Source organism: Triticum urartu, chromosome 3A (assembly GCF_056163025.1).
Source record: "Triticum urartu cultivar PI428250 chromosome 3A, HENAU_Tu73, whole genome shotgun sequence".
Classification (NCBI taxonomy): domain Eukaryota; kingdom Viridiplantae; phylum Streptophyta; class Magnoliopsida; order Poales; family Poaceae; genus Triticum; species Triticum urartu.
Window position 1 is genome coordinate 616,756,933 of NC_141875.1, and position 72,089 is coordinate 616,829,021.

At 47.2% G+C, this 72,089-nt stretch overlaps 2 protein-coding genes across 2 annotated transcripts; one reads left to right on the forward strand and one right to left on the reverse strand.

Annotated features, from left to right (window-relative positions):
* Positions 1-26,342: 26,342 nt before the first annotated feature.
* Positions 26,343-28,670, forward strand: LOC125545446 (amino acid permease 6-like). The gene is made up of 6 exons (XM_048709383.2): positions 26,343-26,532; positions 26,683-26,916; positions 26,992-27,085; positions 27,210-27,561; positions 27,708-27,932; positions 28,034-28,670. Exons 1-6 carry the CDS (start codon positions 26,451-26,453, stop codon positions 28,460-28,462), a joined length of 1,416 nt encoding a protein of 471 aa, XP_048565340.1. The 5' UTR covers positions 26,343-26,450; the 3' UTR covers positions 28,463-28,670.
* A 59-nt stretch (positions 28,671-28,729) lies between these two features.
* LOC125545445 (uncharacterized) lies at positions 28,730-34,405 on the reverse strand. Its single transcript, XM_048709382.2, has 3 exons — positions 33,778-34,405; positions 29,851-31,917; positions 28,730-29,379 (listed from the first exon to the last, which is right to left on the reverse strand). The coding sequence occupies exon 2, from the start codon at positions 31,906-31,908 to the stop codon at positions 29,857-29,859; it is 2,052 nt and encodes a 683-aa protein (XP_048565339.1). The 5' UTR covers positions 31,909-31,917; positions 33,778-34,405; the 3' UTR covers positions 28,730-29,379; positions 29,851-29,856.
* Positions 34,406-72,089: the final 37,684 nt, after the last annotated feature.

Below are 72,089 nucleotides of genomic sequence, written 5' to 3' on the forward strand. Positions count from 1 at the left end.
TGTCAAATTTCATCTCTTTTGAAATTGTTTTGGTTAGGGTTTAAAATGGTTCAAGTTTGAATTTAATTCAAACTTGAATTATTTTTACTTCCTTTAAAATATCCAAACCAATTTTGTTAAATAGAGCACATTTTCAGGATCATGTATATATTTTTATATTTATCTAGCTCCTCTCCTTTCCCCCTGCTTTTTCCTTTTTGTATTTCTGTCTGAAGAAATAGAAAAGCAGCAGCAGCAGCTACCTAGGCCTCGGCCACCCGGCCGGCCCATTAGCTCAGCCAGCGCCGGCCCATCCCTCTCCTAAGGCCCGGCCGCCCCATTCCCACCTAAACCTAGCCCGAGCCCCTCGCGCAACCCCCTCCTCTCGGTCTCCCTCGCGCCGCCAGGAGACAGCGAGCGCGCTGCTCGATCCATCTCCCTCTCGATCCCTCCCTCTCTCGCTATCTTCCCTTCCCCCTTCGTCCTCCTCGTGCGCCGCACCTCCTACCCCGAGCGCCACCCCATGGAGCCGCCTTCTCCACTCTGGTGAGGCCGCCGCCACGCCATCTCGCCTCCTCCCCATCTCCAGCAAGGCCACCGCGCCAAGTCCCTGAAGCCACGCCCGTCGCCCTTCTCTCCTCGTGCCGGTGACCCGGAGCGCCGCGTCTCCGACCGCTCTCCTGCAGCCAGCGCCTCCATCGTTGCTGCCTCGCCGTCGCCATGCCAGGAGCCTTGCGCGCCGGAAGCCGCCGCCCGCACCTCGCCTGCGACTTCTCCGCGCCGGCGACCTCCATAGAGTCTCCCTGCTTCGTCCGGCCGCCGCGCCACCATGCTCCAGCGCCGCCTCAAGCTCATCTTCCTCGACCTCCATGCCGTCCCGCAGCTCCCTCGCCTCGCTCGATCTGGATGCGGGATCCCGAGCGCCTCGACCCGCTGCCTGCTTGCCGGAGCAGCAACAGCAGCCCCATGCACTGCCCGGGCCTCCCTTGCATCCTCCTCACCGTTGAACCGGCCTCCTCTCCATCTCCTCTGCGCCCATGGGCCTCGACGCCCTTGTTGCTGCGACTGCTAGATCACCACGGCGCCATCAGGAAGACTCTGGCCACCATCGAGAACCCCCGAACCTGTCAAGACGTGTACACGGAGACCCAAGTCAGGAGACTACCGATGGCCCTCCAAGTTCAACAATCGTCGACATCGGAGTACCACTACTTCAACAGGTGTACAACGGTTTCGCTGAGTACCCCTTCAGTTCGGCAAGTCCGGAAGTTCGTCTTCACTGAACGTTCACACGACCGTAACCGGGACCGTCAGGCATCTTCTTTGAGATTTTTGCCAAGTACCATGACGACGCGTCTTGTTCATCTACCGCCGTTGTGAGAACGCCTACTTCCCTCTATGAACTCGTTCCGCCCGAAACACATGCTTCGAAGGTATACCACCGAAACGACCTTCCGAGAATGAATGCATGTTGTATGAGATGCTCATGTTCGAACCGTGTCCGAGTTGTCATTGCACGTTCCTCCTCGGTTGCCATGCCGTCGACCCATGGGAAACCCGGTATCCGGGAGCACCCCACCGTTCATCGCATGACACGCTCCCGTCACACTTGTTCTTTTCCACCGGCATCTCAATCGAGTTTCCGGAACCGGAACGTTGCTGTGGCACCGTTTCCATTATCGTCGCGGTGGCACCCTTTCTTTCCGCCACGATGACAAATGCTCCATATTATGCTCATGTCAACTTTAAATTAAAATTGCATAAAACTTGTCCATGTCATCCGCATCATAATAACAACAATTAAAATGTTTAAATTGTTGTTTGCTTTTAAATTACTAATGCATATGGGGATTTACCGGATTGTTGTTTGATGGTTCCGGCCCCATTTAAATTGCTTAGATTGTGTAGTTTACTTTTGCTTCACCTCTTGCCATGGTTAACAACATTTAATATTGTTGGGTACATAAACAAGATCGAACTAAATAAGTCACGTGGTGTTTCGTCAATACGCAACAGAGTTGCATATTGAGCTCCACTTAATTTGTAGGATTGCCTGTGCATATTGCCATGCCATGCTTCATTAAACCGAACATGCATCATGCTTGGATGTGCATCATGCCATGATTATGTGGTGGTTGTTTACCATGATTGTTTGCTTATTTCCGGTGTTGCTTCTTCGGGTTGGTTCCGGTAACGTCGTGTTGTGAGGATCCGTTGACAACGTCCGTTTGTCTTCTTCATGGACTCGTTCTTCTTCCTTGCGGGATTCCAGGCAAGATGACCATACCCTCGAAATCACTTCTATCTTTGCTTTGCTAGATGCTCGCTCTTTTGCTATGCCTATGCTGCGATACCTACCACTTGCTTATCATGCCTCCCATATTGTTAAGCCAAGCCTCTAACCCACCTTATCCTAGCAAACCGTTGTTTGGCTATGTTACCGCTTTGCTCAGCCCCTCTTATAGCGTTGTTAGTTGCAGGTGAAGATTGAAGTTTGTTCCTTGTTGGAACATGGATATGTTGTCCCTTGTTGGAACATGTTTACTTGTTGGAATATCACAATATATCTTATTTAATTAATGCATCTATATACTTGGTAAAGGGTGGAAGGCTCGGCCTTATGCCTGGTGTTTTGTTACACTCTTGCCGCCCTAGTTTCCGTCATATCAGTTTTATGTTCCCGGATTTTGCGTTCCTTACGCGGTTGGGTAATAATGGGAACCCCTTGACAGTTTGCCTTGAATAAAACTCTTCCAGCAATGCCCAACATTGGTTTTACCATTCGCCCTAGCCTTTTATTTTCCCTTGGGGGTCGCGCGCCCAAGGGTCATCATTATTTTAAACCCCCGGGCCAGTGCTCCTCTGAGTGTTGGTCCAACCTGTCAGCTGCCGGTGGCCACCAGGGGCAACTCTGGGCTGGCCTACCCGTACCTAGGACAATCTGAGTGTGCCCTGAGAAAGAGATATGTGCAGCTCCTATCGGGATTTGTCGGCACATTCGGGCGGTGTTGCTGGTTTAGTTTTACCTTGTCGAAATGTCTTGTAACCGGGATTCCGAGTCTGATCGGGTCTTCCCGCTAGAAGGAATATCCTTCGTTGACCGTGAGAGCTTGTCATGGGCTAAGTTGGGACACCCCTACAGGGATTTGAAATTTCGAAAGCCGTGCCCGCGGTTATGGGCAGATGGAAATTTGTTAATATCCGGTTGTAGAAAACCTGAAGTTGACCTTAATTAAAATGCATCAACCGCGTGTGTAACCGTGATGGTCTCTTTCCGGCGGAGTCCGGGAAGTGAACACGGTGTTGGAGTTATGTTTGACGTAGGTTGTTCTAGGATCACTTCTTGATCATACTTTTATCGACCGTGCTTTGCCTTCTCTTCTCGCTCTCATTTGCGTATGTTAGCCACCATATATGCTAGTCGTTTGCTGCAGATCCACCTCATACCTTTTACCTTACCCATAAGCTTAAATAGTCTTGATCGCCAGGGTGTGAGATTGCTGAGTCCCCGTGACTCACAAATACTTCCAAAACCAGCTTGCAGGTGCCGATGATGCCATTCCAGGTGACGCAACCGAGCTCAAGGAGGAGCTCGATGAAGATCTTGTCCTTTATGTTGTTTCGTTCTAGTCGATCAGTAGTGGAGCCCAGTTGGGGTCGATCGGGGATATGTGTAGCTTTTGGGGTAGTCTTCTTTTATTTTGGTTCCGTAGTCGGACCTTGATTGTATTTGGATGTTGTAATGCTTTATTCATGTAATTGTGTGAAGTGGCGATTGTAAGCCAAATATGTATCTTTTCCCTTATGTATTACATGGGTTGTGTGAAGATTACCTCACTTGCGACATTGCTTTTAATGCGGTTATGCCTCTAAGAAGTGCTTCGACACGTGGGAGATATAGCCGCATCGAGGGCGTTACAGTGCACGCCGGGCTTTCGCCCGTGCGAAGGTGCACTTGGCCAAGATGGACACCGAGGAGCTGGTGAAGGAGGGGCCGCCGCAGGGCAAGGAGCATCGCCACCCCGAGATGTATTATGAGGGTGTCCTAAAGGGTGCCCGTCTTGTAGCGGACGAGTGTGCGAAAGATGTAATATTTGAATGAACTTGCTTGTGTGATCCTGTGGTATGAAAACTTGTTCATATGCGCTATGCAACGCTTGTTTGAATTTAAAATATTACCTTCTGTTCGGCTGTTTATCAAATCTGAGAGATGGCTAGTCGTCGGCTTCTGCCCCCATGCCACGAGTGTTGGGGTGTTCGGGATAAACCTGAGCACTCTTGTTCCCATTTTTGGGTCCTTCGAGGGAGGTGCTCAGCGCAACGAACAAGGCAATCGGACTATAATGCTTTATCACTCTCACTTAGCCATAGAATTCTATAATTTTAAATTTTGGCGAAGCCCCTAGTATTCGGAAGGCCGAATTTGGGGCGCTATACACGCCTTAAGCCGGACAAAGCCGACTCCTCGCTCTAAGCGGCATAAGTCTTTAGGGACTCGAAACCTCTCGAACAGCGACCAGTCTCTCGCCTTATCATGACAGTCAGTTTTAGCTTTCTCTACTGAGGTGCTTAGCCCAGCTGAACCGGGGCACAATCGCAGTAGTTCTCCCAGTGCTACCTTAGCCGATATAGCGAAACGTAAGGTACCAAAACATGGGAGCCGGGCAAACCCAACTATTGACCCAAGACATGATTCGGAGCTGATGCATATAATGCTATAAGTTCGGGGTGCCGCACTGTCTAAAGTGTTCGGACTTCTCACGCCGTATTATGGGGTATGCTTAAGCCCCTAGCGTATTAGCCGTACCAGAGTGTACGGGTGCTGGATGTCATGAAATGAACATATATAAAAAAGGAAGAATAAAGAATGAGATAATAGTATAGTGCTATGCATTGTTTATTCAAAAGGGTGCGTTAAAGCAAAATGATACAAGTAGTGTGATAAGCAAAAAGTAGGACTATTTGACATGTCCCCTCCAAGGGCAAGCTGAGGAATGGCATTAAAGCAAGTATTTCACTCGTTATCGTAATCCACCTGGGAGTTCCGTGGTGCGACGTAGCTTTCTGCCTCCTTGATTGCTGCATCATGTGTTTGGCAGTCATACTGTCGGACAGGGTTTCCAGAGATTAAAGTCCTGAAAGAGAGAAAAATAACAAAGCGGGAAGCCCCTAGTGCGGTTGAGCCGTGTCTTGGGGCATGCCGTAGTCGTGCCCCCCTCCCCACCTATGCCCATGGTATTTTTCAATGCGTAATTATGTACGCACGGCATGGATTTCGCCATTTGGCTGGGACTGGGGTGGGGGCCGCATTGCTATGCGAGCTCGGAACGTGCCAGGCGGTATTGTTACCGATTACTCCGGGCGCGCTTGAAAGTGTCCGGGTTCTTAATCGCCGAACTAGTGGATTGCCTTAAGAGGCTGCTTTGTGCTTCTGCTGCGAGGGCCGCAGTGTGCTCCTCCGTGCAGAGAGAGCGCTCTGTGTTTCCATTAACTGTGATGACCCCCCGAGGTCCTGGCATCTTGAGCTTGAGGTATGCATAATGCGGTACCGCATTGAATCTCGCAAATGCGGTTCGCCTGAGCAGTGCATGATAGCCACTACGGAACGGGACTATATCAAAGATTAACTCCTCGTTTCAAAAATTATCCGAGGATCCGAAGACCACTTCTAGTGTGACTGAGCCTGTGCAATGGGCCTCTACACCTGGTATGACGCCTTTGAAGGTCATTTTTGTGGGTTTGATCCTTGAGGGGTCTATACCCATTTTGCGCGCTGTGTCCTGGTAAAGCAGGTTCAGGCTGCTGCCGCCGTCCATAAGGACTCGAGTGAGGTGAAATCCGTCAATGATTGGGTCTAGAACCAGTGCGGCGAATCCGCCATGACGGATACTAGTGAGGTGGTCCCTGCGATCGAAGGTGATCGGGCAAGAGGACCATGGGTTGAACTTTGGGGCGACTGGCTCCAACGCGTATACGTCCTTGAGCGCACGCTTCCGCTCCCTCTTGGGGATGTGGGTTGCATATATCATGTTCACCGTCCGCACTTGTGGGGGGAACCTCTTTTGTCCTTCGGTGTTCGGCTGTCGGGGCTCCTCCTCGTCATCGCTACGCGACCCCTTATCTTTGTTTTCAGCATTTAACTTGCCGGCCTGCTTGAACACCCAGCAATCCCTGTTGGTGTGGTTAGCTGGCTTGTCGGGGGTGCCGTGTATTTGACACGAGCGATCGAGTATACGGTCCAGACTGGACGGGCCTGGAGTGCTTCTTCTAAATGGCTTTTTCTGCTGACCGGGTTTAGAGCCTTTGAATCCGGCATTGACTGCCGTATCCTCTGTATTGTCGCTGTTAATGCAGCGCTTGTGTTTGTTGCAACATGACCTGCCATTGCCATCCTTGGTATCCGAAGTACCATGGTTCTTTGATATGTTATTGCTACGAGCCAGCTAGCTGTCTTCTCCCGCACAAAAGTGGGTCATGAGTGTCGTGAGGGCTGCCATAGATTTCGGCTTTTCCTGGCCAAGGTGCCGGGCGAGCCACTCGTCGCGGATGTTATGCTTAAAAGCTGCTAGGGCCTCTGCATCCGGACAGTCGACGATTTGATTCTTCTTTGTTAGGAACCGTGTCCAGAATTGCTTGGCCGATTCCTTTGGCTGCTGAATTATGTGTCTCAAGTCATCGGCATCTGGCGGTCGCACATAAGTGCCCTGGAAGTTGTCGAGGAATGCGGCTTCCAGATCTTCCCAACAGCCAATGGACTCTGCTGGCAAGCTGTTGAGCCAATGCCGAGCTGTTCCTTTGAGCTTGAGTGGGAGGTATTTGATGGCGTGTAGATCATCACCGCGGGCCATGTGGATGTGCAGGAGGAAATCCTCGATCCATACCGCAGGATCTGTTGTGCCGTCATATGATTCGATATTTACGGGTTTGAAACCCTCTGGGATTTGGTGATCCATTACTTCGTCTGTGAAGCATAGGGGGTGTGCGGCGCCTCTGTACTGGGCTATATCGCGACGCAGCTTAAATGAGTCTTGCCCGCTATGTTCGGCCCGGCTGGACCTACTTTTACTGTATCCGGCGTGACGGTTATCGTCTCGCATAGTGGCGCGCCCTCGTGATCCATAGATCGATCTTGCATGTTTTGCTTTGTCCTCCAATGCGTCTCGTAGATCTGGCGTATTTCCCCATGCCTTGACATTTTTATTTGAGTGACGTCGGAGTAAGGGCTGAGCTTTTGACTGAAATGCCTCTCTATCACGGCCACGAGGTGGCCGGTCAGCCGCATCATATGCTGGAGATGTAGGTTTGAGTGCTTCCTCCTCCAGTCGGGGTAGCAACCTACGCTTTGGGTAACTCTTGGAGGGGCGTTCGAGTTTATATTCCTCGGCCGCAAGGACTTCAGTCCATCTATCAGCTAGCAAATCTTGATCAGCTTGAAGCTGCTATTGCTTTTTCTTAAGGCTATTTGTCGTGTCTATAAGCCGGCGCTTGAAGTGCTCTTGTTCGACGGGATCCTCAGGCACGACGAATTCGTCATCGTCGAGGCTTGCCTCGTCTTCGGAGGGAGGGATGTAATTATCATCCTTCGCCTCTCCATCTGCCGCTCTCTCTGGAGGGCTGGCTTCTCCATCCTCCTGCCCTAGATCTTGCTGGAGGGGATTGTTGTCGTCTTCGGCACTGTCCGGAGTGCTATTATCTCCTGTGTCGGGGTCATCGCTTTTGCTTTGGCGAGACTTAGAGCGGCGCCACTGACGCTGGTGCTTGGGTTGCTTCTTGGAGGGGTCATCCTCCGATGTCTCATTGCCATTGCCTTCTTTGGGTGTGTCCACCATGTATATATCATATGATGAGGTGGCTGTCCAGTGCCCGGTGGGCAGTGGTTCCTCTTCGCCTCCCGCATCGTCGTCCATGCCGTCGATGTCTTCGGAGTCGAAGTCGAGCATGTCGGTTAAGTCGTCGACAGTGGCTACTAAGTGGGTGGTGGGTGGGCGGCGAATTTCTTCATCATTCGCATCCCAATCCTGCTGGACATAGTTCGACCAGGATTCTCCTAACAAGGAGAGAGACCTTAATGAGTTCAGTATGTCGCCGAAGGGCGAGTGCTGAAAGATATTCACGGAGGTAAACTCCATGATCGGCGCCCAATCGGATTCGATAGGCACGGGCGCAGGCGGTTGGGGGTCCGTGGCCGGGGAGGAATCCAGTAGTTCAGCATCACGGCTCTTGTCGGTGTCAAAACCGGCGGATCTCGGGTAGGGGGTCCCGAACTGTGCATCTAGGCCGGATGGTAACAGGAGGCAGGGGACACGATGTTTTACCCAGGTTCGGGCCCTCTTGATGGAGGTAAAACCCTACGTCATGCTTGATTAATATTGATGATATGGGTAGTACAAGAGTAGATCTACCATTAGATCAGAGAGGCTAAACCCTAGAAGCTAGCCTATGGTATGATTGTATGTTATGGTTGTTGTCCTACGGACTAAAACCCTTCGGTTTGTATAGACACCGGAGAGGGTTAGGGTTACACAAGGTCAGTTACAAAGGAGGAGATATCCATATACGTATTGCCTAGCTTGCCTTCCATGCCAAGTAGAGTCCCATCCGGACACGAGACGAAGTCTTCAATCTTGTATCTTCATAGTCTAACAGTCCGGCCAATGGAGATAGTCCGGCTGTCCGGAGACCCCCTAATCCAGGACTCCCTCAGTAGACCCTGAACCAGGCTTCAATGACGATGAGTCCGGCGCGCAGTATTGTCTTCGGCATTGCAAGGCGGGTTCCTTCTCCGAATACATCACAGAAGAATTTGAATACGAGGATAGTGTCCGACCCTGCAAAATAAGTTCCACATTCCACCGTAGAGAGAATAATATTTTCGCAGATCTAATTTGCTGGCTCGTTTTGGCAGCATGACGTTATGTCATGGCCCGGTGATTATTCGAACTGTTTCTTTTAACCAGCCCCGCGCATAACGCGAGGCAGTTTTTCGACACGTCTTGTCAAAGCAGAGATCGTGTCCCCTTATTACGGAATTCTCATTAATGCGGTCGTGGGTAACCCAACCATGTCTAGGACTCCTAGATTATAGGCAAGTCCTAAACAGCTACGGAGAGGACGCTTGATATTCACCCTCTTTATAAAGGGACGAGGTTTTCGCTTTTTCTCTCTCGTGCTCAATCGAACCCTTCTCCCGCCTCGAGTTCTAACACCCAAAGCCCAGGTTAGGTGCTCCGGATCTTCAATCATGTCCGGATCCAGCCTTCAAGGCCGATGGATGCCCTCCTCCATTACGGAAGAGGATATTAAGAAGTTGAGGGAGGCCAGATACCTGACCGCCGAGGTTTCGCATTGGCTACCTGCTCGAGGGCAGATCGTCCCTACTCCCGAACCCAACGAGAATGTTGTGTTCATCTCCCACTTCCTTCGAGGTCTAGGCCTCACTCTGGATCCTTTCGTCAGAGGTTTGATGTTCTATTACGAGCTAGATTTCCATGATCTAGCTCCGGACTCCTTTCTCCACATCTCGACATCTATTTTCGTGTGTGAGGCCTTCCTTCCCGTTACCCCTCACTTCGGCCTGTGGCTCAAGACCTTTGAAGTAAAGCCGAAGATGATCGAGGGGCAGCATGCAGCGTGTGGAGGTGCATCAATAGGCAAGATGGCAGGAGCTCCATGGTCGAAAGGTTCCTTTCCAGAGGTGTCTGAATTATGGCAACGGGAGTGGTTTTACGTCACGGCTCCCAGAAGTGCCAAGTGGGCGGCTGCCCCCGCTTTCCGCTCGGGCCCCCCACCACAACTGATGTCATGGATTAGCAGAGGTCTGAGCTGGGGTCCAGCCAAGGACGTGCCTATACTGCAAAGCCGCATCCGAGGTCTCTTCGAGGGAGATTTTAATTTGGTTGTGGTAATACAAGTTATGCTGGTTCGTCAAGTCCAGCCTTGCAGACGCTGGACCCTTCGCTTGTGGGAGTTCAACCTAGAGGGACCGCGTGCCATTCAAAGTTTCCTCAGCCTGACGCACGAGGAGATGTACAAGTCATTCTTTGGACCTCAAGTAGAGTGTCCAGATATTACCGAGGACGTGGGCCTGAGCAGTAACCGCGCCGCCGAACAAGTAAGAAATCCTCTGGCCGAACACACTGTCTTTTATTCGTCACGAAGTTATTTCTGAGAGTTTGCTTTTTGACCAGGACTGGCTAACAAAGGCGAAGATGATTCGGTGTTTGGCCCCCCTCCTTGAGGGTTTGGAAAATCCGGTATTGGAAAAGATGCTCGAGGTCGCGCCTTGCCCGGAGCCCTCGAAGGAAGATACCGGGGGGGATAATACGGGCAGACGCGGGCCCCTATCACTGCCCGTTCCAACCGAGGGAATGCGCGTCTCCACGAAGGAGGACAACTGGGGGAGGAAAAGGACTGCTTCCGAGGATCCGGAAGCCGAAGCCTCCAAACGGGAGAAGAAGTCTCCCACGGAGGGTCCCGCCTCGGGGGGTGCTTTTGCCGCACAAAGTCTGCGGGGGGATCAGCCCTCCAACGAGTCGTAAGTGATCCAAAGTACTTTAATAGTAAAGGTATGCTATCTTTTTTCTGAGAAAATAACCACCGCATATATCTTGCAGTTCGGGCCTTCGCCCCTCTCAGATGAGCTCGTCTTCGGGGGATCTTCTTCCAGAGATGATGGAGAGCGAAATGCCCCCCCCGGACTCCTCCGCTCAAGGAGTGGGCGACCCCGAAGTGTCGTCACGGAGGGCCTCTCTAGATCCGGTGAGGCCAGAAGATAATCCCATAGACCCCCGAAGTCCCCAGCGTCCGGCTCCCGAAGAGAACAGACAAAAGAGCTCGGCACCATCTGGTGTGCGGTCGAACATTCTGAGGGAGTTGGTGGGGCGAGCGGCCATCTCAGAAGAACACCGTATGCTGATGGGTACGGTGATGGAGAGAATCTCGTCCGCCGAAAGCGGATTACATGAAGCCTTTATGAGTCTACTGACAGGCTTTGAGGTACGTGAGATAATATGTGATAGTACTGCACATGTTAGGTGTGCCCTGTGTAGATAGTAGCCCCTGAGACTCCGGTTGTCGTCGAGAACGGCGGCGAATAGAGGATCATAATCTCAGGCAATAACCAGACTGCCCCTATGTGCAGGTGGTGGAAGCTCCGGTGGCTAGCCGGACTAGTGAGTTTGCCAAATTAAAATGGCAACTGGATGCGGCAGACGCCGACATTGAGCTTGTTAACAAGAGGCTTGACGAGGCACAGGGTAAGTGTTATTATCTGGTGAACGCCACATAGTAAGAGCAGCATGATGCCAGTATCTTTAATATGTTGTGACTGCAGATGGAGCTGCCACCATGGAAACCTTGCGGGCAGAACTTGCCTGAGCCAAGGAACAAGCGAGGATTAGTAATGCCGCTGCTTTGAAGGCGGCCGAAGAGTTGAAAGCCGAGAAGGCCGCACATTGCGAGAGCCAAGAGAAGATGGCCATAGAATTAAAAGACACTGCCGACCGTTGTCGGGTCCTTGAAAAAGAAAACCGAGCGAAGGCAACGGACCTTGAGAAGGCCACAGCGGCGGACAAAGACACCCGTTCCGCTATGAGAGCGAAGAAGGAGGAGCTGCGGGAAGCCGGGGATATTGCGGCTGGGAAACCCTTTATGTTACGGAGGAAGTTCGGAGATCCATGGTATGCCCCTCTGGATCGGCTATGGAGTTCGGTAGATGCATATATGGATTTAGTGGCGAGCGCTGCCGATGCGGCCAAGTACTTCTAAGGTCAGACAGATCGTGAAGTGGACAAGATGTTCTGGTCGCAATTCCACGTTCCAGAGCGTCCGCCTTCATTGACTGACCAGTTAGCCGAATGAGCCGAACTGAATAGGTTGTCCGGACTCGCCATGAGGTCTGTTGTGGATCAGCTATGGCCGGAAAAGCCAAAGCCGAACAGCTATTTCAGCTTAGTGCAGCAGTTCCTTGGTGTGGTGCCGCGCATTAATGCGATGAAGAGGTCGGCGTGCATAGAAGGCTCGCGGATGGCCCTTGCCCATGTTAAAGCATACTGGGCGGAGATGGACGCTACCACTGTTGCGGCGCAGGGTTCGGCCATAGGCCGGGTGGCTGCCGAGCACTATTTCGGGGAGGTTCTCGAGGGTGCTCGTTTGATAGAGGCCCAGTGCTCGAAGAATATTATGCTTGAGTGATATGTATTCTCATTGTAAGCACAATGCTGTTATGAAGTTTTTATAAGGCTATGTTTATACTTTTGCCTGAAAGTAGTATGATGCCTCCTGTGCGGCCGTTTATGTATACATGTGTATAACCTGAAAGATTGCAGCCGTCAGCTTCAACCCCCACGCATATAAGGCGGAGGTGCTCGCAAAAAGCGCGTGTTCACACTTAACCCAACGTCTTGGTCCTATTAAGGAGGTGGTAGCGTAGCGAGCGAGGCAACCGGACTATAATGCTTTAACACTTTCACTTAGCCATAGGAGTTTGACGGTGGGGCTACTAGATAGCCCCTGGTGGCTCCGCACTCTCCCGATCGCGGGGTGCGTACATGCTTGGCCGGAAAACGGCCCTTCGTTAAGGCGGAGGAATTCTAACATTCCGATAGGTCATCGAGTGGTTGATCAGTCTCACGCTATATCATGACAGTCAATTTTCAGCTTTCTCTACTGCGGTGCTCGTCCGGATGAACCAGGGCACAATCGCAGTAGTTCTCCTGGTGCTACCTTAGCCGGTAAAGCGGAACGTAAGGCACCAAAACACAGGAGCCGGGCAAACCCAACATTTGACCAAAGACAATGATTCGGAGCTGATGCATATAAGGCCAAACTCGCGAAGCCGAACACTCCCTAAGGTATTCGGTCTTTATGGTATAAACCGGGCCTAAATAGTGCCCTTTGTAAGAAGCCCCTTGTGTCCAGGTACGTGCATTATTCTGACGTGGCCACATGCCAAGACGTCAGCATCCTTCTCAACTGTGCTGAGAATTCGGTGGATATGTATCAACAAGAGACAGTAAAAAAGGTTTACGCAGGGTCTTAATCTAAAAAGAATCCTTGGAGCGGGTCCCTACTGCACGTCTGCGCCTGTGTCTCTGTTGTGCCGTATCCTGGACGGATGTAGCACGATGATCATCTGTAAAAGAGAGGAACTTAGGTGAAAAAGTTGTCGTGCGAAAAGATAGTTTTTAAAGAAACCATATATAATTCAAGATGAGTAAAAATTGCGACTTGTCTGCGCGCTTTGAGCCCCTTCTATTTGTAATAGGGGTGTGACCATTGATCCGGTATAAATTACATATAGCGGCGCCGGACTCGATTAACCGTGTCCGAGGTCTTGACGACCTGTTAAATGCTTTAGTTGGTGAGGCCGTTTTTAGTGTGCGGCTCTCTCTTCGGCGCGCAAAGATCGCTTAATACTTCCATTTACTGTAATGATGCCACGTGGGCCAGGCATCTTGAGTGTGAGGGAAGTGTAGTGCGGTATTGCATTAAAGCGAGCTAAAGCTTCGCGTCCGAGTAGTGCTTGATAGCCACTTTGGAACGGAGCTATGTGGAAGGTTAAATGTTTGCTACGGAAGTTATCAGGGGAGCAGAATATAACTTTTAGTAGCAGGGAGCCCGTGCAATGAGCCCCTGGGCCTGGCGTTACTCCTTTAAAGGTAGTATTGCTATGGCAAATTTTTGTTGGGTCTATCCCCATTTCGCGAATTGTATCCTGATATATTATGTTTAGACTGCTGCCACCGTCCATCAGGACTCGTGTGAAGTGGTATCCGTCAATTATTGGGTCTAATACCAGGGCAGCCCATCCTTCACGCCGGATACTTGCTGAGTAATCACGATGGTCAAAAGTGATTGGTTGAGACGACCAGTGGCAGGACTCCGCGGTGATAGGCCCTTGGGCATATTTTTCTGGGAGTGCCATTTTGTTTCTTCCCTTGATCACATGTAACACGTTTACTGTTTTGACTTCTGGGGGAAATTTGTTTTGTTCTCCAGTGTCTTGCTTGAGAGGCTCACCCTCGTCTTCGCTTGGTGTATCCTCCCCCTTGTGTACGGCGTTGAGCTTGCCGGACTACTTGAAGACCCAACATTCTCTGTGGGTATGATTAGCAGGTTTACCAGGGGTGCTATGGATCTGACATATTTGGTCTAGAATTTTGTTTAGGCTGGACAGTTCGTCTCTGGCGCCTTTAGAGGGCGGCTTTTGCTGACCTGGCCGAGAGCTTTTGAATCCGGCGTTTACTGCCGTGCTCTTCGTGCTGTCTTCTTTATTCCGGCGTTTGTTATTGCTGTTGCGCCGTGATTTCCCATTTCCATCTCTAACTTCAGATGTACTGGGGTCGCTGGTGCTGCATCTGGCTAGCCAGCTAGGGGTGGGCAGAAAAACCGACGAACCAAACACCGAACCGAAACAGAGACCAAATAAACCGAATTTTCGGTTTTTTAAATTGATACAGACAATTTCGATTTTTAGTTCCAATAACCAAACAAAGTTTGGTCTGCTCGGTTGTTTTCTCGGTTAGCCGAACTAGTACCGAACTAGTATGAAGGAGTACTAAGCTAGCGTGGGATTTCTCGCAGTCTCTGTACGCGAACCACGTCCGGTTGTTTTCCCGTACCCAGCCCAACTAGCTACGCTACTGTCTACTGGACCTAGCTAGATAGCCCACTAGCCCAAATGAGATGGCTTTCATGGATTGTGGAATGACCACCTGCCTGAAGCTAGCGCGTGTGACTTAATCGATTGGGACACACTTCCTTTAGTCCCACCTCGCTTGGTCAATCAGGAAAGGTAGACAGGCTCAGCTATATAAGTGCGTGTCGCTGCTCGCCTGGGGATAGAGCGCATTTGCTCAATCAACGGGGCCTTCGGTATAAACCGGAAACCGCACCGAAATAATCGGTAACCAATTTTTCGGTTAGCTTTTTTTGTACTCATTTTCAGTTTCCGATTCTGTGAACCGAATATTGAAATAAACCGAATGGTAGAAACCGAATTTTCGGTTTATACCGAACGCCCACCCCTATAGCTAGTTGTCCTCACCCGCACAAAAGCGGGTCATGAGGCTTGTTAATGCTGCCATTGTTCTTGGCTTTTCTTGGCTGAGGTGTCTTGCAAGCCATTCGTCACGGACGCTATGCTTAAAAGCTGCCAAGGCTTCGGCATCCGAACAGTCGACAATTTGGTTCTTTTTAGTAAGAAACATGTTCCAAAGTTTTCGGGCTGACTCTCCGGGCTGTTGAGTTATATGACTCAAATCGTCCGCGTCTGGTGGTCGGACATAAGTCCCTTGAAAATTTGCCCGAAAAGCATTTTCGAGCTCTTCCCAGCTTCCAATGGAGTTTTCGGGGAGGCCTTTAAGCCAGTGACGAGCTGGCCCTTTGAGCTTGAGGGGTAAGTACTTGATGGCGTGGAGATTGTCTCCTCGAGCCATATGGATATGGAGGATATAGTCCTCAATCCAGACCTCAGGGTCAGTTGTTCCGTCGTATGCCTCTATGTTTACGGGTTTGAATCCCTCTGGAAATTCATGGTCCAGCACCTCATCGGTGAAACATAGGGGGTGTGCGGCACCCCTGTATCTGGGTGTACCGCGTTGTTCGGATGTTTGTTGTGTTACATTGTATGTTGGGGCGCGCTTGCGTGGTCCATAGATGGATCTGGTTGCGTCGTCCTTTTGGTGCGAGCCCTCGCGTGGATCGCGTATTGTCTTGTGAGTGGCATTGTTTGCCGTTCTATGTTGGCTGTGAGGTCGTCTATCCGGCCAGGTGGCTGTTTTGATTTTTGGTTGTGGGGGGTCTAAGGCCTCCTCATCGAATTCAGGTAGCAACTTCCGCTTTGGGTAGCTCTTGGTGGGGCGATTGTCGCCGTACTTCGCTGCTGTGTTGAGTACTTTACTCCATCTGATTTGGAGTGTGTCATGCGCAGCCTTGAGCCTTTGCTTCTGCTTTTTCAGACTCCTCGCGGTGGCAACAAACCTTTGACGGGCATTCTTCTGCTCCGGGTGCCTGTCCGGCGTTATATCGTCCGGACTATTATCTTGGACAAAATTGGTTTGTTCGGTTTGATTCCCCGTATTGCCATGGTCTGGCAGTGGTTCGCCCTGCTCTAACGCTGAGTCTGTATGATCGTTATTTCTGCCGAGGCGGGATTTGGGGCGGCGCTTGCGCCGCCGCTTTGACTGCTTCTCGAGGGAACAAGCCTTCGGTGCGTCCTTCCGTTCCTCATCGTCGTCTTCTTTTGGTGTGTCCACCATGTATACGTCATATGATGAAGTGGACGTCCAGCGCCCTGTGGGTGGTGGTTCCTCTTCGCCTCCTGCATCGTCGTCCATACCGTCGATGTCTTCGGAGTCGAAGTCAAGCATGTCGGTTGAGTCATCGACAGTGGCTATTAAGTGGGTGGTGGGTGGGCGTCGAATTTCTTCGTCGTCCGCATCCCAATCCTGTTGGCCATAATCCGGCCAGGGCTCTCCTGACAAAGAGAGAGACCTTAGTGAATTTAGAATGTCGCCGAAGGGCGAGTGCTGAAAGATATCCGCGGCGGTGAATTCCATGATCGGCGCCCAATCGGATTCGATTGGCAGAGTTGCGGATGGTTCGGAGTCCGGGAAAGAGTCCGGCACCTGGGAGTCACAGGCTGCGCAGAGGGTTAGGCAGGTGTTTGGCTCGATCGCCGTTGAGACTGCAGCCCTTGAGGCGGTGTCTAACCACCCGTCCTCGATTGCTGCAGTTGGCTCCGAACTAAGGGTCAGAGCTGATGCGGGCGTGGCCTCTGGGGTACTGTTCGGCGGCAGAGCTAGGTCATACCCATCGTAACAGTGCGGCGCGCCCGGCTGTGGCTCGAATCCGTCGAAGATCAGGTCTCCGCGGATGTCGGCTGTGTAGTTCAAACTTCCAAATCTGACCTGATGGCCAGGGGCGTAGCTTTCAATCTGCTCCAGATGGCCAAGCGAATTAGCCCGCAGTGCAAAGCCGCCGAATACGAAGATCTGTCCGGGGAGAAAAGTCTCACCCTGGACCGCATCGCTATTGATGATAGTAGGAGCCATCAAGCCTAACGGCGACGACGCAGAGGAACTCTCAATGAAAGCATCAATGTCGGTGTCAAAACCGACGGATCTTGGGTAGGGGGTCCCGAACTATGTGTCTATGCCGGATGGTAACAGGAGGCAGGGGACACGATGTTTTACCCAGGTTCGGGCCCTCTTGATGGAGGTAAAACCCTACGTCATGCTTGATTAATATTGATGATATGGGTAGTACAAGAGTAGATCTACCACGAGATCAGAGAGGCTAAACCCTAGAAGCTAGCCTATGGTATGATTGTATGTTATGGTTGTTGTCCTACAGACTAAAACCCTTCGGTTTGTATAGACACCGGAGAGGGTTAGGGTTACACAAGGTCGGTTACAAAGGAGGAGATATCCATATACGTATTGCCTAGCTTGCCTTCCATGCCAAGTAGAGTCCCATCCGGACACGAGACGAAGTCTTCAATCTTGTATCTTCATAGTCTAACAGTCCGTCCAATGGAGATAGTCCGGCTGTCCGGAGACCCCCTAATCCAGGACTCCCTCAGCTCTCATGAAGGGTAAGGTCGATACTCGGCTCGATCGCCGATGAGAGTGCGGCCTCCGTGGCGGGGTCTATCCACCCGCCCATGGAAGGCGCAGCTGGCTCCGAATTGAAGGTCGGAACGGTTGTCGGCGCAATCTCCTGGACACTGTCTGATGGCAGAGCTAAATCATGCTCATCATGGTCGTGTGGCGCACTAGGCAGGGGCTCGAATCCGTCGAAGATCAAGTCTCCGCGGATATCGGACGTGTAGTTTAAGCTTCCAAACCTGACCTGATGGCCAGGGGCGTAACTCTCGATCTCCTCCAGATGGCCAAGCGAGTTGGCCCGTAGTGCGAAGCCGCCGAATACAAAGATCTGTCCGGGGAGAAAAGTCTCACCCTGGACTGCATCGCTATCGATGATCGAAGGAGCCATCAAGCCTAACGGAGATGACACAGAGGAACTCTCAATGAAAGCACCAATGTCGGTGTCAAAACCGGCGGATCTCGGGTAGGGGGTCCCGAACTATGCGTCTAAGGCGGATGGTAACAGGAGGCAGGGGACACGATGTTTTACCCAGGTTCGGGCCCTCTTGATGGAGGTAAAACCCTACGTCCTGCTTGATTATTCTTGATAATATGAATAGTACAAGAGTTGATCTACCACGAGATCAGAGAGGCTAAACCCTAGAAGCTAGCCTATGGTATGATTGTATGTTGTCCTATGGACTAAAACCCTCCGGTTTATATAGACACCAGAGGGGGCTAGGGTTACACAAGGTCGGTTACAAAAGGAGGAGATATACATATCCGTATTGCCTAGATTGCCTTCCACACCAAGTAGAGTCCCATCTAGACACGGGACGAAGTCTTCAATCTTGTATCTTCATAGTCCAATAGTCCGGCCAAAGGATACAGTCCGGCTGTCCGGAGACCCCCTAATCTAGGACTCCCTTAGGGATACTACTCAGGTCTCCAGTAGGTCCCATCAGCATTGAGTTTCCTCTCAAAGGCAATACCCTCTTTCCTAGGGTTCCTGTTGAGGGTCTACTTTTTAAGCACGTCACAAAGAGCCTGATGCCCTTTGAGGCTTTTGTACATGCCTGTCATATACAATTCCTTCAGCCCTGCATCATTAGTGATACTAGCAATGTCCTTAGATGAGGAATTAGTGATAGCAGAGGCAGTTGAAGAATTTGCAGCAATGGAAGTATTTGAGCATTCAGGTGAAGAATTAGCAGTTTCACGTTCAATGCACTTCAAACATGGAGGAACAAATTCATCCTGAGTAGCGCTGATTTGTTGAGTAAGTAATGAATCACGCTCCTTCTGAAGATCTTCATAACTCACTCTTAACTGCTCAAGATCTTGCTTTCTTTGAAGAAATTCATAAGAAAGCTTCTCATGATCAGATAAGAGAGTGTTATGATGACCTTAAAGATTGTCAAACTTGGACTGAAGTCCTTGAAGACTTTCAGCCAGGGCTTTAGAACGATCAATTTCTTCACCCAACATATCGTCTCTCTCATTCAGCATGTTTTGAACTTTTTCCAAAGCTCTTTGTTGTTTAGTGGCAAGGGAAGCAAGTTTGACATAACTGCGCCAACTTCATCACCAGATTCATCATCACTAGACTCAGATAAGTAGCATTCAGTTACCTTGGCACCTTTTGCCATAAGACATGGTGCAGAGGACGATGATTCTGGATTGAAAGTCATAGCCTTGCGTGATTCCATGAATTCTTCGAACCAGGGTTCATGGTGAGATCGATGACCTTCATAGACCTCAGAGAGTCGGTCCCAGATGAGTTTCGCATGGCTGAGATGCATAATGTTCTTGAACTGGTTTTGTGAAAAGCTGGAGCAGATGATGTCCTTCGCCATGAGGTTGAGTAGTGTGTACTTGCGAATATCATTAGCCTCCGCCATCTTGCATAGGTCAGTAAGACCAATTTCGGTGACAGTCCAGAGTTCGCTGTTCATCGCCATGAGGCGCTTCTTCATCATGGCCTTCCACTTGGGATAATCATGGCCTTCCACTTGGGATAATCATGACCGTCAAAGATGGGGCATGTCACAGTCTTCATTCCCGTGGTCGACATAACTAAAACTCCAGGCGGTTAAACCAAAATAATACAGAACAAGGGAGCACCTTGCTCTGATACCAATTGAAAGTGCGTTATATCGACTAGAGGGGGGTGAATAGGCAATTTTTATGAATTCTTCACTGAGGAATTTCAGGGTGAGGAAATTCCTAAGTGAAGAACTACTTGCAGCGGAATAAGTACTCAAAAGTAAACATAACAGAACATGAGCATGGTCTTCATGATGAAATGAAAACAAGCACAGAGTACAGAAAGCATAAACACAGGATAACACAGAATGAAGACAAACAGATTGAAGAAATTGAGCTGAGGAAATAGAGAAAGTCTTCAGTCAAAGTCTTCAAACATATATGAACAAGCACACAATATGGACATGAGGAAATGGAAGGGTTGAGGAAATGGAACCAATTAGCTCGGTGAAGACAATGATTTGGTAGACCAGTTCCAACTGCTGTGACAGTTGTATGTCTGGTTAGGGCGGCTAGGTATTTAAACCTGAGGACACACAGTCCCGAACACACAGTCCCGAACACCCAGCTCACGACACTTAGTCCTCACCGTATTCCCCTTGAGCTAAGGTCACACAGACCTCGCCCAATCACTCATGGTAAGTCTTCAGGTGACTTCCAAACCTTCACAGACTCGGTCACTCGGTGATCCACAATTTCCTCTTGGATGCTCTAGACCATGACGCCTAACCGTCTGGAAGATGCACAGTCTTCAAAGGTAACAAGCGTCGGATCTACGCAGGATTAATCTCTTTAGTGATCCTCAATCACTTTGGGTTTGTAGGTGTTTGCGTTTGGGTTTTCCTCACTTGATGATTTTCACTCAAAGTCCTCGGAGGATGGGATGCTCTCAAATGACAAGTGTCAGTTTCTCTCGGAGAAGCCAACCAGCTAGTGGTTCTAGGGGGCGGCTATTTATAGCCTAGGGAGCAGCCCGACATGATAAGACTTAAATGTCCTTCAATGATATGACGTTAGGTGGGTAGATATTTTGGGACAGCTGGCACATAGCACAGCAATGGTCGGAATTTTGAGTATCAAATTCCTCAGGGCTATCATGATCCTCACTGTGTAGGCAATCCGCACTGGTGAAATTCCTAACTCCTCAGTCATAACAAATTCCTCAGAGACCAGAAGAACTTCGTCTCTGTCGCTGAAGAAATTGACTGAGCTGTATGAGATTTCCAATGGCTTCACTCAAAGGGATTGGTAGATGTAGGATTTGAGTTGAGCATCACTTGGAAATTTTTCCTTAGTATTTCCTCGACCCCCTTTAACAGTACGGTGTTTCCTATAACTCAAGAAAGAGAAAATGAAACTACGAAAACAAGGTCTTCATGCTTCATGTTCCTCGAATGAATACCAAGTCTTCAGGATCACACCAATTTCTTCACTTTCAAAGTCTTCAGAAAGTCTTCAGAAATCCAAAGTCTTCAGTCGAAGAACTTCATTTTTAGGGGTCGACTTTTTCTGTAAATATCAAACTCCTCATATACTTATAGACCTGTCTACACTTACAAACGCATCAGTCCCTTAACCTATAAGTCTTCAATACACCAAAATCACTAAGGGGCACTAGATGCACTTACACTTAGTAGTAGCGAGGGTTATAAACCCGCGCTACTACTATCAACTTAGTAGTAGCGGAGGGTATAAACCCACGCTAGTACTATCAACTTATTAGTAGCGGAGGGTATAAACCCGCACTACTAGTAGCAGTAGCGAGGGGTATAAATTTGTGCTACTAGTAAGCGTCTACCTAAACTTTTCCCTAGTAGTGTCACGCAGTCGCCCCTGATACGTCTCCAACGTATTTATAATTTTTTACTGTTCCATGCTATTATATTATCTATCTTAGATGTTTTATATGCATTTATATGCTATTTTATATGATTTTTGGGACTAGCCTATTAACCTAGAGCCCGGTGTCAGTTTTTGTTTTTCCTTGTTTTTGAGTTTTATAGAAAAGGAATATGAAACAGAGTCCAAATGACCTAAAAATTTACGGTGATTTTTTATGGACCAGAAGAAGCCCCCGAAGCAAAAGAGTTGGACCAGAAGAGTCCCGAGCCAACCACAAGGACGGAAGGCGCACCCTACCCACCGGGAGGGTGCTCCATCCTTGTCGTTGACTCGTGGACCCCCCTGACATGAAACCGACGCCAAAAATTCCTATAAATACAGAAACCCCCGAAAAGAAACCTAGATCGGGAGTTCCGTCGCCGCAAGCCTCTGTAGACACTAAAAAACAATTGGGAGCCCATTCCGGCACCCTGTCGGAGGGGGAAACCATCACCGGTGGCCATCTTCATCATCCCGGCGCTCTCCATGACGAGGAGGGAGTAGTTCACCCTCGGGGCTGAGGGTATATACCAGTAGCTATGTGTTTGATCTCTCTCTCTCTCGTGTTCTTGATTTGGCACGATCTTGATGTACCGCGAGCTTTGCTATTATAGTTGGATCTTATGATGTTTCTCCCCCTCTACCCTCTTGTAATGGATTGAGTTTTCCCTTTGAAGTTATCTTATCGGATTTAGTCTTTAAGGATTTGAGAACACTTGATGTATGTCTTGCATGTGTTTATCTATGGTGACAATGGGATATTCACGTGATCTACTTGATGTATGTTTTGGTGATCAACTTGCGGGTTCTATGACCTTGTGAACTTATGCATAGGGGTTGGCACACGTTTTCGTCTTGACTCTCCGGTAGAAACTTTGGGGCACTCTTTGAAGTTCTTTATGCTGGTTTGAATAGATGAATCTGAGATTGTGTGATGCATATCGTATAATCAACCCGCGGATACTTGTGGTGACATTGGAGTATCTATGTGACATTAGGGTTTTGGTTGATGTGTGTCTTAAGGTGTTATTTTAGTATGAACTCTAGGGTTGTTTGTGACACTTATAGGAATAGCCCAATAGATCGATCAGAAAGAATAACTTTGAGGTGGTTTCGTACCCTACAATAATCTCTTCGTTTATTATCCGCTATTAGTGACTTTGGAGTGACTCTTTGTTGCACGTTGAGGGGTTGTTATATTATCTAATTATTTTGTCATTGTTGAGAGAACTTGCACTAGTGAACGTATGAACCCTAGGCCTTGTTTTCAAGCATTGCAATACCGTTTTCGCTCACTTTTGTTACTGGTTACCTTGCTGTTTTTATATTTTCAGATTACAAAAACCTATATCTACCATCCATACTACACTTGTATCACCATCTCTTCGCCGAACTAGTGTACCTATACAATTTACCATTGTATTGGGTGTGTTGGGGACACAAGAGACTCTTTGTTATTTGGTTGCAGGGTTGTTTGAGAGAGACCATCTTCATCCTATGCCTCCCACGGATTGATAAACCTTAGGTCATCCACTTGAGGGAAACTACTGCCCTACAAAACTCTACGCTTGAATCCCAACACGAGTCTACAAGAAGAGGGTTGCATAGTAGACATCACCCCCCTCCACCTCTGGCACCCGGAGATGAGCCAGATTCGGACAAGACAACGAGCAAGTCCGACATGCTTGAGGAAATTCCTACAAGGTAAAATTGCTCAATTGAATGACGAGTGATATGATGCTAAGTGCTATGATGTTCCTTTGTTATTGTAGTGGGTAATTGAATGAAGACGTGGACGATTTCATGTCACAATTGGTACAAGCCACACTCAGCCGCGATGGCATTGCCATGCACATGCCCTATGGCCAAGAAATGAGAAGGAATGTTGAATTAGAGGTGGAGGAGGAGGTTGAGGAGGTCGAGGATCTGGAACCAAACAATGAGAATGAGGCCTATGAGGTCGTGCAACTACAAACCCGAGGAAGATGAAGCTTTGTGAGACACTTGGATGATCTCTCTCTCCCTCTCTCTCTCTTGATGCCACAATCGGGACCAATCAAACAAAGGAAATTTTTTGCTCAAGGATCGAGGAATACTATGGTGGCCATGTGTTTGTTCCCTCCAACTACAAAATCATTTCTTTCACTCATCTTTGGAGTGTGATTCAAGACCAATGCAATTCATGGCCCAGATGTGTTGATCAAGTCAACCTAGCACCACAGAGTGGAGTGCCCATCAATGAGTATGAGGTAATCATTCAATATCTTTACAAGCAAAGGAGCAAGAGAGGCGGCAACAAAGGCTTCTCTTTACATCATTGCTACATGGTTTTTTTGAAAATGATAAGTTGGCAAGGAGAAACTATTAAACAACACTAAAGAGGCAAATGCTTAACATTGTTGTTGATGAGGATGACTTGATAGAGAACCTATCCACTCCTCAAACCCGTTCGTATGGACAAAAAATTCCAAGGCAGCCAAGACGCATAGCGGTGTTGGAGCATACAAGGAAGAACGTATTCCGATGATGGAGGTGAAGAGAGCACAGGAGGGTGACCGGAAGGAGGAGAATTTGACTCGTTTATATGAGATAAAGATGATGGAGGAGAAGAGGTGGGAGGCAAATGTGCTTGATCGAGGAGAGAAAGATGAGAGTGGAAGAAAAAAAAACTTGAAATTGAGGTGTGAAGGCTTGCAATGGAGGCTGGGAACAAAACAATAAGAGGATAGCCAAGGAGTGTGCTATAATGGTGATGGATCCTAGGAAGATGGACGATAGGGCAAGACAATATTGGGAGTTATTAACTCATGGGGACATCTTGGTTATGTCATTCGGTGGTGGTGGCAACAATGGTTGTGGCGGAGGCAATGGTGATGGTGGCAACAATGATGGTGACGACGTATGGTGGTGCTGGCGACGACGACACGAGTGCGTTGGCCACTTGTGAACTATGATGGCTTTTGATCCACCATGTGGTTGGTGGTTTTTTGAATGAACTTGCTCATTTGGTGCCTCGAAGCATTGGATAATATAAAATCCACTATTTGATGTCCAATAACATTTTTTGGTGCCATATTATAACCGCGGTTGGAGATGCTCTAATAAATCCAGGAGAAAAGATTAAATAATGACCAATGTTTACTCTTCGTAAAGAGAAGTATATAATGACCAATGTAGTTAATGCACTGGTTTAACCACTCGAAGCATTGGGTCTGGACTATGCCCAATCATGGAGTCCGCCGCCGCCAAACGTTTCACCAAATCCCGCACAAATTTGGATTATTTTTTGAGTAGTTTTTAAGGCTCTAATAACTAGATCTACCATTTTCCTTTGATATTATTAAGAATAAAACATGCACAAAACTTTCGTCAAGAAACACTTAACACCCAATATATTTCCCGATCACCCAACCTCCTAAAGTACCCAAACTAGTGCAAGCAACCCCTTGACTCGGCCTCGAGGATGGTTTGCCACACAAAACTGATAGACGCTTACTCCATTCTTTTCGCTTCTCCTTCCCCACGAGGCACGAGCATCTCTCCCTCCCCAAGTAGATTTTCTCCTCTTGTGTTACTATGTTGTCATCCTCCCACACCGCTCTTTCTCCTTTGACCAGTCATCTTCTTTCCCACCCTAGATGGATGGTAATGAAGCTCATGACATGGACGAGGACCCCATGGTGGAGCTTGCGTTTGCGCCACCTAGCTCTAAGGAAGATGTTGGGGCTGCATGGAATGGATATGTGGCCACCTGATCTAGTTTTGGCGAGGCTCCATCAAGCCATAGTCATGGTCCGCGTGCCCGTATGGATAAAGTTGGTGCCTACGTTGATGTGTGAGTTGTAGTGGATTTTGGGATCTTTGATGCTGTGTAAATTTTTCTCTCACGTTGCATGTGCACATGTTGTTTGTTGGGTACAAATTGTCTTTATGTCGATGATTCTAGACATGTCACAAGTAATTGAATTTATGTTACAGATGTGAATGTACATCATTGGTTCCTTTGTTCTGCATGTTGTTTGCGTTGCTTCTGTATGTTGCATGCACATTTTTTAGTTTAATGAATGTGATTTGTTTGCATACTCGGAGTACTTGAGTAATCTTGTACGGATCGCAATGGGAAGTGTTGCAACGACGTTTTATACACACGCAAAACGTGTCGCATGCGGAGACTTATGTTGCATGGATCGGGTGTTGCAGGATCATAACTTAACTCGGGCAGCTGCGGAGGCGGCTGAGTAGGAAAAATTATCACCCTGACCGATGCGTATAGATATAAAATACACCAAAAAACCTTGATGAAGATACAATCATCAGGGTGGATTCTGCAATTTGGTACTTTTGCTTTCATGAGCAATTAATGACCAATGTAGTTTTTTTTAATACAGTACAATCACAGTCGCTCACATACACAAGCATACATTCACCCCTATAATCGTATGCACGCACACCATACTGCTATGAGCACCTTCGAGAGATTGAGCCGACCTAGCATCTTAAGATTTTACAAAGTCAGCATCGACAGCTCACGGTCAAGGGGAATGTCTCCTCCCACTGATGAACATCGCCGGAAGCATAAAATAATTTCAAAAATAATGCGAGCACCAATGTCAAATCTAAGACTTAACCTCTGGTGGACCGAGAATACCAGTATCCATCCAAATATAGATTGGTTCAACGACCAATGTAGTTAACGCAGTGATTTAATGAGTCGGGGCATTGGATCCGAACCCTGCCCAATGGAGTCCGACGGCGCCGAACCTGGAATGCCGGTGTTGTACAGGTCAGAGTGCCGGCCCTATCATCAGAGCTCCCGTTTAAAGCCCAGCCCCAGCTCTGCTCCGAGTCCTATAAATACGTACCGACCAAACCCCCGTCCTGGTGCTTCATTGCCTTGCCGCACCCGTCCCTCTGACTCCCACACCCCCACGCCACGCCACGCCACGCGGCGAGAAGATGGACAAGCACGCCGCCGCCGACGCCGCCGCCGCCGCAGCAGCAGCAGAGGACGTCGAGACGGGCGAGCACGAGCGCAAAGGTGCGCCGCCCCTCCTCTCGATTTCCTTTTGCCTGGTTTATAGGGGCGTTTGTGTAACGGCTTTAGCGTGCACGATTATTCCTCCTGGGGGTTTGGATTGATCGGCCCCGGCGGCGGCGGCGGCGGTCTTTGTTTGTTCGTTCGTTGCAGGGACGGTATGGACGGCGACGGCGCACATTGTGACGGCGGTGATCGGCTCCGGCGTGCTGGCGCTGGCGTGGAGCGTGGCGCAGCTGGGGTGGGTGGCCGGGCCGCTCGCGCTGGTGGGCTTCGCGTGCGTCACCTACTACACCTCCACGCTGCTCGCCAACGCCTACCGCGCGCCCGACCCCGTCACCGGCGCCCGGAACCACACCTACACCGACGCCGTCCGATCCTACCTCAGTACGTGTCCCCCTCTGTTCCTCCACACGCAAAACAGCAAGGATTCTGAACCCAATGCCTGAAACTTTTCCCCAGGTCCCAGAGAGGTGTTCATGTGCGGGATCGCCCAGTACGGCAACCTGTGGGGCACCATGGTCGGCTACACCATCACCGCCACCATCAGCATGGTGTGAGTATCATCAAACCAACAACCAAAATTCAGTCCACCTCCTCATCACGAATCAAACTACCAAAGTACGTGACAAGTTATCATTCAGGGACATGCTGAATCCTGTTTTTTTCTCTGTTTCTAGTGCGATCAGGAGGTCGGACTGCGTGCACGAGAACGGCCAGGGCGCGCGCTGCGACGCGCCGGGCACCGTGCTCATGCTCGCCTTCACCGTGGTCCAGGTGGTGCTGTCCCAGTTCCCCGGCCTGGAGCACATCACGTGGCTGTCGGTCGTCGCGGCGGTCATGTCGTTCGCCTACTCCTTCATCGGGCTCGCGCTCTCGGTGACGGAGTGGGCGTCGCACGGCCTCCGGCCCGACGGGAGGATCGCAGGCGCCACCGCGGCGTCGTCCAGCAAGAAGACGTGGGACGTGCTCCTTGCCCTTGGGAACATTGCCTTTGCCTACACTTTCGCAGAAGTGCTCATTGAGATCCAGGTAAGCATGGATGATGATGATTCAGATACTCAAACTCCAGAAATTACATGTTTGATCAGAATTCAGATACACATGTTTTTGTTTCAGAACATTACTCCAGGTGGCAATGTTTTTTGTCAGTAACTTCTTACCTGTTTTGCTTGCAGGATACACTGAAGTCCCCACCATCTGAGCACAAGACCATGAAGAAGGCAGCAATGTATGGAATCGGAGCCACCACCATATTCTACATCTCCGTTGGCTGCGCCGGATATGCCGCATTTGGTTCAGATGCTCCCGGCAACATCCTTACGGCCCCCGGATTAGGGCCATTCTGGCTCGTCGACATCGCCAACATGTGCCTCATCCTCCACCTTATTGGGGCATATCAGGTCAGTGCATCTCAATCAGAAATTGAGAATTTGCATATTCCATAATATTGACAAGCTGAACTGTTCAACAACTTGGAACTAAAATGCTTTCCTCAATGCAGGTCTATGCACAGCCCATATTCGCTACAGCAGAGAGGTGGATTGTCTCCAGGTGGCCAGACACCAAGTTCATCAGCAGCGCATACACCGTCAGCATCCCGCTCATGCAGCGAGGCTCGGTGACCGTCGCGCCCTACAAGCTCGTCCTACGGACGGTCATAGTTATTGCAACAACTGTGGTGGCAATGATGATACCGTTCTTCAACGCGGTGCTAGGGCTCCTCGGCGCGTTCAGCTTCTGGCCGCTAACCGTGTACTTCCCCATAAGCATGCACATTGCCCAGGGGAAGATCACCAAGGGGACCAAGTGGTATCTCCTGCAAGGTTTGAGCATGGTCTGCCTGATGATCTCAGTGGCAGTGGGGATAGGCTCTGTGAGCGACATCGTGGATAGCCTGAAGGTCTCCACCCCTTTCAAAACTGTCAGCTAGAGGATGTACAAGACTTGTAGAATAGCGGTTGAATCTGTAGGCTGAGTCTCTGTACTGTATCGTATCATTTTTCTCTGATGTCCACGTATCGGGATGTGATATCCGATCAGTTCCGCAAAGATTTGGAGCTAACAGCTTAGCTGGATCGGTTGTAATGACCCATTGGCTTGTTTCTACTACCTCTAAATAAACTTGCAAGAATGACTAACATGTGAAATAGGAAGTACTGTGTTAAAGACAAGCTCCTCTTTGATAAAATCGAGCCCATTCAAAGTAGTCGAAATTGGACTACACTGCTATGTTTCATCATTATCACAGTTCAGTACAGTAAATCACCATCTAGCATTTTTACAGAAACTGCAAGCTATATGACTGAATTTATACATAAACTGCTGCAGATACATGACCTATGAGGCTACCACAGAGGCCACTACACCTCCAGAGTATTATTAACAGCCTTCTAGTTACTTGCTTCCAGCTCACTAGTAATACATTCTAATCTGCTACTTCAGTGTTGTTGCTATTCTGAGTGTAAAGGTCCTCATCTTGTTGATGGTGGCATCTTACAAAGAAAAGGTAGCCTGCTTTTACTTATTATTCCTGTTCTTTGCCCTCCGAATACGGAAGTAGAATCATTGTCAATAAGCATTTTCACAACTTCTCTCATCGTCGGTCGCTCAGAAGGGGCTCGAACAATTTAGACAAGGGCAATGTTAAAGACCTTCATTATATCTTCTGACGCATAGTTGCCAACTTATAGATCAAACTGCTGCAGTTACGGGATCAAACCCAGGACACAGTTTCCAGTTCACCTTCAAACTGGTAGTCTGTCCAGCTACGTCCACTAAGAAACTCTGACGGCACAAGACTAGAGTTTACGTCACTCTCTTCTCGCGCCTTGAGAGAATACGGAAGCCCTGCAGTTCAGAGATAAGCTGACGTAAGACTTAAATCTTCATACTGATATCTTTAAGGTGAATATATGCATCTAAAGAGTAAGTAATATTTCACTTGTTAATGTTACTACTCAAATATACATGGATAGGTCTACTTTAATGACTTGATACCAAAACGTGTAAGGATATTATGAAGAAATTAAAAGACAAACTGCGTCCATTTAACATATATTGGTATCAAGTGAAAGATACTACATCAATTATACTGCTTTAATAGTCAAATTAAATAGTTAGTGCTTCACTTCATTAGACGGTGTTATTTACCAGGACAGGACAAGATGAATAATAGAGTAGTTGAGTTTGGGTAGCACTGGCAAAATATTTTCTACAGTACTTGCACAGAAGACTAAACGTTAAACCGTTACAGCATTAATAACTACAAAAAAGATGTAAAGATAAGTCGATGTAAGTGACAGGATGTCTCGAACTTACAGTGAGCTATGTAACCATGGGTACCGGCAAAGCAGCTGATGGATTGACCCCTCGCACATGGAAGGACTCGACAATCCACTTTGAGTCACTGTCATCACCACTCTCAGTGTCTTGCTTTCTGTTGAAATCCTCAAGCCTGTTATTTTCATATCTCAGACATGCCAATCCAGATAAGAGAACAACCAAAGAGGTCACCATGATCAGCACAGCAAAAAGCCGCCTCCGTGAAAAGCTATGATGGTTGTCAATCCACTGGCAAGGGCGTAAACTGGTGCCTGATTGCCTCCAGCCTTCTGAAGTGGCAGTGACACATAGGTCAGAGTTTTCAGAGAATGCATCATCTCCGGCAATCATCAGGAGCTGTGGGGGGATTGGTCCAGACAAATTGTTGTGAGAGAAATCAACATAGGTTGGCCTCAGTGACTGCAATGCATCAGGGATTTCACCAGAGATCATGTTATGGGATAGATTGAGTGAATCCAGAATCAAAAGGGAGCCAACTGTGTCAGGGATTTGGCCAGACAAAGAATTCTCTGCAAGATCAAGGTCAACTAGGCTGTCGCACAAACCAATTTCTGGTGGTATTGACCCTTCTAATGCATTCTGTTCCAAATGCAGGTATGACAATTGCTTCAGGTTACCAATGTGTGCAGGGATTTGGCCAGAGAATCTGTTGTTGGAAGCAACCAGCTTCTTCAGCTGAGGGAGATTTCCCAGCTCCATTGGAAGTTCACTAGAGAAGTTGTTGTTCTGAACAAGCAGCTGGGTTAGGGTGGCTGAAATGCCTATATCAGAAGATATTCCTCCAATAAATCCATTGTCAGCAACATCAATGATGACAGCATTAGGCAATCCCCATATGCCATGAGGAATGCTCCCACTGAACTGATTTTGGCTTACTCTAAACCTCTCTAGAGTCTTGCAAGAAGAGTAGGAGGTGGGGAATTCACCTGAGAAGTTGTTGCTCAAAGCCAGTAAGAACTGCAGTTTGTCGCTTTGGCACAGGAACTTCGGAAATTCACCGGTAAAATAATTCTCTGATATGTCAATTGTATTGAGTGGTGAGAATCTGCCAAGGTTGGCAGGAAAGTTTCCTGAGAATTGATTTTCATAAGTTGAAAATGACTCAAGAAACTCCCAGTTCCCCAGTCCTTCAGGAAGCTCACCATAGAAGTTGTTCCTGTAGACGTGGAAGATCTTAAGATTCTTCAGTCTAGCAATTTCCTTGGGCAGTACACCAGTAAGTTGATTATGAGACACATCAAATTCAGATAACAATGTCAGGTGTACAAGCTCAGGAGGAATTTCACCAGTCAGGTTGTTCTGGTAGAGCTCAATCTTCCACAGGTTGCGCAAGTTGGATATCGCCTTCGGGAACACACCGGTCATCTGATTGCGCGAGAAGTCCAGAGTCCCAAGTGACTCCAAGTCAAAGACTGAAGCTGGTATCTCTCCTCTAAGGTTGCATTGCCCCAAGAATAGCCATGTCAGATTCTTCAGGAGTCCAATGCTTTCAGGAACACCACCTTCATCGAAACTGTTCTCTCCTAGGCCCAATTCAGTTAGGCCTGATAATTTGCTGATCCACACAGGAAATGCACCAGAAAACCCATTTGTTGATAAATCAAGAACTTGCAGTTTGAGCAATGATGAAAGATCAGGCAATTGGCCTGTCAAGCTGTTCATTGACAAATTAAGAACTTGCAAATTTGTGCAGTTGGTCAGTGCAGCAGGGATAATGCCTGAGATGGAATTTGCACTGAGGTCCAAAGTATGCAACTGGTGGAGAACAGAAAATGATGGTGATATTGTGCCTGACAGCGAGGCATTTGAGAGTGACACTCCTGTGACCTCACCAGAAATTTCATGGCACGTTACACCGTGAAATTGGCACGGCGAGTGAGATTCATCCCAGTTGCTCATGTAATTCTGTGGATCCTGCAAATGAATTTTGATGTCGAGGAGTGCGTCTTTTTCCAGACGTAAAGATGTAGATATCCCAACATTGGCAAATAGTAGAATGCACCAGAAATATATCTGAAGAGGCGAGGTTGACATCCTGTGTACCTGAAAATAAGGGATCCTAAACATTAGTCACCAGAAATATATCTGAGGAGGTGAGGTTGACCTGCATAATGTGTACCTAGAAATAAGGGATCCTAAAAATTAGTGTGGACACACTGGATCTGATGAAGGTATAAATGCCTAGACGATATTTCCACAGAAGTGGATACTGCTTAAATTCCAGAAACGAATGAAAGCAGTTTGCAGTTGGCTATCACCATAGTTGTACCCGAACTTTTATCGCAGTTGATGGAAATTGAAGTGTGAAAAGACTTCAAGACAAATCACTGTGCCAAATCTTGGTGCTGAATAATCGTGGGGACCAAGCTACTAAAGAGATACTAGTTCTTGTTAGCCTAGGCTCCTAGCAAATACCAGTATCAGTCTTCTCATGCTCTAATTCTTCAGCAACAGAAATGTACTCTCTGAATACCAAAATCTCTTCTAAGTTTCTAAGCACTGCAGATTTTTACATAAACTTATGCAGATATTTTAGCAGGTACTGTACATTAATTGGATATACCCCTATCTTTTCCCGGCCTCTCGGTCTCGGATCACTAGAACCGGATCTTGGATGTGTTCATACTTCATGTCGACATTCGACTCGATCATTCAGCAAGTGGTCGCACAGAACAATTTGATTCCCAGAGCAGAACAAAGGTCCTTATTACCGTTGTCTCTAGCACATACGGCCATTTTCTTCGGTCAAAAAAGAAAAGAAAAGAAAAACATATGGCCATTGTCTAGTATTGCGTCACACGACGGCGAAATGCGAGTTCTGGTGCCTGCAGTTCCATCTACAGCAGATCGTTGCCGACCACACACGACCGAACGGTGCAGGGGCGCAGCGACACTCTACTACATGATCTCATCTGCAAACGGGCGAAGTTCCACGCTTTCTGCATGCATCATCTTGGCACGGAGCTAACCTATGTTTTGTCAAGTACTGATGAACACCAGCACATCGCCGTCAGCGGCATGAACCATGCGTATGGAATGCTGATTCCTCTGTCCAATGCCCCTAACCAGTCGCAGCAATATTTCTCCATTGGTCTCTACTTCTCTTGGTCAGAAGAGCTACTCTACGATAATTAATAATATGGCCATGTGTTTCGTCTCACAAAAAAATGTCCATGTGGCAGACTACCGCTTCCCGGGAAAAGCAATCAGAGTACATGATATGAATCAAGAAATGCATCAAAAAGCAATACAACATTATTATGACTAAAGTGAGCTATATACATCAAGCCATACTTATATAGTACTCCCTCCATTTACAAATACAGGACGTTGTAACTTTTTTGTGAATCGGATGTGTATAGACATGTTTTAGTGTCTTTGTTCACTTATTTTAACTAGTATATAGTCCATATTGAAATATCCAAAACATCTTATAATGACGAACGGAGGAGGTATGTGGCTCCATACTCTCTAGTACAATAAACTAGTAAAGTTTTTGTTTCAAAAAGGAGGGAAAACCCCGGCTCGTGCATCAATTGATGCATGCAGCCCTCTATTGTTTTGAAGTAAGTTTTAACGCCCAAAACTACCAAAGCAGTAAAGTACATATATAGGTACTCGATCAATCCTGCTACTCCCTCCGTACCAGTGCATTAGGCACCTCACGAAAACCAGATTTTCCCATCAAAGCGGTAAAGTACTTTCTCCGTAAACAAATATAGGACGTTTTATAGGTAGCTAAGTATGTCAACAAATATAAGACGTACTGTATATATTAGGAGCGAGCACATGCATAGGTACTCAATCAATCCTGCTAGTACCAAAACTTGTCCGCGTACCAAATGGAGAAATGTAACCGCACACAAAAGGCAGGGCACAGCACAGGGGAACGAAGGAACGCACCGGCTGCAGGAAGGCAGGAGACGCGGGCGGAATTCCTTGGCCTGGATCGAAGCAGCAGAGTGCCAGAGGAGGAGAGGGAGAGATAGAGAGGAACCGGCGGGCGAGCTCTGGGCTATAAGCAGTGGAGCGAGAGAGACGGAGCAGAGGAGAGCGGCCACGGAGGCAGGAGGTGCGGGCGCCTCTAGCTTTCCTTTGGGTCGCGGCGCGGAAATGCTCTGAAGCCTCTGCTCCGTCTGATGCGCCGGCCGGCGTATATATAGCGGTGGCGGTTCATTGCGTCTCGGGATTCGCACTTGCACGCCCGCCCCTGCGTGGTGGGCGCGACAGGGACGGATTTTACACTGCGCGGGGACCAAGCGCGACGGGCTCCGTCCCGTCCAGCCCCACCCGCGCGCGCCGGAATCTTCTATCCTGTGGTGGATCGCGGGAGGCTGCGGCGGGCGGCATCGCTGGTGGTCTGGTGACTGGTGGAGGCTGCCATCCACTGGCTGAAAGTGAAAGCAACGGCCGCGTCGCGCAGCTCCCGCCCGGTCTCCGCCCCGGCCGTGCCCGTGCCCGTGCCCGTGCCAACGTGCCGCGCCCCCGTGCCCGCGCGTCGACGGGCGCTGAGTCACCGGCACTAGAACGCCGGTCGATCGAGAGGAGTAGTGCTGAGCTCAACTGTTGTTCCTCTCCACACTGTTGTGCCTTCGTGAAAAACCAAGTGTAAACGAACGGAGCAGGGCGGTCGATTTTTCTGAACCTCCGAAATGCCCCCCTCCCGTTTCAACCACGGTAGGTGAGGTAGGTTCATGGAAAACGAAGCGCCAATCAGCAGGTCTCGGACTCTAGCTAGCTAAGAGACGATAACGCCACCAGCAGAAATTCGAGTCAAAGATCTGCCGAGCCAGCTCACTGCCCTACTAGAAGCAAACGCTACAGGTGCAGATAACCCATAACAATTGCACGGCCGAAAGCTGCAGATCATGACCAGATCATGGGCAAATACTATAATCATCCCGTGCCTCTTGGCCAGATTCTCTGCAGATCACGCACGTACTCGTATATTATCAGATAAGTTCCTCGTCTTGATGCAGATAAAGAACTGCAATCAGCAGCCAAGGCGATCTGTCTGGGTGGTGTTTTGCAACAGACCAAAGAACACAGTTTTATACCGGCGCGACTGATTGGATTGCGACGTGAACCCCGTGAACTGCCTGCCGGGCAGCAGACCATGCGCAAGCAGGACGGATGCCCTGACTGATTGCAAAATAATGCCTGCCATGTCAATCTACTAATGAATACTCCTATATGTCAAACAATAGAGCGTAAGTTAAACCGCCATTGCATCAGCTTCTAGTGCTGCGACAGCGAAATGATCCCCTGCTTGACTTGTTCCTGTGTCCAACTTTAATTATTCGGAGCAGTGGACGTCCCTGCTGAAGAACATGTTTGCTAGTTGCCCCCAAAAATAGATTGGGTCAGTCGATTTGCTAGGGCCAATCTGAGCCGTTAGATAGAGAGCTAAGTCCATATTATATCCCTAAATTGTCTAAGAAACAACCCCGAACATCAAAATCGTCTACTTTGCAACTTCGAACTCCGAAAACCAGACAACTATCAACCCTCCTCTCTTGAAACTACTTTTTTTTGGCTGTTTTGACCAGTCGACCGTTCAAGCACCCATCCTAGTCAGCTGCCACGTCAGCCCCTTTTTGTTCAAAAGTTGACCCAAAATTTGAAAGTGCCCAAAAAAATCAGAAAACAATTCTAAAAAATGAGCACTACTGTGCTAATCATTCTAGGAAAGTTTCGATCTTTTTGCCAAACAGACTAAAAAATATAGGAAAAATACATATTCAGAGTAAATTTTGATAAAATTCTGGATCCTAAATGAAAATGCCCATAAAATGTTGAAAACATACTTAAAAAAATGAAAACTACCGTGCTGATCATTCCGAGAAAGTCTTAGTCTTGTTTGCCAAATAGATTAAAAATTAGTACGGTGGTTTTAGATATCTAGGTTACATGGCGATCGAGTTGGGTGCTGACTAGGCGGTCTATTTCATAGACCGGTAACAATTCAAGGTTGGCATATGGGCTCCTCCTCCAGTGCGCTGGTTTAGGCGGATTCGATTATCTCTTCTACCTCCAACCGTTCTTCTTCCTCTTGCAGCATACTGCCACCGGGCGGGCTGCCTGTTGCAGGCGCCTCCCGTGCCAACCTCATTGCCCCCACCGCCACCCCGACCATTTATCTAAATCAACGCACCATGATATTTTCATAGCAAGTCTGCACACCCTACACCCATAACTATCAACCTTCTAACTTGCCCCTGAGCCGTGTTGTCTCTAGATGCGGTTCTTCCTGACTGAGGCCTTGCTGGTGTCCCAGGTCTCCCTACGCTCTCCCTGGCAGCGCCGTCAGTGGCCTTGGTGCTACACCTCTTCTCCGCATTCCTTTTGCGATGAATCGACTGACCCAAATTCAAAAATCAGGAACTCATCTTTAGCTAAACAATTTTTAGAAAGGTCTACACGAGTGCAAGCTCCATAGGGCACATAAAGGGGCAGGGTACAAAGTTGATGCCACAAGAATGGTAGTGATCGGAGCCAACCGTACCCTCTTAGAGGTCGATACCCCCACGGACGACCACAACGTTCTGGCGAGGCAAGGCACATACATCAACAAAGGACCAACATAGCCGAGACCACATCGCAAACACCGGTTGGTGTGCTGCCCATGTAGTCCCAAAGCCATAGACAAGACACCACCTCGACGACCTCGAGCCAAATGCCCGAAGAGGAGCTCCGATCACAAAAACGAAGGCAAGAAGACCGCCAGAAGGACCAGGCGGAATATGTAGACACCAAGCTAAACCACACTGAGGACTGTCATTCTAGGTTGTCGGAATGCATTTCCATCATGTATGGTTGTGTGCATTGTCGATGCAGAGATCAGGGGTAAACCCTCCAATTTTTTTTTAAAAAACGATTCTATGATTTTACCATTCAAATTGATTGGATTGATTCTACGATTCTTGTTAGACAAATCCGACATGTCGCCACTGAAGTCAAGGGGAATATGAATGAAAAATTACTACAGGAAAGATTTCGAGGAATTCTGCGAGCTGCAGCTAAATATTGGTGGATTGTTCGGCGGCGCCTCTGGTCAAATCTGGCTAGTGCATCCGGCGGTGGTGGTCATCTCCTTTGTCGGAGGTGGTTGGCCTGAGGCTGGATGGCCAGATCTCGAGATCCGTCATCTTGTCCCGGCTACGAGTCGGGAAGACAGAGTTGCTGGTGAAAACCGAGCCGATGGCAGGCGATGGCGGCGTTCTGCGCCGTTACCTTGATGAACCCATCGTCGTGTAACTTCTGTCGACCCACTCGTGCTGCTCTGGGGGAACCCTAGGATCTGGTCTTCTAGATCGGACGATGGTGGTACTGCGGTGTCGTTTCTCTCTTGTGAGCATCGTTGATGGAGCAGCGCTGGAAGACAGGGGCAGGAGGTGGAGCGGCTTCGTCTTGCACAGAGCTTCGGTGGAGATGTCAAGTCATGCCTAGCCGGCAGGTGCTACGCTATGTCATGCCTGGTCGGCAGGTGCTACGCACGACAGATCCTCCAGAATCTTCGCGTCTGGATCGACGAGCGCAGGGCAGTGGCGTCGTTGGGCGTTGTGGCGACGTCGACGGATGGACAGACTGGCAAGGATGATGCAGATCTCTCTCTTGAAGATGGGTCAGCGGTCCAATGATGATGACGGCTTCTAAAACATGTGCATGTGGTGTACGGTTTAGGTCTGCTGCTGCACCGGCTATTCATTCCGATACGTTACGTGGATAGATCGGCAACGACACCGGTTTTAGATATGGGAGTGAGAGCACTCCACATTATCGAGTTTTGTAGGTGTGAATGGTTGCTTTGGGTGGCTTCATGTATGTTCTTATTAGACGTATGTTGAATAATAAATAAAGATGACTGTATCCATCGGTTGATGCAGAGGCTGGGGGTTTTAATCTTCTTTCTTTTAAAAAAAACTAGATATTTAAGTGGAATCAAGCACAGAATATAAGCTGACCTAAAGCTGCATTGTCATGGAACAGTCAATCCGATTGGAGTATCTTCATAAATCTGGGGGACCAATTACGTTTTCCATTATTGCAGTTATGTTGTGACACCACCTTTGGCTCATGCATGTTCCACTCGAGTGGGTTCTTGTCACAAACATCGTCCGTACTAGTAGCATCTCTAGCCTCTTGACATGCACCCAGCGACACCTGCTTTTGGTGCCACTATATGTCTGGACTATCGTCCATCGATCACTCGTCTCGGCACGTCGGCAAACTCTGCAATAATGCGGCTGCACGTGTAGATCCAACGGCTAGCGATACGTCCGTGTTTGCTGTTTCCAGAGGCCCTCAATGCTGGTGGTTAAGGTACTGTCAAGAGTTCGCATGTCTATCTGCATATGTTGCGCATCTTCATGGCCCATGAGCCTACGTGGCCACTCAGATGCAGAGGGAAGCACTGACGGGGCAATTATTCAGGTCGAGTCAGCGTCTCAACAGCAACGGGGATATCGGATCCATCGAGGAGATTCTTGGGCGGTCAATTCACGATGATTCTGCAAGCGCTTTAGCATCATGGAAGATCAGATATTTGTGTTAGCAGTGGGAAAACGTTGGAGAGATGACGCGATCGGTCGTCTTCTGAATCTGAAGCCTAGATCTAAGACAGTAACAGCTTAACTTCCATGCTAAAACTTGCCTTGTCAGAGATCACACATGACATTAGGAGTCAGAGTCAGCTGCACGAGGGGTGCTTATCTGCAGAATGTAGATCGAGAAAACCGGGTGGCTTTGGGCAGCAAGCTATCAGCCTATCCTGATCTCTTCACTTGAGCAAGTTGACGTCTGATCCTCGTCTCGGCCTCCGCTTAAATTATTCTATTGCCAATGATGACTGGGATCAATGATTATTCCGTTGTTTCCCAGCACCGCCAGACTGCAGTCCCTCCACCGTTCCGTGCGCGAGATGGATGACTGAACCAACTTGGATGGTAGTCGGAGGCCATGTCAGGTCGCCTCTAGCGACAATGAGCAAAACTGTGTGTGCACCAGTACCCGCCTAACTTAGCAAAAGCGCGCGCATGCAAACCAAAGAAAGGCCTTGCTAAAAAGCGAAAGCAAAAAGAGCGCGCGTGCGACGGCAACGTCTCGTCTCGGACGATCGATCGCTCGCTCGCTCGCCGAGGCCAGGAGGCCGCCGGCGTGGCTTCCTGTTGCACGCGGGGCAGCTGAAATGGACGAAACGAGAAAGCGGGCGGGCGACTAGCTCGTAGGAAAGCTCCGGCCGTCCCGTGTTGATCCTCCACTGCGGATCGATCATTGGTGTCGTGTGCAGCATGGCTCGTCGCGGTCGTCCGAGCAATTTGCGTCTCCACTTGGGTCGATCCTCCGCTGATCGGGCGCCTCCTCTGTTCTCTGACGGTCGCGTCGGTCGACTGGTCGAGGGTGTCAAACTGTCCATCGCCGTGGAGTTTTATCCTGGGAGCAGACCACCGATCGATCGAGCATGGGGCATTCCGCCCGGCCGTGCGCCGCCAGAGGCAGAGCGCGACATGTCGTGTGACGTCCGTGTCGGGCTTGTCTCCGGATCCTCCGAGAGATCGATAGATCAGACGAAGATTTCCGTGTCGACGGCACTGTTTACCGGCGAGGGACAGACGTGACGACTCATCACAGGTAAATCGTCCGACGAGACGCGGCTCAATCTGACCCTAGAATACGAGCACGAGCGGGACGTACAGGAAGTGTGCAACTCGTGTTTACGTCGGCATCGTGCGTGCCACACGATCGAGCGGGCGACGCCGTCACGATCGATGCACGCAAGCACTTTGCGCTTGTTCCAACAATCAAAATCGGCTCGAGTAAAGCCTGCACAGGTTGAGATCTTTTGAAACGGAAGAAAACCATAGAAGACTTGAATGAAAATGAGCGTCCTGCAACCTCACGCAATAGCTGAATAAAATAAGTAGTAGGAATCAGAAATAAATTACAGGTCCTTAGACCACCTACCAACGACTACAAATACTAGAGTGAACCAAAGGCACGTCGCCGTCATCGTCCCTTCATTACGGAGGCGGACAAACATTATTATAATAGATAGTAAGAAAGTCGCCGTGCTAAGAGTATCTACAGCCGGACTTGTCAAATCCAACCCCTCAAACACGGACGTGTCCGTGAGCAGTGGCCGATCACACCTCATATTTACTTCTCTGCATCTGGATACCATATATTTGAAATCTTAAATCCGTAGAAAGCATGTGAGTAAGCAAATCCTATGTAGATCAACCTATACCACCCTAATCCACATAGGAGATGTCCACTATCTCCGTGCCCGGTTCCGGGTACATGGTGGCGGCTGCTCCGCATCGGCCTCCGCCTCTATCTCTGTGCCAAGTTCGGAAAAGCACGTCAGTCTTCACCTGTTCCTGCCCGTTGGCCTCCACATAGGCCTCATCCTGGATGGAATCCAGGATGGCCTGCTGCTTCGCCATCTCGGCCGCTTGGGCGACCGCGAACTCCGCCTCCGCGTCCTTCATGTTGAAGCCCGGAGCCGGTGCCGGCTGCTCCGCCTTGTCCTCGTCCGGATCCGCCACAACCATCGGAGTCGACTGTGCCTCCTCTTCCTCCTCCTCTTCCGGCTCCGATGAGTGATAACCCACAAGTATAGGGGATCGCAACAGTTTTCGAGGATAGAGTATTCAACCCAAATTTATTGATTCGATACAAGGGGAGCCAAAAAATATTCTTTAGTATTAGCAGCTGAGTTGTCAATTCAACCACACCTAAAAGGTTTAATATCTGCAACAAAGTATTTAGTACCAAAGTAATATAGAAGTAACGGTAACGGTGACAAAAGCAACAGTAGCAGTTTTGTAGTGATTGTAACAGCAGTAGCACGAAAGTAACTTAGCAAAGATCAATATGTGACGAACTCGTAGATAATGGATCGGCAATGATAATTGTGTCAAATGATATTCATCATGTAGTAATCATAACCTAGGGTGACACAGAACTAACTCCAATTCATCAATATAATGTAGGCATGTATCCCGTATATAGTCATATGTGTTTATGGAAAAGAACTTGCATGACATCTTTTGTCCTACCCTCCCATTGGCAGTGGGGTCCTAATGAAAACTAAGGGATATTAAGGCCTCCTAATAGAGAACCGGAACAAAGCATTAGCACTTAGTGAATACATGAACTCTTCAAACTACGGTAATCACCGGAAAGAATCTCAATTATTGTCACATTGGGGTATGCAGATCATAACTCGTAATAGGTGTCTACAACTTGCAAGATAGGATCAAGAACACAAATATATTCATGAAAACATAATAGGTTCGGATATGAAATCATGGCACTCTGGCCCTAGTGACAAGCATTAAGCATTGCGAAGTCGTAACAACATCAATCTCAGAACATAGTGGATACTAGGGATCAAACCCTAACAAAACTAACTCGATTACATGATAAATCTCATCCAACTCATCACCGTCCAGCAAGGCTACGATGGAGTTACTCATGCACGACGGTGAGCATCATGAAATTGATGACGAAGGAAGGTTGGTGATGATGATGGCGACGAATGTTGGTGTCAAAACCGGCGGATCTCGGGTAGGGGGTCCCGAACTGTGCGTCTAGGATCGATGGTAACAGGAGACGGGGGACACAATGTTACCCAGGTTCGGACCCTCTCTATGGAGGTAATACCCTACTTCCTGCTTGATTGATCTTGATGAATATGAGTATTACAAGAGTTGATCTACCACGAGATCGTAATGGCTAAACCCTAAAACTCTAGCCTGGCTATGATTATGTGTATCTATCTACGGACCTAGCCCTCCGGTTTATATAGACACGGGAGGGATCTAGGGTTACACAAGGTTGGTTACAAAGAAAGGAATATTCATATTTGGTTGCCAAGCTTGCCTTCCACGCCAAGGAGAGTCCCATCCGGACACAGGTAGAGTCTTCAGTCTTCGTATCTTCACAGCCCATCAGTCCGGCCCTTATCCAATAGGTCGGACGCCCGAGGACCCCTTAGTCCAGGACTCCCTCAGTAACCCCCGAACTAGACTTCAATGATGGGGTGTTCGGCATACGACTTTAAAGTGATGTATTCGGCTCTCCATTTAATGTCGCGCCCCTCGGCTTCGGCGCCTTCCCGACTTCAGCTTCCACGTGTTGAGTGAATACAAGAGGTCGGGGTATTTTTACATATACCACCCTGGCCGTACCAGAAAGGTGCCTATTTAAAGAGAATAGATCTCAGATCCCCTCCAAATTCCATGGAAGAAATCCTCAGAGCTTGCAGAGCAGAACCAGCCCAACATGGCTAGTGCTCCCAGCTCTTCCTCTCGTCCCCACAACTCCGAAAAAGGGTGAATGGGAGATATGTTCTGTATCTCACAGTCAGCTAGTGAAGCTACAAACACATGGCTTTCTTCCTCCCATGGATTTGGTCCCCGTACGAGCAGGGATGACGTCCTTCAATGGCGGGGCTCAAGCGAAGAACTTCCCCAATCCGTCTAGGGGGGAACGAGTATGCTTCGTCCCCTTCTTGTTAAGAGGTGTCGGATTTCCGATCCATCCCTTCCTCCGAGGTCTGCTGGAGTATTATGGCCTCCAACTGCATAGTCTTACTCCCGCCTCCATCCTGCATATTGCGGGCTATGTCGCTCTATGCGAGCTATTCCTGGGCTATGAGGCCCATTTCGATTTATGGAGAAGACTATTCTGCCTTGTCCCTCGTAACCAAGGAGGGTCAATATTTGAAGTGGGGGAGCCGAAGTGTGGCGCATCGCCGGTACCGGATACCTGTCCAGCACGCCGAAGAAGGCTTCCTAAGAGTGGCCTTCCGAATGGTTTTATATCAACGACGTCGCTCTTCCCGACCCAGTCCGTATGGGCCTTCCCGAATTTTCAAGTGCTCCATTGAAAAAATGCCATAGCTGGCGTCCTCGGAGCCTCGAGGAAGAGGATAGCGCAGAGGTCAGCCTACTGCTGGGCAAGATTAAGATGCTCGCCCAGTCCGGATTGTCAATAGTCGATGTAATGGCGGTTTCCATAGCGCGGGGGGTCCAACCACTCCAATACAGAGGGCTGCCCATGTGGCACTACAATGGGGAAGACGATGCCTCACGCTACGGTCGGAAGGGCCCAAAGACCCCCGCCGCCCTGGCCAAAATATTGGCCGAACTGTATAAAGGGGAGAAGGAGGAATCCACCCATCTCCAATATCGAGACGGATTTTCCATGTATAATCCTCCTAGCTGGGTAAGCTCTAACTCCACTATTTTACTACTCTCCCTGAATTATCTTTGACAACCAGTATCATATCCGCTTATAACAGGAATGGCGAAAGGCTGTCGAGGGATCCATGACCCTGCCCCTCAGCTGGAGAATCGCAACCGTGATCTTGACCCCAGATATGAAGAAGATCCGGACATATTTGTGGAGCTCGAGGATGGAATATTCTATCAGACGAGCTATGACGGTACGAATGTACCCATCATCGCCGATTACCCCGGCCTCCTTCTCGCTTCGCATGTAAGTAATTTAAAATGCACTTTTCTTTGAAAGAGCTCCCTTACTATGCCTCACCCATCACACTATTCCGTGTTCTAAAGGGGAGGCGCTCAGCACCGCAACATGCATCAGAAGCATCCCCGAGGAGAGCAGCGCCCACGTCTGGCGCATCTTTGAAGAGGAAGGCAAATGATAACACAGCAGAACCCTCGTTAAAGAGGTAAGGCTTTTCTTTTCAAGAATACCCTTTCTGATCGTCACCTCAAATTGTAATGCCATTCGCTACATTATATCAGGAAAAGTATCCGTCGGTCTGTGTCCGGGGATCCGGCCGGACATGCATCCACCAGTCAGGTTCCGGACCCTGCCCAAAGGACGAGGGCTGACACGAGAGTGGCACCGAACTGTCCCTCCATAGAGGATTCGGACGACATGTCCGTCATGAACTCTGAAGTGGAGAGCGCTATGAATCATCGTCATTAGAGGGCCGTTCTTCTTAATCCTGGTTTTCCAAAAGAGGCATTTGATGCCTTTAATTCGGCCGATGCATACATCCGAGCTGCTCGGGATGGTCTTGTCTGGGCCACAGACCAGCATCTGAAAGATATGCGGGTAAGCGTAGATTTAATAATCATACACCAGTAGCCCCCGAGACTTAAAGTAGTTGATACAACTGATTTAAGGATCAATGTATAACCAGGTGCTGACGAAGAAGAACAGTCTGTTATCTCAGGAGCTAGAAAAGTGTCAGACGCAGCTAGTTTCTGCCAATGCTGAACTGGAGAAATCCAAGAAGGCATCTCCTGGTAATGTTTCCCTCCATCGAGAAAACATAATGGTATACCAATAATGCTAACACGGTTGCTTACCTCTTAATTGGATCATTAGATCAACTGCAAGAACAACTGGAAGCCACTCGAAGCGGAGAACGAGGATCCAAAAAATTGCTAGCCGCGGGTGAGCGTGTGTTAACTAAGGTCGTTGTGGAGAAAAACAAGCTCCGGGATTCGAACACCCAACTAGGCGAGGAACTGAAAGATGTACAGGCCCAGCTGGCGGACTCCGTAAAGGAGAATAAAAGGCTGCGGGCGGCATATTCACTATGTGGTCGAATTTACTTTCGAATAATTCGGAGGCATAAGGTGCTGATAGAGTTATATCTGCAGATATGCTGACCGGTCGTCCCGAAGAGGAAATGTCTGGATCGTCGAGCGATCTGCTACAAGAGTTGTCGCAGGTCCATGAGCAAGCTCGGCAGGCGATGCGAAGTGTTGCCAAGGCCCTATGGCCATCCACCTCCCCTCTAGGAAAAATGGAGGAGCTGATACATCTATTCAAGGGAGCGCGACGACGCTTTCGACTGGAAGATATCGGCCTGTCGGAAAGGTGCACGGGAAGCCTGGGCCATGGTGAAGACACGGTATACCAAGCTTGATCTGAATCATATGGCTCGGGTCGGACCTCTAGGGTGAGATGGAAAAGAAATTCCCGTTAATTTGGTATATGACCAAGTAGAAGTAGCCACCAAGTATTCCCAGCAGGATTGTAAGTTAGACCGCCTATTGGACGACATAGAGGAGGAAATTTTTGAGTCCTAGTGACTATGTACTTTCCTTGACATATGTGACTCTAGCTGAATTATAGAAACAATTGTCATGGCGGACCTTTTCGCTTCAACCTCTGGACCCGAAGGTGTGGAGTGTTTCCGAATACCTTAGCGGTAAAATAGACCGGGGTATGCATGGGAACTAGGCGTACGGGTCATAGTTCCTTGAACAAATAATTTGTATCCAGCTAGTTATGTTATAGTACATTATGATTGTAAGAAACATCTTCTAGGGAGGATAGTTCTATTAGGGGTTCCTTTACCTGGGTGTGCATGCATTAAAGTGCATGTCCGAACTGTTAGTGATAATATTACAATATAGGTAATCATCTGGAGGTTCATAATGGAAGGAATATAAAGCATCTTTAGTCCGCCGACCGAGTATGCTCTTAAGAACGCTAGCTTTCGGCCTCACCCAGTCCGAGGTACACATTCGGATGACCTGGCAGTAACAATCGTAGAGGTGCTCCCTTTATGCCCTAGCCGAACTAACGGGAACATAGGGCATAAGCATAGGAGCCAGGCAACCCAGCTTGGCCAAAACTTAAGTCATATCGATGGATATAATGGCGAGAAAAAAAGAAAAGGTACATATGAGAAGAAACACATATGTGATGAGCTTGTTGCTCGGAAAATAAGTTTCTGTCCGGGAAGCCCCCAGGTATAGTGGACGTACATGCTCAAGGATGTGTACATCACAAGTGCACGGTTTAGCCGTGCGAAAGAGTTTGAGTTCTAGACAAAAAGAAAAAACGAAAAGAGAGGAAAAATTAAAGGAGACAACAGGGAGAAGGAGACAAACACATAGTTTGGCGCTAGGCATAGAATCTTCGGAGTCTGGCCGCGTTCCAGGGGTTTGGCTCTAGGCGATTGTCTGATGCAGCGTGCAGGCGGTATGCTCCTCCCGTGAGAACCTCGTCAATTATGAAGGGACCCTCCTACTTGGGCTTGAGTTTGTCCTTTTTCTTCTCCGGCAAGTGTAGGACGAGTTTGCCGACATTGTAAGTTTTGGCCCGTACTTCTCTGCTCTGGTATCTACGGGCCTGTTGTTGATAAAATGCGGAACGGGCTTTTGCAACATCGTGCTCCTCCTCCAGGGTATCTAGGATGTCCTGCCGATCAAGATTGGCCTCTCTCTCTCTTCGTACATGCGCACTCGAGGTGAGTCATGGATAATATCGCAGGGCAACACAGCTTCCGCACCGTACACCATGAATTAAGGTGTATATCCAGTAGTGCGGTTGGGCGTGGTCCATAGCCCCCAGAGTACGGAGTCAAGCTCCTCAACCCAATGCTTGTCTGGTTCTTTCAAAGACCGCACTAGTCTAGGTTTAATGCCGCCCATAATAAGACCATTAGCCCGTTCGACTTGACCGTTTGTTTGCGGGTGATAGACAGAGGCGTAATCGAGCTTAATGCCCAGATTAGCACACCAAGTTTTCACCTCATCGGCTGTGAAATTGGAGCCGTTATCGGTGATGATGCTGTGTGGAACACCATAACGGTGCACCACGCCGGATATGAAGTCTATTACTGGCCCCGCCTCGGCTGTTTTGACTGGTTTGGCCTCTATCCACTTAGTGAATTTATCCACCATGACCAACAGATACTTTCTCTTATGGCTTCCTACTTTAAGGGGTCCGACCATATCGAGCCCCCAGGCCACGAAAGGCCAAGTGATGGGGATTGTTTGTAGAGCGGTGGGGGGCATGTAGCTTTGGTTGGCGAATAGCTGGCATCCGATGCCACGCTGGACAAGGTCCTGTGCATCTGCTTGGGCCGTCGGCCAGTAGAAACCTGTACGGAAGGCCTTGCTAACAAGGGCCCAAGCTGCAGCGTGGTGCCCACCGAGTCCGGCATGAATTTCAGCCAAGAGCTGCCGCCCCTCTTCCTCGGAGATACATCTTTGAAGAACTCCGGTAGCGCTTTTCTTATAGAGCTCTCCTTCATGAACCTTGTAGGCCTTCGAGCGCCGAACAATGTGGCGAGCCTCATTCTGGTCCTCTAGGATTTCTTTCCTATTAAGGTAGGCCAAGAAGCGTTCGGTCCATGGGGTAATGACTGCCATGATTAGGTGGGCCGACGGTGTTATTTCGGTGGCTGAGCCCCCGATGATATCGTTGTGTTCGGAGGCTGGGGTTGTGTTCGGATCTGGACTGGTGTTACCGCTCTCCCCTTGCCACACCACGAACGGCTTAAAGAGCCTTTCCAGAAAGATATTTGGTGGGACGGGGTCGCGCTTGGCGCCCATGCGAGCGAGGACATCCGCCGCTTGATTGCTTTCTCGAGCCACGTGATGAAACTCAAGCCCCTCGAATCGAGCCGACATTTTTAGGACGGCGTTGTGGTAAGCCGCCATCTTCGGGTCTTTGGCATCAAAGTCTCCATTTATTTGAGATATTGCGAGGTTTGACTCCCCGCGCACTTCCAGGCGTTGTATGCCCATAGAGACAGCCATCCGGAGACCATGTAATAAGGCCTCGTATTCGGCTGCGTTGTTGGAGTCTGTGTATAATATTTGGAGTATGTACTGGACTACGTCTCCAGTGGGGGACGTTAAAACGACGCCCGCTCCTAGTCCTGCCAGCATTTTGGAACCATTGAAATACATAACTCAGTTGGAATATGTGTCGTACTATTTAGGGAGTTCGGCCTCTGTCCATTCGGCGACGAAGTCCGCCAGTACTTGGGATTTGATGGCTCGGCGTGGTTTGTATGTTATGTCGAATGGAAGGAGCTCAATGGCCCATTTGGCTATCCGGCCCGTAGCATCGCGGTTGTTTATTATATCATTGAGTGGTACTTCGGAGGCCACCGTGATAGAACATTCTTGGAAGTAGTGTCATAGCTTCTGTGATGCCATGAAGACCGTGTATGCTATCTTTTGATAATGAGGATACCGGGATTTGCATGGTGTGAGGACGGTGGATACGTAATATACCGGCTTCTGAAGTGGGAATTTGTGTCCGTCATGCTCTTGTTCCACGACGAGCACGGCGCTCACCACCTGGTGTGTTGCTGATATGTATAATAACATGGGTTCGCCGACGTTTGGTGCAGCCAGGATTGGGTTGCTCATCAGAAGGGTTTTTATTTCTTCCCGTATGGCTGTTGCCGCATCCGTTCACTCGAAGTGATCAGTGCGCCGGAGGAGGCGATACAATGGCAATGCTTTTTCCCTCAATCTGGAGATAAAGCGGCTTAACGCTGCCACACACCCAGCGAGTTTTTGGACCTGTTTAAGGTCCGTTGGTGTGGCTAATTGTGACAAGGCTCAGATTTTGGCTGGATTTGCTTCAATTCCTCTATTGGAAATGATGAAGCCCAGCAACTTTCCAGCAGGAACGCCGAAAACACACTCTTCCGGATTGAGCTTTATGTCATATGCATGGAGGTTGTCGAATGTAAGACATAAATCGTCTGTTAGTGAGTCAACTTGCCTAGTTTTAATGATGACGTTGTCCACATATGCTTCAACTGTCTTGCCGATCTGTTTCTCCAGGCATGTTTGAATCATGTGTTGGTATGTGGCCCCTGCGTTTTTGAGCCCGAAGGGCATGGTGTTGAAGCAGAATGGCCCATATGGGGTAATGAATGCCGTTGCGGCTTGATCGGACTCCTTCATTTTGATTTGATGGTATCCGGAATATGCGTCGAGGAAGCATAACGAATCGTGTCCTGCGGTGGCATCGATAATCTGGTCGATGCAGGGGAGGGAGAAGGGATCCTTAGGGAAAGCCTTATTGAGGTCTTTGAAATCGACACAAATGCCAGGATTTATCCTTCTTTGGCACCATCACCAAGTTTGCTAGCCAATCCGGATGTTTTATTTCTCTAATGAATCTGACCTCGATTAGCTTGGCTAGCTCCTCCTCCATCGCTTGACGTCTGGGTTCGAAAAAATGCCGCAGTGTTTGTTTGATCAGTTTAAATCCCTTCAATATGTTGAGGCTGTGTTCGGCCAATCTACGTGGGATTCCTGGCATATCCAAAGGGTGCTAGGCAAATATATCCCAGTTTTCGCGCAGAAATTCTCGTAGCGCGATGTCGACCGTTGGGTCCAGTTGTGCCCCAATAGATGTTGTCTTCTTGGGGTCCGTGAAGGAAATATGCCCTAGAGGCAATAATAAAGTTATTATTTATTTCCTTATTCCATGATAAATGTTTATTATTTATGCTAGAATTGTATTAACCGGAAACATAATACATGTGTGAATACATAGACAAACCGAGTGTCACTAGTATGCCTCTACTTGACTAGCTCGTTGAATCAAAGATGGTTAAGTTTCCTAGCCATAGACATGAGTTGTCATTTGATTAACGGGGTCACATCATTAGAGAATGATGTGATTGAATTGATCCATTTCGTTAGCATAGCACTTGATCGTTTAGTTTGTTGCTATTGCTTTCTTCATGACTTATACATGTTCCTATGACTATGAGATTATGCAACTCCCGTTTACCGGAGGAACACTTTGTGTGCTACCAAACTTCACAACATAACTGGGTGATTATAAATGTGCTCTACAGGTGTCTCCGAAGGTACTTGTTGGGTTGACGTATTTCGAGATTAGGATTTGTCACTCCGATTGTCGGAGAGGTATCAATGGGCCCTCTCGGTAATGCACATCACTTAAGCCTTGCAAGCATTACAACTAAGGAGTTAGTTGCGGGATGATGTGTTACGGAACGAGTAAAGAGACTTGCCGGTAACGAGATTGAACTAGGTATTGAGATATCGACGATCGAATCTCGAGTAACATACCGATGACAAAGGGAACAACGTATGTTGTTATGCGGTTTGACCGATAAAGATCTTCGTAGAATATGTAGGAACCAATATGAGCATCCAGGTTCCACTTTTGGTTATTGACCGGAGACATGTCTCGGTCATGTCTACATAGTTCTCGAACCCGTAGGGTCCGCACGCTTAAAGTTTCGGTGAAGATTTGTATTATGAGTTATGTGATTTGATGTACCAAAGGTAGTTCGGAGTCCCGGATGAGATCGGGGACATGACGGGGAGTCTCGAAATGGTCGAGACATAAAGATCGATATATTGGACGACTATATTCGGACATCGGAAAGGTTCCGAGTGATTCGGGTATTTTTCGGAGTACCGGGGAGTTACGGGAATACGGGGAAGTAGTATTGGGCCTTAATGGGCCTTAGTGGGAAGGAGAGGCAGCAGCCAGGAGGTGGCGCGCGCCCCTCCCAAGCCCAGTCCGAATTGGACAAGGGGTTTGGGGCGCGGCCCCCCTCTCCCTTCCTTCTCCACTCCCCTCCTTTCCCCCGTTCTCCTAGTTGGACTAGGAAAGGAGGAAACCTACTCCTACTAGGAGTAGGAATCCTACTCCCTTGGCGCGCCCCTCCTAGGGCCGGCCTCCTCCTCCTTGCTCCTTTATATACGGGGGCAGGGGGCACCCCAAGACACACAAGTTGATCTGTTGATCTCTCCCAGCCGTGTGCGGTGCCCCCCTCCACCATATTCCACCTCGGTCATATCGTAGCGGTGCTTAGGCGAAGCCCTGAGTCGGTAGCAACATCATCACCGTCATCACGCCGTCGTGCTGACGGAACTTTCCCGTGAAGCTCTGCTGGATCGGAGTTCGCGAGACGTCATCGAGCTGAACGTGTGCTGAACTCGGAGGTGCCGTGCGTTCGGTACTTGGATCGGTCGGATCGTGAAGATGTACGACTACATCAACCACGTTGTGCTAACGTTTCCGCTTTCGGTCTATGAGGGTACGTGGACACACTCTCCCCCCTCGTTGCTATGTATCACCATGATCGTGTGTGTGCGTAGGAAATTTTTGAAATTACTACGTTCCCCAACAGTGGCATCCGAGCCAGGTTTTATGCGTAGATGTCATATGCACGAGTAGAACACAAGTGAGTTGTGGGCGATATAAGTCATACTGCTTACCAGCATGTCATACTTTGGTTCGGCGGTATTGTTGGATGAAGCGGCCCGGACCAACATTACGCGTACGCTTACGCGAGACTGGTTCTACCGACGTGCTTTGCACACAGGTGGCTGGCGGGTGTCAGTTTCTCCAACTTTAGTTGAACCGAGTGTGGCTACGCCCGGTCCTTGCGAAGGTTAAAACATCACCAACTTGACAAACTATCGTTGTGGTTTTGATGCGTAGGTAAGAACGGTTCTTGCTAAGCCCGTAGCAGCCACGTAAAATTTACAACAACAAAGTAGAGGACGTCTAACTTGTTTTTGCAGGGCATGTTGTGATGTGATATGGTCAAGACATGATGCTAAATTTTATTGTATGAGATGATCATGTTTTGTAACCGAGTTATCGGCAACTGGCAGGAGCCATATGGTTGTCGCTTTATTGTATGCAATGCAATCGCCCTGTAATGCTTTACTTCATCACTAAGAGGTAGCGATAGTCATAGAAGCATAAGGTTGGCGAAACGACAACGATGCTACAATGGAAATCAAGGTGTCGCGCCGGTGACGATGGTGATCATGACGGTGCTTCGGAGATGGAGATCACAAGCACAAGACGATGATGGCCATATCATATCACTTATATTGATTGCATGTGATGTTTATCTTTTATGCATCTTATCTTGCTTTGATTGACGGTAGCATTATAATATGACCCCTCACTAAATTATAAAAGTATAAGTGTTCTCCCTGAGTATGCACCGTTGCGAAAGTTCTTCGTGCTGAGACACCACGTGATGATCGGGTGTGATAGGCTCTACGTTCAAATACAACGGGTGCAAAACAGTTGCACACGCGGAATACTCAGGTTAAACTTGACGAGCCTAGCATATAACAGATATGGCCTCGGAACACGGAGACCGAAAGGTCGAGCGTGAATCATATAGTAGATATGATCAACATAGTGATGTTCACCATTGAAACTACTCCATCTCACGTGATGATCGGACATGGTTTAGTTGATATGGATCACGTGATCACTTAGAGGATTAGAGGATGTCTATCTAAGTGGGAGTTCTTAAGTAATATGATTAATTGAACTTAAATTTATCATAAACTTAGTCCTGGTAGTATTAGCATATCTATGTTGTAGATCAAAAGCTCGCGTTTAGCTCCCCTGTTTTATTTTTGATATGTTCCTAGAGAAAACTAAGTTGAACGATGTTAGTAGCAAGGATGCAGATTGGATCCGTGATCTGAGGTTTAACCTCATTGCTGCACAGAAGAATTATGTTCTTGATGCACCGCTAGGTGACAAACCTATTGCAGGAGCAGATGCAGATGTTATGAACGTTTGGCTAGCTCAATATGATGACTACTTGATAGTTTAGTGCACCATGCTTAAACGACTTAGAATCGGGACTTCAAAGACATTTTGAACGTCATGGACCATATGATATGTTCCAGGAGTTGAAGTTAATATTTCAAGTAAATACCCGAGTTGAGAGATATGAAGTCTCTAACAAGTTCTATAGCTAAAAGATGGAGGAGAATAGCTCAAGCAGTGAGCATGTGCTCAGATTGTCTGGGTACTACAATCGCTTGAATCAAGTGGGAGTTAATCTTCCAGATAAAATAGTGATTGACAAAATTATCTAGTCACCATCACCAAGATAGTAGAACTTCGTGATGAACTATAATATGCAAGGGATAACGGAAACGATTCCCAAGCTCTTCGTGATGCTGAAATCGACGAAGGTAGAAATCAAGAAAAGCATCAAGTGTTGATGGTAAACAAAACCACTAGTTTCAAATAAAGGGACAAAGGGAAGAAAGGGGAACTTCAAGAAGAACGGCAAACAAATTGCTGCTCAAGTGAAAAAACCCAAGTCTGGACCTAAGCCTGAAACTGAGTGCTTCTACTGCAAAGGGACTGGTCATTGGAAGCAGAACTACCCCAAGTAATTGGCGGATAAGAAGGATGGCAAAGTGAACATAGGTATATTTGATATACATGTTATTGATGTGTACTTTACTAATGTTTATAGCAACCCCTCAGTATTTGATACTAGTTAGTTGCTAAGAATAGTAACTCGAAACGGGAGTTGCAGAATGAACAGAGACTAGTTAAGCGTGAAGTGACGATGTGTATTGGAAATGGTTCCAAGATTGATATGATCATCATCGTACACCCCCTATACTTTCGGGATTAGTGTTAAACCTAAAATAAATGTTATTTAGTGTTTGCGTTGAGCATAAATATGATTGGATCATGTTTATTGCAATACGGTTATTCATGTAAGTTAGAGAATAATTGTTGTTCTGTTTACATGAATAAAACCTTATATGGTCATACACCCAATGAAAATGGTTTGTTGGATCTCGATCATGGTGATACACATTCTCATAATATTGAAGCCAAAAGATGCAAAGTTAATAATGACAGTGCAACTTATTTGTGGCACTGCTGTTTAGGTCATATTGGTGTAAAGCGCATGAAGAAAATCCATGCTGATGGGCTTCTGGAATCACTTGATTATGAATCAGTTGATGCTTGCGAACCATGCCGCATGGGCAAGATGACTAAGACTCCATTCTCCGGAATAATGGAGCGAGCAACAGATTTTTTGGAAATCATACATACTGATGTATGTGGTCCGATGAATATTGAGGCTCGCGGCAGGTATCATTATTTTCTGATCTTCACAGATGATTTGAACAGATATGAGTATATCTACTTGATGAAACACAAGTCTGAAACATTTGAAAAGTTCAAAGAATTTCAGAGTGAAGTGGAGAATCATCGTAACAAAAATAAAAGTTTCTACGATATGATCGCAGAAGTAAAATATTTGAGTTACGAGTTTGGCCTTCACTTAAAACAATGTGAAATAGTTTCACTACTCACGCCACCTGGAACACCACAGTGTAATGGTGTGTCCGAACGTCGTAACCATACTTTATTAGATATGGTGCGATCTATGATGTCTCTTACCGATTTACCACTATCATTTTGGGGTTATGCATTAGAGACAGCTACATTCACGTTAAATAGGGCACCATCTAAACCCATTGAGACGACACCGTATGAACTATGGTTTGGCAAGAAACCTAAGCTGTCGTTTCTTAAAGTTTGATGTTGCAATGCTTATGTGAAAAAGTTTCAACCTGATAAGCTCAAACCCAAATCGGAGAAGTGCGTCTTCATAGGATACCCAAAAGAAAATGTTGGGTACACCTTCTATCACAGATCCGAAGGCAAGATATTCATTACTGAGAATGTATCCTTTCTAGAGAAGGAGTTTCTCTCGAAAGAAGTGAGTGGGAGGAAAGTAGAACTTGATGAGGTAACTGTACCTGCTCCCTTATTGGAAAGTAGTTCATCACAAAAATCTGTTCATGTGACTACTACACCAATTAGTGAGGAAGCTAATGCCGATGATCATGTAACTTCAGATCAAGTTACTACCGAAACCTCGTAGGTAAACCAGAGTGAGATCCGCACCAGAGTGGTACGGTAATCCTGTTCTGGAGGTCATGTTACTTGACCATGACGAGCCTACGAACTATGAGGAAGCGATGATGAGCCCAGATTCCGCAAAATGGCTTGAGGCCATGAAATCTGAGATGAGATCCATGTATGAGAACAAAGTATGGACTTTGATTGACTTGCCCAATGATCAGCGAGCCATTGAGATTAAATGGATCTTCAAGAGGAAGACGGACGCTGATAGTAGTGTTACTATCTACAAAGCTAGAATTGTCGCAAAAAGGTTTTCGACAAGTTCAAGGTGTTGACTATGATGAGAGTTTCTCACTCGTATCTATGCTTAAGTCTGTCCGAATCATGTTAGAAATTGCCGCATCTTATGAAATATGGAAAATGGATAAACAAAACTGCATTCCTTAATGGATTTATTAAAGAAGATTTGTATATGATGCAACTAGAAGGTTTTGTCAATCCTAAAGGTACTAACAAAATATGCAAGCTCCAGCGATCCATCTATGGACTGGTGCAAGCATCTCGGAGTTGGAATATACGCTTTGATAAGTTGATCAAAGCATATAGTTTTATACAGACTTGCGGTGAAGCCTGTATTTACAAGAAAGTGAGTGGGAGCACTACATCATTTCTGATAAGTATATGTGAATGACATATTGTTGATCGGAGATAATGTAGAATTATTCTGCAAAGCATAAAGGAATGTTTGAAAGGAGTTTTTCAAAGAAAGACCTCGGTGAAGCTGCTTACATATTGAGCATCAAGATCTATAGAGATAGATCAAGACGCTTGATAAGTTTTTCAATTAGTACATACCTTGACAAGATTTTGAAGTAGTTCAAAATGGAACAGTCAAAGAAGGAGTTCTTGCCTATGTTACAAGGTGTGAAGTTGAGTAAAACTCAAAACCCGACCATGGCAGAAGATAGAGAGAGAATGAAAGTCATTCCCTATGCCTCAGCCATAGGTTCTATAAAGTATGCCATGCTGTGTACCAGACCTATTGTATACCCTGCCCTGAGTTTGGCAAGGGAGTACAATAGTGATCTAGGAGTAGATCACTGGACATTGGTCAAAATTATCCTTAGTGGAATAAGGATATGTTTCTTGATTATGGGGGTGACAAAAGGTTCGTCGTAAAGGGTTACATCGATGCAAGTTTTGACACTGATCCAGATGACTCAAAGTATCAATCTGGATACATATTGAAAGTGGGAGCAATTAGTTAGAGTAGCTCTGTGTAGAGCATTTTTGACATAGAAATTTGCAAAATACATATGGATCTGAATGTGGCAGACCCGTTGACTAAACTTCCCTCACAAGCGGTGTGAACTAGATTATTGACTCTAGTAAACCCTTTGGGTGTTGGTCACATGACGATGTGATCTATGGGTGTTAATCACATGGATATGTGAACTATTGATGTTAAATCACATGGCGATGTGAACTAGATTATTGACTCTAGTGCAAGTGGGAGACTGAAGGAAATATGCCCTAGAGGCAATAATAAAGTTATTATTTATTTCCTTATTTCATGATAAATGTTTATTATTTATGCTAGAATTGTATTAACCAGAAACATAATACATGTGTGAATACATAGACAAACAAAGTGTCACTAGTATGCCTCTACTTAACTAGCTTGTTGAATCAAAGATGGTTAAGTTTCCTAGCCATAGACATGAGTTGTCATTTGATTAACAGGGTCACATCATTAGAGAATGATGTGATTGACTTGACCCATTCCGTTAGCATAGCACTTGATCATTTAGTTTGTTGCTATTGCTTTCTTCATGACTTATACATGTTCCTATGACTATGAGATTATGCAACTCCCGTTAACCGGAGGAACACTTTGTGTGCTACCAAACATCACAACGTAACTGGGTGATTATAAAGGTGCTCTACAGGTGTCTCCGAAGGTACTTGTTGGGTTGGCGTATTTCGAGATTAGGATTTGTCACTCTGATTGTCGGAGAGGTATCTCTGGGCCGTCTCGGTAATGCACATCACTTAAGCCTTGCAAGCATTACAACTAATGAGTTAGTTGCAGGATGATGTGTTACGGAACGAGTAAAGAGACTTGCCGGTAACGAGATTGAACTAGGTATTGAGATACCGACGATCGAATCTCGGGCAAGTAACATACCAATGACAAAGGGAACAACGTATGTTGTTATGCGGTTTGACCGATAAAGATCTTCGTAGAATATGTAGGAACCAATATGAGCATCTAGGTTCTGCTATTGGTTATTGACTGCAGACATGTCTCGGTCATGTCTACACAGTTCTCGAACCCGTAGGGTCCGCATGCTTAAAGTTTTAGTGACGATTTGTATTATGAGTTATGTGATTTGATGTACCAAAGGTAGTTCGGAGTCCCGGATGTGATCAGGGACATGACGAGGAGTGTCGAAATGGTCGAGACGTAAAGATCAATATATTGGACGACTATATTCGGACATCAGAAAGGTTCCGAGTGATTCGGGTATTTTTCGGAGTACCGGGGAGTTACGGGAATACGGGGAAGTAGTATTGGGCCTTAATGGGCCTTAGTGGGAAGGAGAGGCAGCAGCCAGGAGGTGGCGAGCGCCCCTCCCAAGCCCAGTCCGAATTGGACAAGGGGTTTGGGGCGCAGCCCCCCTCTCCCTTCCTTCTCCACTCCCCTCCTTTCCCCCCTTCTCCTAGTTGGACTAGGAAAGGAGGAAACCTACTCCTACTAGGAGAAGGAATCCTACTCCCTTGGCGCGCCCCTCCTAGGTCCGGCCTCCTCCTCCCTTGCTCCTTTATATATGGGGGCAGGGGGCACCCCAAGACACACAAGTTGATCTGTTGATCTCTCCCAGCCGTGTGCGGTGCCCCCCTCCACCATATTCCACCTCGGTCATATCGTAGTGGTGCTTAGGCGAAGCCCTGCGTCGGTAGCAACATCATCACCGTCATCACACCGTCATGCTGACAGAACTCTCCCGTGAAGCTCTGTTGGATCAGAGTTCGCGGGATGTCATTGAGCTGAACGTGTGCTGAACTCGGAGGTGCCGTGCTTTTGGTACTTGGATCGGTCGGATCGTGAAGACGTCCGACTACATCAACCGCGTTGTGCTAACGCTTCCGCTTTCGGTCTACGAGGGTACGTGGACACACTCTCCCCCCTCGTTGCTATGCATCACCATGATCTTGCGTGTGCGTAAGAAATTTTTGAAATTACTACGTTCCCCAACAGTCCGTTGGATGGAATCGGAATTTGACTATTTCTTCTGTTGGTTTGAAGGAGGTGGATTTGGGTCGTTTTTCCAAGATTACATCGTCCTTATCCACCGTGGAGCATAATGCGGTTAATTCTTTGGCCGCGAGGGCTTCAGATAATGCCTCAAGGTCCAGCGATGCGGTTTTGTTTTCGGCGCGGAGTGCTATGTCCGGATCACTAGCGAGAGTGATTATGCCATTGGGCCCTGGCATCTTGAGCTTCATGTACCCATAGTGAGGTATAGCCTGGAAGCGTGTAAATGCGTCCCGCCCCAATAGGGCGTGATATCCGCTGTTGAAAGGGGCCACTTGGAAGGTTAGTTCTTCGGTACGATAGTTGTCCAGTGTGCCAAACACCACGTCGAGTGTGATTTTTCCCGCGCATTGCGCCTCCTGACTGGGAATAATTCCCCGGAAGGTCGTGCTACTTTGCTTGATGCAGCTTCTGTCTATTTCAACTTTACTGAGTGTATCCTCGTAGATGAGATTTAGTCCGCTGCCGCCGTCCATGAGAACCTTGGTGAGTTGGAAGCTATCCATGATCGGACTGAGGACTAAGGCGACTGGTGCTTGAACTGTCCTGAATTTTGGTTCGTCCTCGGCATTGAAAGTTATGGCCGTGTCATTCCAAGGGTTTGTTGCTGCGATTTGGCAGACTTCGGCAAGGTCGCGGAGTGCCCTTTTACGCTTATTGTTTGAAGCGAAGGTCTCGAAGACCGCCAGTACTATGGGGTTGTCGTCTTCTGGAGTATATTGCTCTGGGTTATTTTTGGTGAGAATATCCTTACCGCTCTTGGCCACCTGCTGGAGTATTCAACATGCTCTAAGGCTGTGAGTTGATATAGTATCCGGTGTTGTGTGTAGCTTACATGGTCCATCAAGCCATCTCTCCAGAACAGTTCCACGTTTCGTAATGGGTTTATATTTCTTTGTTATTTGGCCGGGCGCGCCACTAGGGTGCGTCCTTTTCACCTGAACGAGGGGTTGCACTACAAAAAAATACACTTCCGTGATAATACGTGTTTGTCACAGTAGGTCGCGTTTTTTGTCATGCATGTACATCCATGACAAATTTATGACAGAATCAAGATAGTCATACTTGTGCTATTGTAGAAGTGTTCCATGACATTACCAAAATTATCATCACGGAAGTGTCCACTTCCATGAAGATAAATCGCGCGTCACAGAAGTGCTTTCATCAAGGGTGACCGACACGTGGCATCCACCGTAACGGAACGCCGTTAAGCTATTGGGTCGGGTTTTGGATCCGATAACCCGTTAACGGCCCCGACCAATGGGGATTTTCCACGTGTAAAATCATCATTGGCTGGAGGAGACACGTGTCAGGTCCGCGTTGGCACAGGTGTCACTCATCCAATGGACGAGACGCGCCTATGATATGTTGACACGTGGACCAGCCCATCAAGTTTAAATGGGCCGGCCCAATTGAAGGCCCACAAGATTTTGCGGACCATAATGGGCCGGCCCAGCTAAAGGCCCATGAGATTTTGCGGACCATAATGGGCTGGCCCAGCTAAAGGCCCACAAGATTTTGCGGGCCATAGTGGGCCAGCCCAGGTAAAGGCCCACAAGATTTTTGTGTGCCATAATGGGCCGGCCCAGGTAAAGGCCCACAAGATTCTTGCGGATCATAATGGGCCGGCCCAGCTAAAGGCCCACGAGATTTCGCCGACATTAATGGGCCGACCCAGGTGTAGGCCCACAAGATTTTGAGGACCCTAGTAGGCCGGCCCATTAAATGGCTGCCATGTTTTGGGCCAAATGCTGGCCCATATTTGATCCAGTCCATTAATGGCCTGCCACGCTCCGGGCCTAATAGTGGCCCATATGAGATCCGACCCGTTAAAAGCCTACCACGTTCTGGGCCAAATTACGGCCCAGATCAGGTCCGACCCTTTAAGAGGCTTTGGGCTCAATTATGGCCCATATCAGATTCGGCCCATCAACTGGACACTATGCTTTTGGGCCCACTTGCTAAAGGCCCACTTAGTAATTCGGCCTGATATTAGTTTTGGCCTGTTAAGGGCCCGTTTAACATTTCGGCCCTATATTAATTTCGTCCTGTTAAAAGCCTGTCATATAGTTGGGCCTAACTACGGCTCGGTTTGCATCCGGCCTGCTCGCAGCCGATATCTGATTGAGCCAAACAAGGAGCGAGACAATTTTGGCCTGTTAAAATCCTGTGATTTGATTCGCACAATCATGGGCCGGGATTCATTTCGGGCTGCTGCCGGCCCGTGAGCTGTTCGGCATGTTTCAGGCCCAACCTACATCGTGATTGCATGACAGCCCGATTATGTACCGTAATTTTACGGTTTGGCCGGTTTACTGCGAAGACATGATATATATACAGTAAAATAACCGCAACATCGTGAATAAGAAAAAACCTAGACTATACAAAGTTCGCCACTATGATAATAAAGCACAAGCAGACAGCAGATTACATACACTGGGCATCAAAGATCGCCACCAGTGCAAATAAACATGCCGACAAAATAATATACAAAACCGATAGCACTTCAATATAGTTCAAGAAAGGTTAGCCCTGCTGGGGAGTTGCAGCGCAAGCAGCTGAGCAAGATGATGAGACTGCGCTTGTTCAACACTTATATCTTCCTCACTCTGAAAGATAAACAAGAAGATAAATGACAGGTTTTGCACATAAAAGTATCAGTGCTGACAATTCATCACATTTCTTACTGACGAATAAAGTGACACAGTTTAAAATTGCATTAACACAATATGGTATTGTTCAGGTCAAGACATGGCAGGAAATGACATTGTGAAGGAGTTGGCAGCTTCACGACACCACTGGATTACAGATCAAGAACTCATAAGTATCAATGGTTAGTGTGCTGTCCATTTATACCATTTCAGATTGGCAAATAAAGAGATGGTTTAAATAATAGTAGAATGATATGACATTGTTCATAGTTAAGACATTGCAGAATATGACATTGTGCTATAGTGGGTAGGTTCACCACACCACTGGATTGCGGATGAAGAACAGAAGCATACATGCAGTGCAAAAGAAGATCACTTGCTCTGTATAGTTTAATTTACATGGTATGAAGAAGGAACTTGGTTGTACAACTAAAAACTTAAATTGAGAAAGGACAAACTTTTGTTTATGAACTACATAATAAACTTTAAACAGGCAATTTGATGCAAACACCAAAAATAAACAGCTGTTGCAGTCATGCCTAACCAAATATATACAACAAAGTTTGAAGGCTTGAGATGGACAAACTTATATTATTGGTGAAGACAGGCTCTATAAAGGCCTTGTCCATGCTGATGGAGGTGGGGGGGGGGGCAATTCAAGAAGTTTACCACATAATCTTCTTTAAAAGCATTGCCTTTATTCTACATTTTGTTAAGAGTAAATATAGATGTGATAATATACGAAAAAATGGAGAATGTTTAAGATAAGATGAAGAGTGATGCTACATAACCAAGTAGCTATAAATGTAAGTGCAGTGATACAGGCAAAAGGTACAGCCAAGAGCAGTGCACAACTGAACTTCTTCAGTGCCAACCTTATGGTAAGAGTAAATATAGATGTGATGTGTAGAAAATGGAGGGCAAAGGAAAATAAGCTGCAGAGTGATGGTACATGAACAACTACCTGTCATTATAAGTACACTGATAAAGGATATGTAACATCCCAAATTTTTAATTTGGAATGTTATACATTAGGTCATCATGCATATCATATTTTATTTTGCTTTTGGTTTTGATCCTAGAAAATCCTAAGCAACTCAAGGACCCACGGAGAGAGTTGGAGATTTCGTTATTTACATATTTGAGTTTTCTCAAATTGTGTAAACAGGATCATTTGATTTTATTTATTTTATCATCAATTATTTCTATTACAAAAATATGAGAGAGGGAATAAAATGACTTTCCCAAAATATAGAAATATTGAGGATTTAATAAAAAAATCAAATAAGTTTTATTTCGGAGTTTTTCGGTATTTTTATTTGAATTTAGAAAAAATGCGCGTGTTTCAAAGTTGTAGTTTGGGCCCAGATAAATGTTCACTTTATCAGGCTTGATTTTAGGAACCCGGCAAAATTTATTTCATGATTTTTGGAGTCCGTTTAGTATTTCTTTTTATTTTTCTTCCGAGCGGATTTATAAAAAAAACGCGTAACCGACTCCGGGCCGTACCCGGCCAGGAAACCGCCGGCCAGGCCTTTATATAGCGCCCGCCCGGGCGAGAGAGAGAGCCAGCCCAGCCCCTGCGAAACCCTAGCCGCCGCCGCCGCCGGAGCCGCGCGCCTTTCGAGGTTCGCCGCCGCCTCGTTTTCCGTGCAGTTTTTTTTTAAAAAAAATTCTGTTCGTCGTTTTTCTTTTTTTTCGTCGGATTTTCCGCGGTTATTTTCTGATCGCGATTTCTGATCTGATTTTTGTTTTAATATAACTTTTCGCTCGTTTATCAGAATCAGGCGATTCAAGCGCCTGGAGTTTCGTCTCGAAACCCTCTTTCCGAATAATCAACTTAAACATGTTTTTGCTACTGTAAAATTTGCCCTAGATCCAGATTACTAGAGCCAAGTTGTTTTCTTTCGCCGTTTGACTTCTTTTGCTTCGTTCGATTTGATTCTTTTTGCCAACCGGAGTTCTTAAGTTGAACCTTCTGGTTAGATCTCTTATTTGAGTTTTACCTATGCATTAGATGAGTACTTATTGTATGCTTGTTTGTTTGTCTGCGATAGAATACCCGAAGTGCGCCGCCTGTTACGTTGAATCTCTAGGTTACGCGGATCATCAGCAAGGCAAGTAACGCTTTGATCATACCTTTTCTATAACCCAGTTTTATTGCATTAGATCAATCCTCACACATTGCATTATTAGGATCTAATTAAATTGTGGGATGGGAAGTAGATGAGGTAGTACCTATTACCTGTTTATTATCAAACCTTTGGGAGTTACTTCTACGTTTGCTTACTATGCCATGCTGTGCCAGTAGACGTGGATTGGGTGAGTGATATTCATGACAGATGTGAGATTTATAATTAAGGGTTTATCTAAGGTGGCAACCTAACACACATCTGGGTGGATTGAGGCACCTGGGGTTACCAGGACTTGCCTGTTTTGTTTTGGACCGCCACCCAGGCTCAAAGGGATCATGAGATTATTCATCCTAGAAACTTCCGAGTGCAGCCACAAGCCATTATGGGCTCTGGCATACTTGACTAAGTTGTGCGAACTCTTACAGTGGTAGACTAGCAGATGTAGGGGAAAGTAGGTGTACCGGTCTACCCGTCGTAAGGTGCTAGCGCTTCTGAAAGACTGTGTCTCGGTCATCCGTTTTCTCAAACACCCTGTAGTGCGAGAAACCAAACGGAGGTGATCGAGTCTTGTGGGGAAAAGTGCGCAAACCTCTGCAGAGTGTATAAACTAATCATGGTTAGCCGTGTCCCCGGTTATGGACATCTTGAGTATCTAGTACCTGGATTATCATGTGAATCTCAACATGTTACTCTAAATTAATTTTGTGGGTTTTAATGATGTTACTTAATTGGGATTGAGAATGTTGTCAACCATTCTGAATGATTAACAACCACCATGATAGTAATTAATTTTATTCCTTTGAAGTAGGGAAAAATTGGCTTTACGCAAAATTGTAACCATAGAGCTTTCCACCAGCCAAATATGCATATAGTATAGTTGTTGCATTCCATTACTCTCTATGTGTTACCTTGCCAGCATATTCCATGTGCTGACCCGTTTTCGGGCTGCAACGTTAATGTTGCAGACTTTTCAGACAACGATTAAGGAGTTTTAGGTCGTGGTTCTATACTCAGTGATGCCGTTGGAGTTGATGGACTCACTTATCTTCCAAGCCTTCCGCTGTTATCATTATTAGATGGCCTTAAGCCATATTTATTGTAATAAGTTCTCTTTTGAGACACTCGATGTAATAAGTGTGTGATTGCTACTCTACTATAAATCCTCCGAGTACTGTGTGGTGTCAGCATTACTGATCCAGGGATGACACCGGAGCACAGAGATCAGACTGTTTGAGGTTTGGTCGCTACAGAGATGGTATCAGAGCACACGCTGACTATAGGACACGACCACTAAGCTAAAGACCTAGATCACTACTCACTCTCCTCTCTTCTGACCTCTCATCTTTTCTACTCTTTAGGATGGCGGATGCAAGGAACAAGTTCACATAACCAGATGAAGATACACCCTTTGGACGCCACTTGAAGGAAGTCACTAGGTACCTGAACATAGGAGTACCAAGCTTCACGGGAACCTACAACGCCACTTTACCTGAAGAAGAGCGCTGGATGATTCATGTTCAAGTTCCAGGAAGGACGTTCATGCCAGTCACTGAACCCATAGAGTTTTCTTTTGATGCACCAACTTGGAGTTTAGGAAAGAGCATGGCAGCTCACATCGCCATGGGACGCATTGGAGAAGTCTACCGCAAGGTTCTTAAGGATACTATCTACCAGATTTGTGGACGCCGAGATGAACACTGGGAGATGATCAGCACCAGGAAAGATAGATCAATTGCAGCTTTTATTCAGGAGTTAAACCAGCACATTCGAAGACAGGAGAATCAGATGTGCACCGACATGATAGATCTGAAGAAGGCTAGGACTAGAATCAAGGAACTAGAGGAAGAACTCAAGGCTACACGCGAAGATTATGAAGAAGAAATTGAAGTATTGGTGGAGAAGAATGACGATCTGATCAAGAAGATTGGAATATTTATGGGAGGCCCGACACCAGTAGGTGAAGACGAAGAACCCAAGGAGATTAGTCCGGAAGACTACATCATCATCGACGGCACCGACTCGGAACAAGATAGTAGCGATGGTGACTATGTTGATGAAGCTGGAGCAGATATCATGGAGTCTACAACCGTAGAATATTTCTAGTAGACCACCTCATCAGTAGTAGTAGTCCGCCATGTAAATATAGTAGTCCGAGCACTTTTGCGATAGCTAGATCGATTGTATGCCTTGTTTGATTGATTGAAGTGAATTGTGTGCTTTTGCCTCATGTGCATATGGGTAGTGTTTTCCCTTTAGACCCCCTCTATTCTTATATCTCATCTTTTCTAAACCCTCAGATGCCTCCGAGACGTGACCCCGGATTTACCTTTCCGCCGGAGCTCACTCAGTTGATCCAGCAGCAGAACACCTTGATGCAGTTGCTAGTTCAAAATCAGAATCAGGGGAACAACAACAACAACCCACCACCACCACCACCACCTGTTGACCACTTAGCCCGTTTTCTTAGGCTGAATCCGCCGGTGTTTTCCAGTAGCATCGAGCCGATAGTAGCAGATGATTGGCTCCGCAAGATAGCTAGAGAGTTGACCACAGCAGGATGCATAGATGTGGAGAAGGTGAAGTTTGCCGCACATCAGTTAGAAGGACCCGCAGCATCTTGGTGGGAGAATTTCACAGCCACCTTCCCAGTCGACACTGTCACATGGGACCAGTTTCAGCAGGCTTTTCGTACTGCCCATGTTTCAGTAGGAGCAATGGCCATGAAGAAGCGTGAGTTTCGTAACTTGCGCCAGGGAGGACGGACAGTTGGCCAGTATGTGGAGGAGTTTAGTAAGCTAGCACGTTATGCTCCAGATGACGTTGCTACGGATGCAGCAAAGCAGGATAAATTCCTGGAAGGACTGAATGCTGAGTTGAGTATGCAGTTGATGGTAGCCACCTTCAACAACTACCAGGAGTTGGTAGATCGTGCTCTTATGATTGAAGGGAAGCAGCAGCAAATTGAGAACCGCAAGAGGAAGTATGGACAAGGAAAGTATAATTCAGGAACTCAGCAGAAGCCTCGTTTTACCCCTAGACCGGGAGGACATTTTCAGCATACCCATGGAGTAGGTAGCTCGCACAATCACAATGGCACCAAGAATGGTAATGGGAATGGAGGAAGCAATGGACAGAACCGCAGCACCCCATCAACCCCAGCCAAGAAGGACTTGAGCCACGTCACTTGCTATAAGTGTTCGAAGCCAGGACATTATGCAAATGACTGTCCTGAAGGACAAAACGGCAATGGAAGCTCTGGAAAGAAGCCGAACCCTTTCAACAGGGGACAGGTGAACCACGTTAATGTGGAGGAGGTTGAAGCTCAGCCCGATGCAGTAATAGGTAAGTTTTTGGTTAAGACATTTACTGCACTTGTTCTTTTTGATACTGGTGCATCGCATTCATACATATCAAGGGGATTTGTGGAAAAGTATAGCCTGCCCACTAGGATTCTTAAAACACCTATGCTAGTAAGCTCACCAGGAGCGGAGTACATGGCCAGTCAAGGATGTTTTCAAGTGCCATTAAGTATAGGAAGGCATGTTTTCCCAACGGATTTAATCATTTTGGAATCCCAAGGTCTGGATGTGATTCTTGGTATGGATTGGCTGTCGATGTATGGGCGAAACATCGGTTGCGCCAGTAAGACAATTTTGCTCACAACGCCAGAAGGAAGAAGGATCAAGTATGTATCCCGACATGCGCCAAACAGGACACAAGTAAATTCCTTATTAGGAGTTGTGCAGGAGGAAGTACCAGTGGTAAGGGATTTTCCTCATGTATTTCCCGAAGAGTTGCCAGGCATGCCACCGGATAGAGATATTGAGTTTTTGATTGAACTTTTGCCAGGCACTGGGCCAATATCGAAGCGACCATATAGGATGCCAGCAAAAGATTTGGTGGAAATTAAGAAGCAGATTAAGGAGTTACTAGATAAAGGTTACATTCGCCCAAGTTCTTCGCCTTGGGGATCACCAGTACTTCTAGTAGAGAAGAAGGATGGATCGTTAAGGATGGTTGTTGACTATCGAGGATTGAACAAAGTAACAATCAAGAACAAGTACCCCGCTACCAATGATCAATGATCTGTTTGATCGATTGCAAGGAGCTAAAGTGTTTTCCAAGATCAATTTGCGATCAGGATACCACCAGTTGAAGATTCGAGAACAGGATATACCTAAGACAGCTTTTACCACCAGATATGGACTGTATGAGTATACCGTTATGTCATTTGGTCTGACTAACGCGCCTGCCTATTTTGTGAACATGATGAACAAAGTGTTTATGGAGTTTTTGGATAAGTTCGTCGTAGTGTTCATTGATGATATCCTGGTATATTCGAAGAATGAAGAGGAGCATAAGGAGCATTTGCGTTTGGTACTTGGAAAGCTCAGAGAACACCAATTATACGCCAAGTTCAGCAAATGTGAATTTTGGTTGAAGGAAGTAGGATTGCTCGAACATGTTATATCTGGAGAAGGTATAGCAGTAGATCCCGCTAAAGTCGAAACTGTGACCAAGTGGGAAGCCCCAACTACCGTTGGAGAGATCCGGAGTTTTCTTGGACTCGCAGGATACTACCGGAGATTTATTGAGAACTTCTCAAAGATTGCGAAACCTATGACGGAGTTGTTGAAGAAGGATACTAAGTTCAAATGGACTGAGGAGTGTGAGGCTAGTTTCCAGGAGTTGAAGAAACGTTTGGTTACCTCACTAGTGTTGATTTTGCCAGATCAAACCAAGGATTATGAGGTGTATTGCGACGCTTCACGTCGAGGACTTGGAGCAGTGCTTATGCAGGAAGGAAGAGTTGTTTCATATGCTTCAAGACAACTGAAGCCTCATGAATTGAATTATGCCACGCATGATTTGGAGTTAGCAGCCGTAGTGCATGCATTGAAGACATGGAGACATTTCCTCATTGGAAATCATTGTGAGGTGTACACGGATCATAAGAGTATGAAGTACATTTTCACGCAGAAGGAGTTGAACCTCAGACAAAGGAGATGGTTGGAGCTTATCAAGGATTTCGATATGAAATTGCATTATCATCCCGGAAAAGCTAATGTAGTAGCTGACGCATTGAGCCATAAGAGTCATGTCAATATGTTAATGACGGGAGAAATACCCAAGGAGTTAGCAGAAAATCTTCGTGAACTATGTGTGGAAATAGTTCCGAGAGGCTAAGTAGCAGCGTTGGAAATTCTGTCAACTTTGATGGATAGAATCAGAGAAGCTCAGAAATCTGACAAGAAGATTGCTTCCATAAAGGAGAAGATGAAAGAAGGAAAAGCTAAAGGATTTCGTGAGGATGAGCACGACACCCTATGGTTTGAAGACCGTGTTTATGTGCCCAATAACCCAGAAATCAGGAAGTTGATTCTGCAAGAGGCACATGATTCACCGTATTCGATTCACCCAGGAAATACCAAGATGTATTTGGATTTGAAAGATATTTTCTGGTGGACTAGAATGAAGAAGGATATAGCGGAGTATGTAGCAGTTTGTGACGTATGTCAGAGAGTAAAGGCGGAGCATCAGAAGCCAGCAGGATTGTTGCAACCATTGCCGATACCCGAATGGAAGTGGGATAAGCTAGGCATGGATTTTATCACGGGATTACCAAGGGCTTGTTCAGGCTATGACTCGATTTGGGTTGTAGTTGATCGATTGACGAAGGTAGCTCATTTCATCCCAGTAAAGACCACTTACACCAGTGCTAAGTTGGCAAAGATATACATGACCAGGATCGTATGTTTGCATGGAGTTTCGAGGAGTATCGTATCAGATAGAGGAACCCAGTTTACCTCAAAGTTCTGGAAGCAGTTGCATGAGACTTTGGGTACCAGGTTAGAATTCAGTACAGCTTTTCATCCATAGACAGATGGACAGACCGAGAGAGTCAATCAGATTTTGGAGGATATGCTGAGAGCTTGTGCGCTAGATTATGGATCTAGTTGGGACGATAATTTGCCATATGCAGAGTTCTCTTACAATAATAGCTATCAGACCAATTTGAAGATGGCACCTTTCGAAGCTTTGTACGAAAGGAGGTGCAGGACACCGTTGTCATGGGACGAAGTTGGAGATCGCCAGTTGTTTGGACCAGATCTGATTAAGGAGTCTGAACAGAAGGTGAAGTTGATTCACGATAGGCTCAAGGTAGCCCAGTCCAGAGAGAAGAGCTACGCAGATTCTAAACGCAAAGAGACAGTTTACGAAGTCAGAGATAGAGCTTATCTTCGAGTATCCCCACTTCGAGGGATTAAGCGCTTTGGAGTTAAGGGGAAGTTAGCGCCACGATTTGTAGGACCATATCGAGTTTTGGAGTGTATGGGAGAAGTGGCCTACAAGTTGGAATTGCCAGAAGGATTGGCAGGAGTGCATGATGTGTTCCACGTTTCTCAGTTGAAGAAGTGTCACGCGGAGATGGCCGACATACCCTTGAGAGACACAGTGCCATTAGAAGCAATTCAGTTGGATAACAATTTGACCTATGAGGAGAAACCAGTCAAGATCCTCGAGTTTGCCAGTCGAGTCACTCGTAGCAAGGTTATCAAGTTTTGCAAAGTTCAGTGGAGCCACCACACGGAGGATGAAGCCACCTGGGAGCGAGAGGAAGATTTGCTCAAGGACCACCCTCACCTATTTTCTAGCCAACCCGAATCTCGAGGGCGAGATTCATCTTAAGGGGGTAGGTTTGTAACATCCCAAATTTTCAATTTGGAATGTTATACATTAGGTCATCATGCATATCATATTTTATTTTGCTTTTGGTTTTGATCCTAGAAAATCCTAAGCAACTCAAGGACCCACGGAGAGAGTTGGAGATTTCGTTATTTACATATTTGAGTTTTCTCAAATTGTGTAAACAGGATCATTTGATTTTATTTATTTTATCATCAATTATTTCTATTACAAAAATATGAGAGAGGGAATAAAATGACTTTCCCAAAATATAGAAATATTGAGGATTTAATAAAAAAATCAAATAAGTTTTATTTCGGAGTTTTTCGATATTTTTATTTGAATTTAAGAAAAATGCGTGTTTTTCAAAGTTGTAGTTTGGGCCCAGATAAATGTTCACTTTATCAGGCTTGATTTTAGGAACCCGGGAAAATTTATTTCATGATTTTTGGAGTCCATTTAGTATTTCTTTTTATTTTTCTTCCGAGTGGATTTATAAAACAAACGCGTAACCGACTCCAGGCCGTACCCGGCCAGGAAACCGCCGGCCAGGCCTTTATATAGCGCCCGCCCGGGCGAGAGAGAGAGCCAGCCCAGCCCCTGCAAAACCCTAGCCGCCGCCGCCGCCGGAGCCGCGCGCCTTTCGAGGTTCGCCGCCGCCTCGTTTTCCATGCAGTTTTTTTTTAAAAAATTCTGTTCGTCGTTTTTCTTTTTTTTCATCGGATTTTCCGCGGTTATTTTCTGATCGCGATTTCTGATCCGATTTTCGTTTTAGTCTAACTTTTCGCTCGTTTATCGGAATCAGGCGATTCAAGCGCCTGGAGTTTCGTCTCGAAACCCTCTTTCCGAATAATCAACTTAAACATGTTTTTGATACTGTAAAATTTGCCCTAGATCCAGATTACTAGAGCGAAGTTGTTTTCTTTCGCCGTTTGACTTCTTTTGCTTCGTTCGATTTGATTCTTTTTGCCAACCGGAGTTCTTAAGTTGAACCTTCTGGTTAGATCTCTTATTTGAGTTTTACCTGTGCATTAGATGTGTACTTATTGTATGCTTGTTTGTTTGTCTGCGATAGAATACCCGGAGTGCGCCGCCTGTTACGTTGAATCTCTAGGTTACGCGGATCATCAGCAAGGCAAGTAACACTTTGATCATACCTTTTCTACAACCCAGTTTTATTGCATTAGATCAATCCTCACACAATGCATGATTAGGATCTAATTAAATTGTGGGATGGGAAGTAGATGAGGTAGTACCTATTACCTGTTTATTATCAAACCTTTGGGAGTTACTTCTACGTTTGCTTACTATGCCATGCTATGCCAGTAGACGTGGATTGGGTGAGTGATATCCATGACAGATGTGAGATTTATAATTAAGGGTTTATCTAAGGTGGCAACCTAACACACATCTGGGTGGATTGAGGCACCTGGGGTTACCAGGACTTGCCTGTTTTGTTTTGGACCGCCACCCAGGCTCAAAGGGATCATGAGATTATTCATCCTAGAAACTTCCGAGTGCAGCCACAAGCCATTATGGGCTCTGGCATACTTGACTAAGTTGTGCGAACTCTTACAGTGGTAGACTAGCAGATGTAGGGGAAAGTAGGTGTACCGGTCTACCCGTCGTAAGGTGCTAGCGCTTCTGAAAGACTGTGTCTCGGTCATCCGTCTTCTCAAACACCCTGTAGTGCGAGAAACCAAACGGAGGCGATCGAGTCTTGTGGGGAAAAGTGAGCAAACCTCTGCAGAGTGTATAAACTAATCATGGTTAGCCGTGTCCCCGGTTATGGACATCTTGAGTATCTAGTACCTAGATTATCATGTGAATCTCAACATGTTACTCTAAATTAATTTTGTGGGTTTTAATGATGTTACTTAATTGGGATTGAGAATGCTGTCAACCATTCTGAATGATTAACAACCACCATGATAGTAATTAATTTTATTCCTTTGAAGTATGGAAAAATTGGCTTTACGCAAAACTGTAACCATAGAGCTTTCCACCAGCCAAATATGCATATAGTATAGTTGTTGCATTCCATTACTCTCTATGTGTTACCTTGCCAGCATATTCCATGTGCTGACCCGTTTTCGGGCTGCAACGTTAATGTTGCAGACTTTTCAGACGACGATTAAGGAGTTTTAGGTCGTGGTTCTATACTCAGTGATGTCGTTGGAGTTGATGGACTCACTTATCTCCCAAGCCTTCCGCTGTTATCGTTATTAGATGGCCTTAAGCCATATTTATTGTAATAAGTTCTCTTTTGAGACACTCGATGTAATAGTGTGTGATTGCTACTCTGCTATAAATCCTCCGAGTACTGTGTGGTGTCAGCATTACTGATCCAGGGATGACACCGGAGCACAGAGATCAGACTGTCTGAGGTCTGGTCGCTACAGGACAACATGTAATTACAAGAACAATGCAGAGCTAAAAAAACATTGGCATTGGATATATTCTACACTAATGTAACCATTCATACAGATCAGATAATTTGGAGCGAACAATTGATAAGCAAGCTGTCGGGTGGTGGGTGCGACATATGCCAACGGGTGGCTTATCTTTGTGGGAACCAGTAAGACATCGCTGGTGTCTGGAAGCGGGATGAGGCGAAGACATGCACGCCGGCGGATCTTACCCAGCTTCGGGGCTCTCCGAGGAGATAACACCCCTACTGCTGCTCTGCGGGGTCTCCGCATGCTCGCTCGATGAATCAAGTAGCTACACAACGCTCCTTGAGCTGTTTTTGGGGGGAGGAGGAAGAAAGGGCACGGCTAGCCTGCTTCTTCTCCTTGTGTGGAGTCTAGAACTAGCAGGGGGTCGAACCCTTTGCATGGGTGCTCCGGGGGGTTTATATAGGCCTACCCCCCGGGGGTACAATGGTAATCCAGCTGGGCGCGGGGCCCAGCCATCTGTGACTGCGCTCGCCGGCTTCTGCGCCGGCTGCTGGGGCCCGCC

Coding starts and splice junctions, on each gene's coding strand:
- LOC125545446 (XM_048709383.2), top strand. CDS start 26,451: ATGGACAAGCACGCCGCCGCCGACGCCGCCGCCGCCGCAGCAGCAGCA. Junction 26,533..26,682: donor GGGCGAGCACGAGCGCAAAG/GTGCGCCGCCCC, acceptor CGTTCGTTGCAG/GGACGGTATGGACGGCGACG. Junction 27,562..27,707: donor AAGTGCTCATTGAGATCCAG/GTAAGCATGGAT, acceptor TTTTGCTTGCAG/GATACACTGAAGTCCCCACC.
- LOC125545445 (XM_048709382.2), bottom strand. CDS start 31,908: ATGTCAACCTCGCCTCTTCAGATATATTTCTGGTGCATTCTACTATTT.